The sequence below is a fragment of the Gossypium raimondii genome, chromosome 10 (genome assembly GCF_025698545.1).
Source record: "Gossypium raimondii isolate GPD5lz chromosome 10, ASM2569854v1, whole genome shotgun sequence".
Taxonomy (NCBI): domain Eukaryota; kingdom Viridiplantae; phylum Streptophyta; class Magnoliopsida; order Malvales; family Malvaceae; genus Gossypium; species Gossypium raimondii.
Genome location: NC_068574.1, coordinates 18,018,852 through 18,090,940, shown reverse-complemented (window position 1 = coordinate 18,090,940; position 72,089 = coordinate 18,018,852). Strand labels below are relative to the sequence as shown.

Below are 72,089 nucleotides of genomic sequence, written 5' to 3'. Positions count from 1 at the left end.
TGAAGAGCTGGATTGAGAATGTTTGATAGGACAAATTTTTTTTGTAAATACATATAGTCATCTTAACTTTCACAAATTTTCATTTTAAGCACTTGAAAAAAAAATTTGTAATTTGGACACCCACATTACATAATTTGATCATTTCGATCACCCCATTAAAATTATAAAGAAAAATCTTCTGTGAAATTATTTCTAAATTTTTTATTTTTTTCACATAATTTAAATATAATAAAAAAACTATCATTTTAGTCTCGTAAATGAGGTTTAACCCTGATTTGTTCACAACCTTTTGTAGTAGAACCTCCGATCATCTGTCCTTCCTTCTGACCATTATCTTAACCCTTGCGGCTGCTCTTTCCTCTTTGCCTATCTAGGGGCTAATTTAGGGGGATGGCAGGGTTCCATCCCCAAAAATGGAAAAGTTTTATTTTGGTCTTTTAAAATTTTTAAAATTTTAAATTAATAAAAATAAAATTATATTTGAATCTCCTAAAAATAATAATTTTTTTATCTTTTAAAATTTATTTAATTTCGTTTCCTAACAAAATTTTCTAGGCCTATCTCATCTCTGATGCTAACAATGATTTCAGCAACTTCTCAACCCACCGGAAAAACACCCATAAATATCCGACTAAAAGAAGCATCAGCTTAAGCAGCGACAACGATCATGACCATCCACCTCTTTTTACCTGTGATTGTTTCAGGTGCTACATGAGCTACTGGGTGAGGTCGGAGTCATCGCCAGCCGGCAATTGATACACGAGATTATAGATGCTTTTGAAGATGGGGTAGCTGAAAGCAAGAAGAAAAGTGGTGGAGCTAAGGGGTACTTTGGTGGTTCAAAACGAACCGAGTCGAAATCGGCAGAAGCCAGTAGCAGTAGAAAAAGTTGTGGTGGTGAAGTTTGTTGGGATGATGGTGAAGAAGAAGGGTCCAGTGAGGGGGTTTGTGAAGTTGATGGGGGAGAGGATTTGGAATGTTTGGGGGCGTTGAATTTAGAAACAATTAATTAAAATGATGTTAGATTAACCACATTTATATTAAAAGATTATTACTAAAATAATAATATTTTATTTTATTTAAATTATGTAATGGGCATTTTACCAAAAAAAGCCTTTTTTTAAATTACCGAAATGGGCCAATTATTTAATTATTTACTGGAATGGTCGATTTTCCGAAAAATCGCGTCCACGTCAGCGCGGTGTCAGGAGACGCGCCAGGAAATCGCGTCCACGTCAGCGCAAGTTGCTGACATGGCCGCGACTTGACCTGCGCGTGAACAGTGCTCCAACGGTCAAAAATTTGACCATTGCCCCCCCAACGATAAAAAAAGCTATAAATACCCCCACCCCTTTTTCTTTTTTCACAAACTAATCCTCTCTCAAATTTCCTCTCAATTTCCTTCAAAAATTCTCTTAAGTTCCTCTTAAGTTTCTCTTAACTCCCTTTTTTTAAATAATTTTAATTTTTTTAAAATTTTTTTAAACCGTAAAAATTTGTATGATTTCAACAATGGCTAGAGAATTGACTCGTCTTGATAAACATCACATATCGGTGGAACAAATGAAAATGGTAAGTATTAAATTTAATTTTTAAATATTATTTAAGAATTTTTTATTTATGCATTTTTAGATAATTATTAATTTTTTATTTGTTATAAAACTCTCTAAATCGGGTATTGGAATGCAATATCTGGAATATGCATGCTTCTCCATCACCGTTGGTAGAGAACTACCTGCGGGAAGCGGGTTTTTGGCACGTGGCGACGGTAGGCCGGGGATGCAAGGTGGACCCAAAACTAATCAGTACGTTGATCGAGAGGTGGAGACCCGAGATGTACACATTCCATCTTCCATGTGGAGAGTGCACTATCACTCTAAAAGATGTCAGTCTGCAATTGGGATTGCTGGTGGACGGGAGCCCAGTCACCGGGTCTGCCCAATCTAGCGATTGGGGGGCGGTGTGCTACGAGCTTTTGGGCACTATTCCGGAAAAAAATGGAGGGAGGTAAGATCGAGATGGGCTGGTTACGTGACACATTCCCTGATCCAGATGAAGATTCAACCGAAATTGAAAGAATTCGATATGCTCGGGCATACATTCTTCAATTAATTGGAGGTTATCTGATGCCCAACACGTCACGGAGCCGCGTACATCTAAGATGGCTGTCGAAAGTCGTTGATTTTAGAGCAGCCGGTGAATTGAGTTGGGGGTCTACCGTCTTGGCAACGTTATATCGGGATATGTGTGGGGCGACGCGACCGAGGAGAGCAAAAATCGGAGGTTGCCTGTCACTACTGCAGTCGTGGGTATGGTTTCGCTTTCCATTTCTACGTCCTCGAGTGGACCACCCATATACATTCCCACTCATAACGAGGTAAATTTTATATTAGATTTTACAATTATTATGTAGATTTTAAAAATAAAAGTATGCTAAAAATTTATTTAATTAGGTGGAACCATCCGGCAAGTCATGCTTGATTACCGTCCTCTCTTGAAGATATACGGCTTCTATTGGACCAACGGTTAGAAGCACAAGTAAGTTTTAAATAAAATAGATATTTCCATACATTCGCTAGTCGATTGATATTTAGTATTTAGTATTTAGTATTATGTATATAACTAATATTTCTATCATGTTCATATAGTTTCAATGGACACCATACGAGGATCCGACAATTCGGGCAGTAATCCCCGAAGAGTTCTTACAAAATCTACAAGTTTGGCACGTGAAAGTCGTGTTGATCAACTACGTAACCGTGGAGCCGCACCAGACAGACAGAGTGCTATGATAGTTTGGGTGTAGACAACCGATTCCCGTGGATCCTGAGGTGTTTGACGATCAACACAAAGTCGACCTTCGGTAATTGAATACGGATTGGACGAGATACTGGTCCGAGTACATGGATATATGGGAAGATCGATATGAATATATACCTACTCGGGGACCAATCATCGTTCCGGAGTTAGCGTGCATTCCAGAATACATGCCATGGTTTAAGATCAATGGCAAGCTGTATTTACTGACGCCAGAGGAGAGGCAGCGGCAAATACGTGTCGAAAGGGAAAGGCGCGGGCCTCTAAATCCAAGACGACAAGACGACGAAGGCAGCCCCTCAACGAGGCCCAAACATTCACCCGGTTCATCATCAGCGGCCATACAATCATCAGGCCCAATGAGAGCACTGACACAGTCACCCGACGCGGCAGTTCAACCGATAATACCCCTGCAACCGCCTTTTCAGATGATGCCAGGTGCATTTTCTAGCCCTTATATGTATCCTAACCCTTATATGTATCCTTTTCCGAGTCCTATGGCAGGTTGGAGCCAAATGCCCAGTTCAGCTCCATTTCCTGCTATGTCGAGTGGACAGCCGATGTATAGGCCAGCGGCGCACGAGGGATCGCAAGAGGGGCTGTCGGAGAGCTCTCTTTTTTACCAATCCCCACCAACGTATGGGTTTCAAACACCGTCGTCGTTCGTGATGCCAACACCTCCACATACACTATTCTTTGAAGGTGGATCATCGTCCCAAGTCCGACAACCAGATGCCGTACCGGAAGAACCAGAATCCCCACTGGAGGAACAACAACCGCCGCCGGAAGCTAGAGAAAGGAGGAATCCAGTAGCGTATCATCGACGGTACGCCATGTGGCAATCGAATCCCCAGCATAGACATTGATTGCCGTATTTAAATTTATTTGTACAAATATTTTGAATATTTTGATATTATTTGATGTAATAAAATAGAAGTTTATTTGATATAATAAAATAGAAATTTTTGATATTATTTTAGAATTCTACTAACCATTAAATTAAAAACCCTAAACCCTAAACTTAAAAAACCCTAACCCCTTAACTTTAAAACCCTAACCTAATTAACTTAAAAACCCTAAACTCTAAACTTAAAAACCCTAACCTAATTTAATTACAAACCCTAAACCCTAAACTTAAAAAACCCTAACCCCTTAACTTAAAAACCCTAACCTAATTAAATTAAAAAACATAAACCCTAAACTTAAAAACACTAACCTAATTAAATTAAAAACCCCAACCTAATTAAATTAAAAACCTTAAACCCTAAACTTAAAAACACTAACCCCTTAACTTAAAAACCTAACCTAATTAACTTAAAAACCTTAACCTAATTTAATTAAAACCCTAAACCCTAAACTTAAAAACCTAACCTAATTAAATTAAAACCCTAATCTAATTTAATTAAAACCCTAAACCCTAAACTTAAAACCCTAACCCCTTAACTTAAAAACCCTAACCTAATTAACTTAAACCCCAACATACTTTAATTAAAAACCTTAAACCCTAAACTTAAAAACCCTAACCTAATTTAATTAAAATCCTAAACCCTAAACTTAAAACCCTAACCTAATTTAATTAAAACCCCAACCCTTTAACTTAAAAACCTAACCTAATTAACTTAAAATCCTAACCTAATTTAATTAAAACCCTAAACCCTAAACTTAAAAACCTAACCTAATTTAATTAAAACCTTAAACCCTAAACTTAAAACCCCTAATTTAATTAAAACCCTAAACCCTAAACTTAAAAACCCTAACCTAATTAAATTAAAAACCCTAACCTAATTAAATTAAAGACCTTAAACCCTAAACTTAAAAACCCTAACCCCCTTAACTTAAAAACCCAAACCTAATTAACTTAAAAACCCTAACCCCCTTAACTTAAAAACCCTAACCCTTAACTTAAAAACCCTAAACCCTAAACTTAAAAACTCTAACCCTTAACTTAAAAACCCTAACCTAATTTAATTAAAAACCCTAAACTAAATTAATAATTTTACTTTCACATAATGTTAGATTTGGAAAATGTTTTTCCTGGTACTAACAATTAATAATTTTATATAATTTGATAATTTTACTAATCATTAATACAATTTATCAATTAATAATTTTACATTCACATAACGTTAGATTTGGAAAAATGTTTTGACTGGTACTAACAGTAATAATTTTATATGATTTGATAATTTTTACTAACCATTAATACAATTTATCAATTAATAATTTCACAAACTTAATTTTTTTACAATTACATTCAACTATTGCGATTAGGGCATGATCGACTTGTATGGCCTGGATTCCTACACCATCTGCACAACTTCGTTTGACTGGTTGTTTCTCGGATATCCATATTGTTACTTATTCTAGTCGAGCAAGGTCGACCATTTGGTTTGCGACGTAATTCTCTATCCGGTAACAGCTTAAAAGGAGCAAGAGATACGAGTGGCCATGTAATAGCCTGAATTTTTAGTGGTGTCGGAATGGTGATTCGAGATCACTAAATCTGACAAACGAGTAGAAAATATTATAAATTTAGTAAGTATAAGTTAAATGTGAAGTTAGGAAAATTTTTGAAATAGTGAATAGTGTACTAGGAATAAATATTAAAATAATTAAAATAAAAAAAAAACGAGGTATCGAGACCTCGAAGATTTTAAACCGAGCCATAAATATTTTTAGAAATATTTATAGAGTGTCATTGAGTTGGTATTGAAGTTTCGTTAGAAAATTTTAACGTTTGGATAGTTAATTAACTAAAAAGGACTAAATTGGGAATAGTGTAAAATTTGTTAAATTGTGATTAAATAGCTTAAGTGACTAAAGTGGAGGGATTTAAAAGGCTATTAGGCCCAAATTATATGGGCTGGACGGTTGGGTAAGAAAAATCAGCAGAATGTAAGGAGAAACAGAGGCAAAATTGGAAACTTAACAAATTAAACATTTAAAACAAAGACAAAAGTGAAAAATCTAGAGATCTCTTCACAATTTATTAGCAAAAACGCCATAGGAGGTCTGGAATAAGCTGGTTTTTCATATTTTTGAATCATATCGAGAACCTGAAACAAGTCGAGGAAAAGAAAAAGTAGCCGATTAGTCCACGAACTTTTACAAATTCGCAAATCGATCCGTAAGTTCATATGGCTGAAATTTAATGATTAAATGTTAATTTCATGAATTATACAATGTATGGTGAAATGTATTTATTGTTGAAATGAGAATAAAATAAAAATGTGAAAATCGAATAAATGATCAAATTAAGTGGAACGTCGGATTTGAGTACTTCGATCAAGTGACAAAGTGATAAGTGGTAGTTTTAGCTACACTTATCGATCAAGAAACAAAGTGATAAGTGGTTACACTTATCGATCAAGAAACAAAGTGATAAGTGGCTACACTTATCGATCAAGTGATAAAGTGATAAGTGGTAGCTTCACTACACTTATCGATCAATGGTAAAGTGATAAGTGGTAGCCTAGCTACACTTATCCGATCAAGACAAGTGATAAGAGGTCATATGGCAAAGTGAAAGTGAAGTACTCAAATTTCCATAACCGTTCCTTAATTTTGATCAAGGATGGTAAGTGACAAATGGGCCCAAAGGAATTATGGTAAAGAATAAGTAGTAGTGAGTTTATACCAAGGAACTCACCAAAGATTGTGGTTGATGTGTAAATTTAGTAATGGTGTATATTGTATAAGTGTACAAGTGTTTGGTAAGATTTATGTTTTATGCCTATGAACTTACTAAGCTTTTCTATAAGCTTACATGTGTGTGTTTATTGTTTTGTAGATTAACGTATTTATACATTCGGAGGATCGGATCTACATCAAGAATCACACTACCCGGATATACTCCGTAGTTTATGTTAAGCAACTTTTGGATTTATATGGCATGTATAGGGAATTGAAGTAAAAAGTAAATTTGAATGTTATGGTTGCGTTAGATATCAAAATATATACATGTTTTAGTTTGAAATGGTTGATTGGTTGAACTTCATTAGTATTTAAATGAAGTAGATGAAATCTGGAATTGGTTGTGATTTGAAATTTGCGGGAAGGTTAGACAATTATAAAGGGTTATATTGAATTTTTTAAAAATTGCAATGGAGCAGTTCTTGGACAGCAGCATTGATGTAACTTTTAAAAATCACCAAAAATAGTGGAAATAGAATTAGAAGTTGAGTGAGATATGAAATTAAAGATGAAAGAGTCTACTTTCATAGGAAAGAAGTGGAGTAAGCAAAAGAATTATATACTTTTAGATATTTGAATTTTAGTGAAACAGGGCAAGAATGTTTTGAAGTCCCCTGTTCTGACTTTAGAAATTCATTAAAATTGTACAGAAGGAATTTTGAGTTATAATTTATATGTATAGACTCCTTAATGAGTCTATTTTCAGTAGAAATAAGTTTAATCACCATATGAAGCCTTTAATAAGAGATAATTAAATTTTAGTGATGAGTGGTTAGGATAGTCGATTAGTGAAACAGTGGAGACTTCAACTAATAAACTGTACTAATTGGCTAAAGAAAAATTCTGAAAAATTTATGGTGAATAGATATATGAGTCTAGTTTTATGGAAAATTTACGGATCTAAATTTTGAGTTTCGTAGCTTGAATTATAATTATTTTAGTGACTGCTGTACAGGAGGACAGCTTTATTATGAATGATGAAATTAAATTTGAAAGTAAATTTTATGCCCGAACTTTTAAGTTAAGTCAAGTAACGCCTCATGCTCGACTCGGCCATGGTCTCGGGTAAGGGTGTTACATTTTAGTGGTATCGAGCCGGTTTAGCGGTCCTCGAATATGTGTGAAGTATAAAGTGTTTAGAAATACATGCCATATAAATCGTGATAGTGTGATGTGTATGATCCGATCTAATCTTTGTTATTTTTATAGATACTCTCGATTATAAAGATGTCAAATTTACCGAACGTCTTGATCAAGAAGAAGTTAACGATGAAACACGAATTCGAACAAAGAGCAAGCGGTGATGTTCGATTTCCCAAATGCGAGAGCATGAATTAAAGAATATGATTTATGGGATTATGAATCGGTGGTATCTTGAAATGAGGCAAGAAAGAAATCAAATGAACCACCTCCTCCCCTATTGCTCCATCGATGGTACCTGGTTGCTCCTCCACCTCCTACAACGATGAATCTAGTAAGCGTTCTCCGTTGGAAAGGCTTAGAAAACTTGGAGCCAAGAATTTGGGGAAGGACCGATGATGATCCCGTCAAAGTGAATATTGGTTCTGAGTTTGATAAGAATTTTTAAAGAAATGGCTTGCTCACCAGATGACTATTTAAGATGTCTTGTGTCTCTGTTGAAAGAAGAAGCTTATAGTTGGTGGGAGACGATCGAGGTCATGGTTCCGCAGAGAAAATTTCTTGGGAATTTTTCCAAAATGAATTTAAGAAGAAATATGTGGGCGACGGTATTTGGATAAAAGAAAAGGGAATTTCTCGACCTCGACGGAAATAAATCATGAGTGAATATGAAAGAGAATTTGTCTACCTCAAAAATATGCCCGAGACATTGTACCTCTTGAAGAAGAAATGTGTATCCGGTTTGAAGAAGGGTTAAATGATGAAATTAGAATGATGATTGGGGTAATGAAATCGAGAGTTCGTTGTTCGTCGGACCGTGCTCAAAAGCTTGAAGAAGTATACAACGAAAAAATGCAATGGATCGAAAAAGTAAAGAGCCATTCAAAGAGGTGCTTCTAAGTCATTTTCGATTTTCCGGTGAAGAAATCTAGAGAAGAAATTAATCGAACTACATCGATTATCGGGAGATCGGCAGAGATAGACCAAGACAATCGATTTCGAGGTATTCGATAGACACAGTAGCAAGTGTGAGCGGTGTTCGTAATGCTTCACGACCTAAGTGTCAATATTGTGGAAGATATCATTTGAGAATGCAGGACTAAGATGGGGGCTTGTTATAAATGTGGGCTCTTGATCATCTTATTCGAGATTGTCCCCTACCGCAAAAGATGAAGTGGAGCAGAAGAGATACTGAGAACCATTCCTCAAAGAAGTAGACGTTCGGGCGGAGCGATTACTGAGGACTACCGTTCGGTGCGAGGGAATCGGTTAGTCGATCGAGAATAGAGCACCAAGACGCACCCTCGCCATTCGAGCAAGGGAAGAAGCTACGGCTCCTGATGTAATTGCTGGTACTTTCTATCTTTATGATGTTATTGTTTATGCATTGATAGACCCTGGATCTACTCATTCATATATTTGCACTATGTTAGCATCTGAAAAGAATTTATCTGTTGAGTCCACTGAATTTGATATACAAGTTACAAATCCATTAGGTCATAGTGTGATGGTTAATTTAATATGTCGTAATTGTCCACTGAAAGTGAAAGGCTATGAATTCCCTGCTGATTTGATGTTGTTACCCTTTCGGGAATTTGACATTATTCTGGGGATGAACTGGTTAATGAGGCACGATGCGGTGGTGAATTGTCGTGATAAGCAAATCAGTTTGAAATGTCAAACAGGAGATGTAATCTCAGTTGGGTCAGAAAATATGGGCGTCTGATCGAAATTATTTCAGCTCTCTCTGCTCGGAGATTATTACGCAAAGGCAATGAAGCATTCTTGGCCTATATCCTTGATACTCGGGGTTCTGATTTAAAGCTCGAACAAGTGCCAGTGGTGAATGAATTTCCTGATGTGTTCCCTCAAGAGTTACCGGTCTACCACCGATAGAGAAGTTGAATTTGTAATTGATGTGATTCCGGAACAACTCCTATATCAATGACACCGTCTGAAATGGCTCCAATGAATTAAAAGAGTTGAAAGCGCGATTGCGAGTTATTAGATAAAGGGTTCATCGAATCGAGTATGTCGCCTGGGGGTGCACTGTCTTGTTTGTGAAAAAGAAGGACGGTTCTTTAAGACGTGTATAGATTACGAGCGGTTGAATAAGGTAACAGTAAAGAATAAATATCCTTTGCCTCGTATTGATGATCTGTTTGATCGGTTGAAAGGTCTTCAGATTTTCCAAGATAGACCTTGATCTGGGTATTATCGGTTGAAAGTTAAAGAGTGTGATGTCAAAAACCGCCTTAGAACTCGATATGGTCATTATGAATTTTGGTGGTGCCATTTGGTTTAACCAATGCTCCTGCTGCTTTTATGGATTTGATGAATAGAATTTTTCATCATATTTGGATAGATTTGTGGTTGTGTTCATTGACGATGTATTGATTTATTCAAAGACAGAGTCGAACATGCACAACATCTAAGGATTGTATTACGACTTTCTGGAGAAAGCAGTTATATGCGAAATTCAAAGAAATGTGAATTTTGGCTTCGAAGTTGCGTTTTGGGTCATATAGTATCGGTGATGGAATAAGAGTGGATCCAAGTAAGATAGCGGCGGTGGTAAATTGGAAAGTTCAAAGAATGTTCTTGAAGTACGGAGCTTTCTAGGATTGGCGAGTTATTATCGCCGATTTGTCAAAGATTTCTCAATGATTACCTTACCGTTGACTCGATTACTACAAAAGAATGTTGAATTTATATGGTCGATTTAATGTCGTGAGTTTCGATCGGTTGAAAAAGATGTTGACAGAGGCTCGGTGTTGACTCAACCGAATCCAGGCGTCTGTTTGTAGTATATAGTGATGCGTCTCTGAGTGGTTTGGGTTGTGTACTTATGCGGTCGGGAAAAGTGGTGGCATATGCTTCCGACAACCGAAACCGCACGAGAAGAATTATCCTACACATGATTTGGAATTGGCGTGATCGTGTTTGCTTTGAAAATATGGAGACACTACTTATATGGTGAGAAATGTTACGTGTATACCGATCATAAAAGCTTGAAGTATTTAATGACGAAAGATTTAAATTTGAGACGAGACGATGGTTAGAGTTCTTTGAAAGATTATGATCTTGTCATTGACTATCACCCAGGGAAAGCAAATGTCGTAGCAGATGCACTTAGTCGGAAATCATCATTATTTGCATTACGGGCATTGAGTGCTCATTTATCTATTAATGAGGATGGTTCTATACTAGCGGAATTAAAAGCTAAACCTGTGTTCTTTCAACGGATTTGGGAATTACAATATGAAGACCCAAAATTGATGCTAAAACGACAGATGGTTCAAAATGAGTTAAGCTCAGAATACTCCATTGATGAAAATGGTATGTTATATTATCGTAATAGAATATGTGTTCCAAATAATTTAGACTTGAAAAATGATATTTTATCAGAGGCTCACAGTAGTATGTGTTCTATTCACCCGGGGAGTACAAAAATGTATTGTGATTTGAAGAAAATGTATTGGTGGCCTGGAATGAAACGAGAAATCTGTGAATATGTAGCAAGATGTTTGATTTGTCAACAGGTGAAAGCTGAGCATCAAGTGCCGAAGTGAGGTTGTTCTGACCCATTATGATTCCAGTGGAAATGGGAACATGTCACGATGGATTTTGTATCTGGATTACCAAGAACTCAAGAAGAAAGATTCGATATGGGTGATTGTTGATCGGTTAACTAAGTCGGCACATTTTATTCCAATCGAATGCAGTTATCGACTTGAAAAGTTAAGCGGAGTTATATGTGTCGAGATAGTGAGGTTACATGGGGTACCGATATCTATTATTTCGGATCGAGATCCGAGATTTACCTCGAGATTTTGGAGTAAATTACAGGAGGCTCTGGGCACCAAATTAAATTTCAGCACAGCTTTTCATCCCCAGACAGATGGGCAGTCAGAGCGAGTGATTCAGATTTTAGAAGATATGTTAAGGTGTTGTATACTTGAGTTCGGCGGCAGCTGGGAAAGGTATTTACCTTTAGCCGAATTTGCTTATAATAATAGTTATCAAACTAGTATTAAAATGGCACCGTTTGAAGCTCTGTATGGAAGAAAGTGTAGAACTCCATTATATTGGACTGAATTAAGTGAATCGAAACTGGTGGGAGTGGACTTGATTCGGGAAACTGAAGAAAAAGTTCGTATTATTCGAGATTGTTTAAAAGCTGCCTCCGATCGGCAAAAATCATATGCAGATTTGAAGAGAAGGGATATAGAGTTTAGTGTGGGTGATCATGTATTTTTGAAAGTGTCACCGTGGAAGAAAGTTTTACGGTTCGGCAGAAAGGGAAAACTCAGCCCACGATTTATCGGGCCGTATGAAATCATTGAAAGAATCGGTCCGGTAGCTTATAGATTGGCTTTGCCCCGGGAACTTGAAAATATTCATAATGTGTTTCATGTGTCTATGTTGAGACGGTATAGATCAGATCCATCACATGTAATTCCTCATACGAAATAGAGCTCCAACGACATGACTTATTCGGAGGAACCGGTGAAAATTTTAGCTCGGGAGGTTAAAGAGTTGAGGAATAAACGTGTACCACTAGTTAAGGTGTTATGGAATCGACATGGATCCGAGGAGGCAACCTGGGAAGCGGAGGAATTGATGAGATTTCGATGATCCGAATTTATTTCAGTCTGAAATTTGGGGACGAAATTTCCTAAAGGGGAGAGTTGTAAAAGCACGAATTTTTAGTGGTGTCGGAATGGTGATTCGAGATCACTAAATCGACAAACAGTAGAAAATATTATAAATTTAGTAAGTATAAGTTAAATGTGAAGTTAGGAAAATTTTTGAAATAGTGAATAGTGTACTAGGAATAAATATTAAAATAATTAAAATAAAAAAAACGAGGTATCGAGACCTCGAAGATTTTAAACCGAGCCATAAATATTTTTAGAAATATTTATAGAGTGTCATTGAGTTGGTATTAAAGTTTTGTTAGAAAATTTTAACGTTTGGATAGTTAATTAACTAAAAAGGACTAAATTGGGAATAGTGTAAAATTTGTTAAATTGTGATTAAATAGCTTAAGTGACTAAAGTGGAGGGATTTAAAAGGCTATTAGGCCCAAATTATATGGGCTGGACGGTTGGGTAAGAAAAATCAGCAGAATGTAAGGAGAAACAGAGGCAAAATTGGAAACTTAACAAATTAAACATTTAAAACAAAGACAAAAGTGAAAAATCTAGAGATCTCTTCACAATTTATCAGCAAAAACACCATAGGAGGTCTGGAATAAGCTGGTTTTTCATATTTTTGAATCATATCGAGAACCTGAAACAAGTCGAGGAAAAGAAAAAGTAGCCGATTAGTCCCTGAACTTTTACAAATTCTGCAAATCGATCCAGGTAAGTTCATATGGCTGAAATTTAATGATTAAATGTTAATTTCATGAATTATACAATGTATGGTGAAATGTATTTATTGTTGAAATGAGAATAAAATAAAAATGTGAAAATCGAATAAATGATCAAATTAAGTGGAACGTCGGATTTGAGTACTTCTGATCAAGTGACAAAGTGATAAGTGGTAGTTTTAGCTACACTTATCTGATCAAGAAACAAAGTGATAAGTGGTTACACTTATCGATCAAGAAACAAAGTGATAAGTGGCTACACTTATCGATCAAGTGATAAAGTGATAAGTGGTAGCTTCACTACACTTATCGATCAAATGGTAAAGTGATAAGTGGTAGCCTAGCTACACTTATCTGATCAAGGACAAGTGATAAGAGGTCATATGGCAAAGTGAAAGTGAAGTACTCAAATTTCCATAACCGTTCCTTAATTTTGATCAAGGATGGTAAGTGACAAATGGGCCCAAAGGAATTATGGTAAAAGAATAAGTAGTAGTGAGTTTATACCAAGGAACTCACCAAAGATTGTGGTTGACAGGTAAATTTAGTAATGGTGTATATTGTATAAGTGTACAAGTGTTTGGTAAGATTTATGTTTTATGCCTATGAACTTACTAAGCTTTTCTATAAGCTTACATGTGTGTGTTTATTGTTTTTGTAGATTAACGTATTTATACATTCGGAGGATCGGATCTACATCAAGAATCACACTACCGGATATACTCCGTAGTTTATGTTAAGCAACTTTTGGATTTATATGGCATGTATAGGAATTGAAGTAAAAGTAAATTTGAATGTTATGGTTATGTTAGATATCGAAATATATACATGTTTTAGTTTGAAATGGTTGATTGGTTAAACTTCATTAGTATTTAAATGAAGTAGATGAAATCTTGGAATTGGTTGTGATTTGAAATTTGCGAGAATGTTAGACAATTATAAAGGGTTATATTGAATTTTTTAAAAAATTGCAATGGAGCAGTTCTTGGACAGCAGCATTGATGTAACTTTTAAAAATCACCAAAAATAGTGGAAATAGAATTAGAAGTTGAGTAAGATATGAAATTAAAGATGAAAGAGTCTACTTTCATAGGAAAGAAGTGGAGTAAGCAAAAGAATTATATACTTTTAGATATTTGAATTTTAGTGAAACAGGGCAAGAATGTTTTGAAGTCCCTGTTCTGACTTTAGAAATTCATTAAAAATTGTACAGAAGGAATTTTGAGTTATAATTTATATGTATAGACTCCTTAATGAGTCTATTTTCAGTAGAAATAAGTTTAATCACCATATGAAGCCTTTAATAAGAGATAATTAAATTTTAGTGATGAGTGGTTAGGATAGTCAATTAGTGAAACAGGGGAGACTTCAACTAATAAACTGTACTAATTGGCTAAAGAAAAAATTCTGAAAAATTTATGGTAAATAGATATATGAGTCTAGTTTTATGGAAAATTTATGGATCTAAATTTCGAGTTTCGTAGCTTGAATTATAATTATTTTAGTGACTGCTGTACAGGAGGACAGCTTTATTATGAATGATGAAATTAAATTTGAAAGTAAATTTTATGCCCCGAACTTTTAAGTTAAGTCAAGTAACGCCTCATGCTCGACTCCGGCCATGGTCTCGGGTAAGGGGTGTTACAGGCCACTTACGTTCATCTGGGACCGGTGGGAAAACGTGTCTCCAGACGTTGTACATGTTTTCTAATTTGTACACTTCGTCCACATAACTCATCGGATCCAAATGGAGATTCTGACAAGCTGAAATAACATGCGCGCATGGATAACGAAGTGCATCAAACATCCCACAGTCACAAGTCCTATTTTGCAAGTGTATACGATATTGCCTGCCAACAACACCTTGGTGCAGTCTGTCAAACTCTGTCACGCGAAACCATAAATTGTCTCGACCGTGACACACTATGTGTATGGTGTTTGCCCTCGCCTTGGCCTTGTTAATTTCTTGAACTACCTTACTGCACCATACATGTCCTTCCTACATCTTGCCTGCATAACTTGCTGCTCGCTTTGGAAATAGCGCCGCCAAACGAAAATATGTCTCTCGCACAACTGATGTTATCGGTAGATGGCGCGTTCATTTAAGAACAGAATTGATACATTCAGCCAGGTTCGACGTCATATGGCCATATTGTAGGCCGCCGTCGTATGATTGTGCCCACTGTTCGAAACGTATGTTACAAAGGTAGTCCGCCCCTTCTCCGTTAATTGAACGTAAAATTACCAACATCTCGTGAAAACGATCTTTATTTATTTCATACTCTGCTAATATAAGATCATAGCGAATAATTTATACCACTTCTACCAATAAAACTAATTCAAATTGACAAACGAAATAACACATATATAAACTAAATACCCATGTTGGTCACTTGTCGTCGTTCGTTCTTAGATGGATATTGCCTGTAGTAGTTCGAAGCAACGTGTCTTAGGCAATATCTATGGTGTGTGCGCTACCATAAGCTTCCATGTCGATCAAATGCAGCTAGTATACCTGCGCCCCGATCTGAAATAACACAGATATCAGGTTGGGGGCACACATACCTCCTTAACCTAGAGAGAAAGAAATCCCAGTCATCAGACGACTCCCCCGGTGTTATTGCAAATGCAATTGGAAAAATTCCCCCACCGCCATCCTGTGCCACTACAAGCAATATCCGATGAGTATGCCTACCGAATATAAAGGTACCGTCAATTTGTACCAATAGCTTGCAGTATGGAAATGCGTCTCGGCATTGCTTAAAGGTCCAAAACAGGCGTTTGAACACTTGGCATCCACGTAGTAGTCGGCCGTTGTAGTACGCATGTTCCGTTTCAAGGTCTGTGATGGCACTTGGGACGTATCTCTCTAGCACTTGTCACCACTGCCATATTTCATTATATGAGGCGTCTGACCCACTATACATCTTCTCTAACGCCTTTTGCTTAGCTATCCAAGCTTTGCGGTAAGAGGGCGTGTACCCCATTTGGCTACGGATATTGGCAATTAACACCGGCACTAAAGTCTTGGGACCTGCTTTTACCGTGGGCAGTATCAAGCTAGCTAACATAGCTGAATCCATCTTGGGATGATCTTGTGAAACACCTATAAACCGAGTACATTAAATAATGCAACATTGAATAATAAAAGTATTATTGAGAAACCGTCAATACTATACCTGCAGCACATGTATGTGGACCTTTGTACTTTTTAATCTCCCACAACCTTGTCATTTTCCTTAACGAGGCATAGATTTTCCATGAACATGTGTCGTCTTGGACCGCACACTTCGCCTCAAACTTATCAGATTTGGGTTTAATGACGTGGTAGTTAACGCCGTTTTTGATGCTATGTTGTTTCAAAGCACCAATAAAACTATCCTTGTTGGTAAACTGATTACCAACTTCAAATTCACCGGAATCTACCCCCCGAACTTGTACGATCACGCAACCGGTGTAGTAGATTTGGAAACTCTAACGCATCATCTGCAGACAGATCGACATTATGCATGTGGGTTGGAGGTGAGTATGCTCTGAATCATGGATTTTCTTCTTCATCTGAACTCCTTTCAGCATATTCAGGTTTTGTTGGAATATGCTCCAATTCAGAAAATAAGCCAACTTCTGCACCATTCGGCCCGGGCTCTCGAGGTGGATCCATATCGGAGTCATCTTCTAACCCACAATCATTTGCAGCGTACGAGGTCCCCTCACCGGTTGACGTCGTAGGGAGTACGTCATCCCTTCTTCTGGGCATTTGATAACGTCCCCAATTAGATGTAGATTGCCACCCACTAGAACTTGATGCCGTTCCCCAATACGTATTTCCAGCATCAAATGTCGAGCCACTGACATACATGTCCCATCCACCGACAGAATGTCTTGCAGGGGATGTGCATTCGACACCGCTACCAAACATGGGCTGTTCCATATTTTGTAACTCGCTAATCGAGTGTCGGCCAGGGGTCGTGTATACATCTCGAACACCGGTCGCAAGTACATCAGTTGGCGATGTAAACTGTACATATAACTTAATATAAGGTGTTCCACTAGCAAGATGAGTCTGCACCATTGCCTCCAAGCTATGAGCACCTTTTATGTCGAACGAGTCATATGTCACCTGATCAACAAAAGAACAAAATCGATACGTGATAGACAGAACTTTCATTGGCGTCGTTCCGAAAATTTTACGCCTAATTCTTTTACGAAGTTCTGTCAAATCTATATTCTGGTTAAAAACCAGTCGCACCGTATTCTCCGACAAAAAAACAACACCATTCTTGGTGTGGCAAACCTCACCATCGTAGTAAATAACAGCACTAATACGTTCACTCATATTTGAAACTCTAGCCTTCTTAGCCTCTCTAAATTGTTTCTACTGTGACTTATGCATTCTGAGAGCATTTTACGCCTAATTTATAGCCTCATTAAACATGCTCTCAGAGCAAAAGCGCGTCCACGAGGGCGCGATTTCCACAAAATCTTCTCAAATAGCATCCTGCTAGAAGCGATTTTGTACTATTTGCTCAGAAATGTCAAAAAAATTTATTTCTTCCATGACCTACTGTAGCAAAAGCGTATCCACGAGGGCGCGATTTTCACAAATTCTTCTCAAATAGCATCCTGCTAGAAGCGATTTTATACTATTTGCTCAGAAATGTCAAAAAAATTATTTTTTCCATGACCTACTGTAGCAAAAGCGCGTCCACTAGGGCGCGATTTCATAAATTCTTCTCAAATAGTATCCTGCTAGAAGCGATTTTATACTATTTGATCAGAAACGTCAACTCGAAATTATTTCTTCCAGGACCTAAAAACCCTAAAAAGCCTGAACCCTAAGCCCTAGAAGCCGAAAATGCCTAACGTGGGAAAAACGGCAAAATCGCATCACCCGGACCGCAAACATGTGCCAGGAAATCGCGGCCATGTCGGTAGCGCTTTCGACGTGGCGACAATCGCGTCTAGAGGCGCGATTTGTTGCTATATCGACAACTTCATACCGACGTGGACACGATTTCCTTGCGCTTCCCCTGACATCGCGCTGACGTGGACGCGATTTTTCGGAAAATGAACCATTTCGGTAAATAATTAAATAATGGGCCCATTTCGATAATTTTTAAAAAAAATAGCTTTTTTTGGTAAAATGCCCTTATGTAATACCCAAAATTTAATGATAAAAAAAATTAGAAAAACTAACTGGAACAACAACTAAAAAATCCAATTTATCAACAGAAGAGAAAAAGGTAAACAGCATCCAACGGCGGAGAGTTCATAATCACAGTATTGAGTGATGATAAATTCATAAGAATTGGAAAGAGAAGAGAACCACGTAGTTTTCATGTACCATATTGGAGCTTCGACTGTGATTCTCTGGGGCCCACTCATATACATTTCAAAGCAATTTACGTGTCAACAAAGCATCGCATAGCATCGAAACGGTTTCTTCCAACTTCCAACTTCCAACTTCCAACTTCCTATTTCCCGGGCAAAATAATGTTTTCTTTAAACCGACGCCGTTTTACATCCATTTATTCAAGTGAAAGCAACGAATAAAGACAGCCCCCTCTTATCTTCTCTTCGCTTTAGCTTAGCTTACTGCTAGGAAAACTGGTAATAGAGAAAATGTATTCGATCAAAAGTCTTAACCCTACCTGCGCCTTGCTGCCGTTGAAGACATTTAGCCGTGCTTCCGCTTCTCCGTTGCCACCGTGTTTGTCGCCGTCTCTACTGCTCAAGCCGCCTTCTGGCTGCAGAGTCTCTCTCGCCGCTCCTAGAGGTTTAGCCCTAAGTTTTCGCCCACTCGATCGGCGGCTTTCCTTCAGCCAATCTGTTGTCGCTTTCGCAGCTTCCCACGAGGAATCAGTGAGTTGAAATTCAAAGGACCTTTTATAACTTGCAATTTTCTTTTGATTCAAAAAAATCCTTTTATTTTGAATTTTGCTAATAATATGGTTTTCAACTTTTGAATTTCTTTTAGAAGCATTCGGAAATAGAAGTGGAGAGAGAAAAGAATGAAGAATCATCAAATGAAGCATGGCAACGAGCTTTAGAAGCTTTCAAAGAACAAGCCTTGAAGATGCAGAACGTGTCCCAAGAAGCTTACGAGGTTTACTCCAAGAAAGCTTTGGTTACTCTGAAAGAAACTTCGGAGCAGCTTAAGATTCAAGCAGAAAAGGCCAGAAACGATCTGATTGAAATAGTTAAAGAAACCAGTGAAGAAGGCAAAGTTTACCTCTCAACGGCAGCCGAGAATTCCCCTCCACAAGTCAAAGAAATTGTCGGAACATACTATTCCTCTGCCGATGATTTCAATGACATTTCCAAAGTTCTTGACTTTCACGTCGGCATACCTTATGGTATCGGAAATTTTCATATTCATTAACACAATCAGTGAATTTTATCCCTATCATGCCTGTCAATTTTCAATTCTACACCGGTTTAAGAAAGCATTATTTGAAAAAGTTGAATTACATAAACAGAAACTTTAAATTTCTTTTGTGCGTTTTTGGGTTTGGCAGGTACCATTCTTTCAGTCGGGGGATTCCTTTCTTTCATGTTGACAGGGAGTGTTTCTGCAATTAGGTTCGGTGTTATTCTAGGTGGAGCTCTTCTAGCATCAAGTGTATCAAGCTTAAAATTATACAAAGGAGGACAGTCTTCTCCTCTTGCCATCAAAGGGCAAGCAGGTTGTTAACCTTTTTCTTAATTTTGAATTTTTACATCCTTAATAGGATCAAATTACCATCTTTTATGTTTACTAACCGGACAATATTTTCTGCAGTCATCTCATCTGTCTTATTTTTTAGGGCGTTAAGCTCACTGATTCAGGTGGGGCTTCTATCTCTATGTATAACCTTTTGTTTTCCTTATTGTTTTTAATTCCTCACCAAATTTGTTCTCAGCTTCTGATTTGTGTTCTTATTATTCCTTTTTGCAGACATCAACTCTGGGCAGCTTTCTCACAACCTTAGTCAGGTTCATAAAGTTCTTGTAACATTTTAATTTTCCGTTATCTATACATGGAAACTAGACTGTGTGTGACATTGATGACCATAAGTTTTCAGCCTTGGTTCTCTAAAATATGATTATAGGGCGCTAAAAGTTAATGTTGGTATAAACGAAGGAATGAATGCTATATTAGGTTACAGTTTGATCCTTTACCTTGCTTCTTTCAAGTCCTCTGCAAATGTTTGTTCTCTCTTGTTCTTTTGTTATTGCATGAAAATTTTAGTTTTGCCTGCATGTGTTAATATTCTCATTAGCATACGCTCGTAACGCTCCTGTGAGATATATAATGCGGTTCCTTTTTTTCTTCTTTTCCTTTTTCATTTGGATTCTTCGCTAAATTTTAGTTCGCGAAGGCTTTCTTTATTGCGCTAAACAAAAGTTTTAAGTTTCTCTGAAAAGTTGCTATCATGTGCAGTGGTGCGGTGGCGGCATTCTATGTATACAAGCTTCTACCAAATGACAAGCCAGGCTTAAAACCTGGGATAGGAAATTGAAGTGTTCTTTCGAGGTTAGTTTATTTACATATATGCTTTGTTCATTGGCTCTAATGGAAGTTGTCCCTATTCATTATGGGGAATTTTTATACCTCACTTTTGGTTGCAATAAAAACTTAAATATGCATACAGAGTTGTCATTCCACTCACATACTCCCTTTTCTGGATAGTAAAATTTGAATCTTCCAGTGGCAGGATAGCTAGGTTAAGGTGGCCAAGTTGTCTTGTACATTGTCTGAGATACATGTAGTGCATCATTTTAGCTGTGAGGAAGCACAATTGGTACCAGAATAGCGAAGTACATTCTCTTGCTACTACTGTTATAGTCCAATGAGATATAATGATATGAGAGGTAGTTTGATGAATGGATTGGTAGAAGATGTTAAAATTATTTTTTTATTCTTCTTCCCGTCTTCATTAGAAGCTCTGAACAACAACAACAATAATAATAATAATAATGTTTGAATTTCTTTTCCTGTTAATCTTGTATACGCAGGTGAATTTTCATGTGCATTGTAACCAAGTAATACAGTTTCTTTTCCTCCTAACAAAAATAGCCCCAACTTTAGAGATTTGCAATAGTTGGACTCCCATTTTAAGAAGGCCTAATTCAAGATTTGAGTTCTTATGTAGGGGAAGGGTGGTATACGACATTTGTATTTCTTTTCTAATAATTTAACTACACATCAATATTTTCATATTGAAAAAAATCAAATCCAAATAAAAATGATGAAATTCAAGATGAAATTGCTTATTTGGCATTAAACTATTGGGAAGGGATAATATCTCTGTTTCATACAATCCTTTTTCTATTAAGTATACATTTTGATATTTAAATTTTTAAGTCGAGCTTGGTACTTAAAATCATCTTAAAAAAGACAGATACTTCTGTCAATGAAAATATGCCATGTGTCTATCTTTTAAGTTAAAATTAATATTAAAGTTTTTTAAAAAATCTGAATTAAATGAAAATAAGAACATTTGAAAAATGCGTAAAAGAAGTGCTGAATTTGTATAATTTTAAGTCATTGATCATTCAATGAATTTTGAAGGAGAAGAATGAAATGAGGTGAATGGTGAATGATTTAGACTAAAATGACTTGTGAGGAAAGTGAGATTTTTTAAAAATTGCTTCGGAAAAATATTTAAAAATAACATATTTTTCATTTTAACAAAAATATTTTATTAAAATAATTTTATAGCTTGAAAAAACAAGTACACGCGACACAATTTCATTGGTCCAAAAGTATTCAGCCCAGTTAAAATATTGAATTAAAAAGATTAAAAACGTCTTAGTTTAGTACCAAAATAAAAAGAAAGTATAGTTTAGAATTCAAAAAGTGAATGAAACCTTTTAAAAAGAATGAGAAAAAGTCAAGATGTGTGGTGAGTCTCTCTACTTTGACAAAATTAAAATATTAATCCTATAATTAACATTGTGAGTATTTTGTGTCAAAAGGTACCAACTTGACAATTTTTATGAAAACTACTAACAACAATAATAATTGAATTAAAAAAAATTGAATTTTTAACTCCTAAATCTTGGAATTGCGCATTTTAAACAAACAAAAAAGGAAACATAAAACCGAAGACTTTTTGATGCACAAGATTGCCCCAACTGGATTGACTTATAGCTTTTATTCAATTAGAAATTAAGTCCTTAATATTTAATTACTTTAATTGTTATATTTTAAAATTCTAAAATTATTTGTTGGATTACACGGACAGTTTGGTTCCGATGATTATATGATTTTGTTATAATTTTGTTCTCTTACCGTAACCCTAATCTGATGTTATCAATATAAAACATAAAGTTTTCATTTTCATTAAACAAAAGTCAAATTTAAATAAAAGAAACAAAAAACAAGTTCAATTTATCGTGGTACTCTTTTTTATAACAAATAAATGAGGATTGTATAATAATAATAATAAAGAACCTAACTTAAAAGTACAACATAAACATAAACATAAAATTTAAAAATTATTTTACTTAAAATTTATCAAATCATGTTTAAAAATAATAGAATTTGTGAAGACAGTCAAATAGTTCAAACACGAGGGCTTGAAAAATCCGAGAAATGTAACCAAACTAAGAGCCTACTTTTTTGATGCAGCACAGCAAAAAGCCCACGCCTGCACCTTTCTACAAGCTTAAACTAACAATAGCGATGACGACAGAACCAAGCATCCGGATCCAAATTTTATTTATTTTAAAAACTTAATATCGGGCAAATTTGCCCAACTATTTTCCGAGGGTAATTTACCAATAAAAGCCGTTTTTTTCAAAATTTACTAAAATGGGCCAATTTTTTGATTATTTACCGGAATGGACCATTTTCCGCGAAATCGCGTCCACGTCAGCGCGATGTCAGGGTACGTGTCAGGACATCGCGTCCACGTCAGCGCAATTTGCTTACGTTACGTGGACACAAATCGCGCCTACGAGGACGTGATTTGCTGACGTAGATGAACAGTTTATGTTTTTAAGCTTAGAAAACTTTGAAAGGCCATAACTTTTCTCTCGGTTGTCCGATTGAGACGATTTTTTTTTATTTCGAATAACTTTTCGAGATCTACGCGCTGACAAACAGCCAAAGGCAGTTTGCCGCAGTTTTCGTCGAAAAAAAATCCTTTTTTACCCCTAAATTTTGATTTTTTCGATTTAAAATTGAATTTTGAAAAATTCAAATCATTATTTTCCTTATTTATTTGAAGTAAACACCGGATCTTTTTTTACAGAATTGTCTTATATCATCCTGTTATAGGTATAAGTCAGCTCATTCCACTTTTGAGAAGTTCACTAAAATTTTTCATTTTATTCAATTTAGTCCCTAAAACCTAAATAGTCATATTTTCAAATCTAAGCTTCGTTTTTCAATTCAAATTCAAATTCATCCTTCCATAACATTCAAATATTCTTAAATACAAAAATTTCATGCTAATTTTAAAATAATTACACTTTAATCCCTATACTCGTAACTAACAAATTATACTTAACAAATTAGTCCCTATTCATCTCTAAGCAGTTTGTCAGCGCGTAGATCTCGAAAAGTTATTCGAAATAAAAAAAAATCGTCTCAATCGGACAACCGAGCCACGCCAAAAGTTATGGCCTTTCAAAATTTTTCAAGCTAAAAAACATAAACTGTTCATGCCACGTCAGCAAATCGCAATTTCCGTCCACGTCAGCAAGTCGCGCTGACGTGGACACGATTTCCTAGCGTGTACCTTGACATTGCGCTGACGTGGACGCGATTTCACGAAAAATAGACCATTCCGGTAAATAATTAAATAGTTAGCCCATTTCGGTAAATTTTAAAAAAAAAGGGCTTTTATTGGTAAATTACCCATTTTCCGACCCACCCTGAACTCAAGTTTTCAAAAATAAATCCAGCCGGAAGATAAATGTAAAAGCCACATAATTATGAAAATTGTTCTTTATTTAGAATTACAATGTCGAAGAGAAGCCAAATAAGTTACGTGACCCAAAAATATAAAACCTACTAATATATAACCAACCCAATCAGAAGAGGCACTTCAAATGTCTGGATGATGAACGTTGTTTGGTTGATTATCCAATGGCATGTATTGTGCCATTATAGCCCGAATCTCTGAATCCATGTATCTCTGCATCAAGTTCAAGAGCACAAGGAAGTCAGCCCAAATTCATCAAAACACCCTCCAACTATCATTTCAGTTCAAACATGGGGTCTCATTCTGACAACTGTCTTCTGATTATCGCCATCTTTGGTTTCTACTGAACATCTATCCAACTACATATGCACTACTTGGACCAATTTGACTGCAGATATTGTAGTTTAGGTTTATACTTAAAGGCCAAACATGCCTAACCAGATTATTTTGAGTTCCCAGTTTGGTTCAGAATTACCCTTTAATGAATACCTCTAATGTTATAAATTTCTACTCACCAAGCCATCTATCAACCATGTGATGCCTCTTTATCATGAATACCGCAATGGATCAATAACTTATTGGAGAATAGATATTAATATTAGAGCAATGACAATCTTACCCGGATTCTGTATTTGTAAATGGCATACCCTCCAGCTCCAGCAGCAACCAATCCAAGAATGATTACCCAAACAGAGCCCCAGCTTACCTCTGTTTTAACATTCTTACCTGAAAACAAATAACAGGCATTTGAGGGGTCTTACGATCCTGAATGTCATCATGTTGATATGATATGCAATTAAATGGACAATCAGCTTCATCTTAAACTCAATACCAACATCTCCTATACCCCATTACAAGATGCAGGAAAACATTATATGAAAACATTTGTATCTAATACAGACTATCACGGCAGGCCTCAAACATATACTCACTGATACATGTGTCATGCTCTCGCATGTACAACGAACCACCACTACAGCTGCACTCATAACTGCCCCAGGTATTTCTGCATTTGCAACCAGGACATTGGCAGGCCAGCTTCTCCTTGCACTCATCAACATCTGGGAGACAGTCCAATGTCAGACATGGTTCACCAATAGATATATAAATGATGTGTAGCTTTAAAACTTATTTGATGCAGCTCTAATAGGGAGCACTTCTTATTTAAAAGCTTTGCACAAAAAATTATATCATAAGATGGTCTATAAGCAATCTTACTTTAAGCATTTACAAAAACCTCACTCATCCCTTGCCTATAAAAGGTACCAATACTTCAGCTTTTACTAGAAAGTTCCTCCTAAATCAGAAATCCCTACAAGTGATTCAAGATTTTACCAAACTCCCATCACATCATTTTAGATGCCGAGAGCACTAATTGAAACTAAAATACTGCACCCAAAATCTCGATAACTTCATGGTGTCTAAAACACCAATCTGATGTAGCAATAGCAGTTAAGCCTCTTGTAATTCACATGTGTTCCACAGATCAATAAAACCACACATAATATTAAATGAACTCGTTGACAAAAAGAAGAAAGCAAAAATCTAATAAGTTGTCTATTCCAAGTGTTGAGAATGGCTCTTGACGATATTAAATGAAGAAACCATGTAAACGTATCCCAGTACCTTCACAGCTCTTGACTCCATCACCCCTGAATCCGTATGGGCACTTGCAACCATGTGAATGATCATCCTGAACATTCCATTCCAGAACCAAATAACTAAGAAACCAGGAAAATGATGGAGAGATAAATAAAGAGATAGACAGAGAGACACTCACAATACAAGCAGAGTATGTCCTTCCTTCCTGTGTTTCTCTCCAACATCCTCCATTGTTGATTTCGCAGCGTAAAGCCGCAGAAGCTGTTAATCAGAAAAGCAGATGGAACTAAGCATAAAGGAGTTGCAAAATGCAAATTTCTGTTTAGCATTAATTATAACCCTCAAGTCCAACCTTCACAATGCGTATAACCATCTCCAGAAAACTTCACACCATTAACTAACGGGCATTCGCACACTCTTCCCCGGAAGGTATCCTACAAGTAAAAAGGGGCATCAGCAAAAGGGTTAAATTGAACAAATAGCTGACCCGCAAAAAATTTCCAGTAACATACATACCCTGCATGCAGTTATGTTGGCACTCTTGTCCTGCCAGCAACCACCATTGTTTTCTAAGCACTCGTTAGTTTGTATATCTGCCAAGGACAACTTATAGTGAAATAATGAGTATCATCTTAATATAGTTTCTACCCAAAAATACAAATTTATAACTTAAATAGCATGGGAAAAAATGGTGATAGGTTAATGCCAGAAAATTTAAATGTTTCACAGCAAACCACAAGAAGAAAATGCCTCTAAATTAAGTACAACAGATGATAACCTTCAGTTAAACAAATTGCTGGCTCTGTGGTCTCTTGAAAACCAGCACAAATTGCCTTGAGAACAGCTCCTCTGTCCAACTTCCCTAAATCCATTAGAAAAGATGTTGTTACGAAGGTAATTCAAACAAGCAAATTGCTGGCAATGACAGTAAATTTTGATTCATACCTCTATACTGTCTGTTGTTTATCACAAGAGTTGGCAGTATAGTTACATCTCCACGGGAGCCTTTTCCAATCTAAAATAAGAATTACAGCATAAACGAGAAGTTCAATGGTAGGATTGCACGAATTCTTTTTAACTTGTAAAGTTCAAGAATTGCTTCACCTGTGCATCTTGCTCAGCTTTCAGCACTGGGTTGTCCACATCAGCTTCAGTGTCTCCAATACAGTTGTCTACTTTATTGAGATCAACACCTATAAAGCAGAGAATGGAAGACATACGATAAACATAAGTACACATGTCAGATGTAAAGACACAAACTTGCTTTTAACCCATAACAGATTACTTAAGTAATCAAACATTTCCAGGGGCAAATAAGAATTCTTTTGCTTTTCTAGATCCCAATAAAATCAGAGTTACATACATATATAATAAAAAAACACATAAAGGTAGGTGCACGTGTAAATGTATATAAATTCATTAGCGCTACTACACAATCCTTTTTCATCAACTTCGGTAAACAGGAAGAAAAAATTACTTATTGCTCATTCCAGACAGAAGGAACCAATTCAATGGTCTTATGCTCCATTTTTGAAGAAATAAAATCAATCAAAATGCAACACTAGCACCTTCAGAGCAGTATAGCAGCAGCAATATTGTGCGACACATTTTAAGAATCATATATGATAGAGAGCATTGTAAGTAAAGCATTAACCTACCAAGGGCTTGGATAACTTTATCTGCACACTCCTTGTTATATTTCTTCTCTTTCATCGGGCAGCGGATAGCAAAGTCCGTAACATAATCCCACCAAAGCCATGGCTTTCCACTTTCATTGGCAACTTTGAACAGGCAAGCTTGGCGAAGATTTTGAACCACCACATCTTTACCATCATAACCTTTACTGAAGTCTTGCTCAGGATCTGGAGCACAGTACCTCCCATGATTGATACACTGTGACTTGCACTGTTTGCTCAAAATAAAAGCTTCAGGGCAATACCAAGTTATATAGTGGGGGGTGAACATAGTGTAGCCCTTCTGCTCAAGTATTTGAGCAGCTCCTTTGAAGTTCTTGACAAATTCTATCTGGCTGTCACACTTTGGCCCACACTCATCGTTGCTATTTGTCCAGAACTCATACTCAACCCGTTCATCAGGATGAGGAAGTGACTCCCTCCAGTCAAGATTCATATTAACCATCTCCCCACCGTTAAGGGCCTTCTTGAGGCTGTCCCCTAGTGATTTACTGATGAGGGCTGATGGAATGGTGATGTTCTGCAGGTATTCAGCATTAGCATTTTCTTCTTCAGGGGTATCCATGGTAATCAAGGGCTCATCCTTGCTGTCAGCAACAAGAATAGCAGCAGCTCCAGCTTTCTGAGCATTCCATGCCTTCAAGGTGAAGAAACAATCTACCACAACAGCCAAGTTAAAGATGATAAGCAGGTGCATTTAAAGCTCTTGGAGAAGAGCAAAAACTGAAAGCCAACTCAAATCCCTAAGAACTACCAAGTTGAAACCAGAGGGCAATGCTAAATTTAATAAGTGTCAACTGCCAGCAAAATTAAGTAGGGTTACTAACATTTAATACCATAAATTACATAAATAGAAAGGCGAAATAAAAGCATAGTTGGATTCATCTATTTCCAAAATCGGAGAATCTATGATAGATAAAAATAAGAAATAGAAAGAAAAAAGAGGCAGACCTCCACGATCAACAAGGAGAAAAGTGGGTAATCCCCCAGGCTTTGATTTGAAAGAGATGTCAAAATCATCGAAGGACTTGCAAGCGCCTTGATTAGCTTTAGGATAAACAACCGTGCCAACCAAGGTACCCCCATACTGAGGAACCCCAAAATTCCCAATCGCACACTCATAAACCCCTTTGATTGATTCCGGCGAAGTCACCTTCAAGCTGTTCTTCTCCACCACAAACCTCCCCAAACAATTCCCCACTAACAAAACCCACATGCAAATTAAAAACCAAGAGTTTTCCCTCATCTTTCCAGGAGAAACTTTTTTTCTCTAATAATAACCCAAGATGGGGGAATCTTTCAATCAACAATAACTTAGCATCAAAGTCGCCTCTTTTCGTTGGTCAAGTTTCCCAATCCTTCTTGGGAGCTCAATTTTTCCGTTTGTTTTGTGCTTTCGACACAGCAATGAGGCGTTTGCTTGGTCGTATAAAGAAAAACCCAGAAGTTTAAGAAGAAAGATTTGGAAGAAAGTTGTAAGCTTTTTCAAAGTAGAGAGAAAAAGAAGATTAGGAAGTGTTGTGGAAGGAAAGGAGTTGTAATGTAAACGGAATTTGATTTAAAAAAGGATACAAGAGGGGCAGCTTAGATAAATTAAATTTAGGAAAATTGAATTCCATTTTTCTAATCAGATTATTATTTCACCTATCAAACTGATAAGACAAAACGTAGAAAGTGAAAGGGTAATGCATGAAATACATGTGTCTTTTTCCTGATTCACTTTAACACGTCGATGCTCCGTTGATAACCCCACCCCATTCCTCGCATCCCGCCGCGGTTTTCTTCCTTTTTAACATGATAAAAAAGATTGCTATTATATATTAAATCAAATCTCAATTCAGTCAATAAATTATTTAATACTCAACAAATATATTACTTTTATATCAACTCTAATATATATATATATATATATATATATATATGGATACAGGTTTGTAGTTAAAATTTTCAAAAACAGAAAATATTGGAACTGTTGATTGGACATGATATACTCATATTTTACTCTCTTTATCACATGTATTTATTTTTGAATATGTATGTACTCTTAATTTATTTTTAATTTACTTGTGTAAAATGATTTCTTATGCAAGTTTATATTAATTGAAATATGCTAGTTGACAAATTTATTCAGAGTGTGGCATAATTATCACTTTTTACATACTAAGAACATGACATAATTATCACTAAGAATATAATTTACAATTATATTGATACACTATTAATATTTTTCAATTTCATCAATGTTAATATTTGTAAATAAGGAACCTTGTTTATTTAAAATTTTAAAATATTCACTTATTAATTTCTATGGTAAGTAATAGTGTTTTATTTCAATAATTTCACCAAATAAAGACTAAAGCATTATAAACAAATAAATACTTAACAATAAAATGTGTTATGCCCTTATTTGTTAATTAATTAATATATTTGTTACATAATTGTTTTCACTCATATCATGGGGTGTGTCATAATCTAATGTTGTATTTGAAAGTTTGATTGAGTTTGTGTCATCCATCATCTCATTTGTTAAAATTACAAGGAAAATATTATTTTATAAAGTAATAAATAGTATTTTGTGAATACTTTTGTCTTTTTATATTTTTATATAAACTTTAAAAAACTACATACATATATGAAATTTGAACCCTTCTCACTATTTTATTTTATTTAATGAAGGAAGATGTACACCACGCCTAAAAGAATAGGACAAATCTCTCTCAAGCATGGCAGTTAGACTAGAAGGAACAACATGGAGGATTCTGAGATGATAAACGTTTCTGCAACCGTCTTAGCTAGATGATCTGCTACCATATTAGGCTTTTTCCAAACAAAACAAAAAACTAGTTGTCAAGCCTTCCCTTCATTTTGTCGATAGCTCGTACTAGAGAAACTGCACTGGAAACGGTCGTGGAGTCTTCAACAAGCTTAATAGCAGTCAAATTATCACTCTTCACAATAACCCTTTTAAATCCTTGGCCCTAGGCTAGATTTAATCCCTCAAAAATTGCCCACAACTCTAACTCAAGCATCGTAAAAACACTTAGAAAAACCCAATAGCCATCTTCCCAAAGAGTCATTTATAACATCACCAATAGAACCTTACCAGATGTCGTAGAAACTGCCCCATCAGTATTCATCTTCACCCATCCATCCTTTGGCCCCATATATGTCGGGTCCAAGCAACATTATGCTGGAGAACTGACTCAATACTGTCACATTTGCTACTAAAAACAAATTCATTTCTTCTTTTCCACACCAGCCAAACGAAGACACCAAAAAAACATATTCCATGGAACATCCATACAAGTAAGAAGCCTATCAACCCTCAAGTTCGCACAAATCCAATCCAGCAGGTTACTAGAGAAAAAAGTAGCATCAATACTGGCATTACTGAATCTACTCCGTGCCCGTTTGATTACATAGTAGTCCTACAGAATATGTAGCGTTGTCTCTTGGCCTGCACCACAGATCAAGCACTGTGGGTTGTCCAACATCCTCCAACAACATCTCTCAACATTTGCTAGTAATCGGTCTCGCATTGGTGTACATAAAAAATGACGTACTCTCTGAGGTAGTCTCAAACTTCATACCATTTTCCATTTAAAGTCAATAGCATCCCATCTGACCTCTATTAAGGATCTATGAGCATCCTTAACTGTGAATTGGTGATGAAAGCCCCGCTTCCAAACACATTGATCCTGTCCGTCGCCTACAGAAGGAGGCTTGATATTCCCTACATGAAAAAGCACCTTATGCAAAATACCATTATTGCAGAATATCCCAATGCAAACAAACACATTATCATTTATTGGCGCATTCCCTATATACCAATCTTTAAGGGGTCCTAAGTTCTAAACCCTCACATTAGACCAAAAACAAATTGACGAGCCTTCACTGATCGACCAGTAGAGATGGGACCATAGTGAATCCCAGATTTTTGCCAAGCAACGCTACATTTAGTTTTTAAATCAATTTTTGTAAGGTTGTTACATAAATATTTTTCACTCACATTGTAAGTGTACCATAATCTAATATTATTTTATTTGTCTGATTTGAAAAATTAAAATCTAATTGATAAAATTATTAATAGATTTTCGTTAAATTTTTGGATATATTACATTTTAGTATTTCAAATTTGTTAGCTTTGTTTTTCTAATGTTTTAATATAATAAATAATCCCCAATCAAATTTGATAAATTATGTTTTAAGAAATTATTTTAATACTAATAAATAAGTTATTTTTAATACAAATAAATAAGTCAAAAGCTTTAAAATCATTTTAAACAAAATTTCTAAGTATTTTCAGGTTGGTACGATACCCAAGCCAAAGGAATTGGTACCCACCTTGGCAGAAAGCAAGGTTTCCTTTGGGTACCAGACCCTTTGGCAAAGGAACTTATACCCACCTTGGCAATAAGCATTTTGCCACAACTCAAAATGGTTCTTTTATATCCAAGGGTACCGAACCCCCTTCGCTTTGGTCTGTTTTTTACGGGCTCAACGACTGAACCTCAATGACTAATGTATCGATATTTATGCTCCTGCAATTAAATTAAATGCTTGAATTAATGTCTCCAATGGCTCAATTTTCCCTCTAATCATTCTAAGCGGCTACAAATCAACAAGAGGATATGAATAGAGATTAAGAACACTCAAAAGTAGACAAGAAGCAAGCTTACAAAATCTATTGTGCATAATTTCAATCTTTACATTATATTTCTCATATTTCTTTCAAGTGTTGTAAAATCATTTACGTGAGCTATATTGTTGTAAACCAGCCTTTGAGAGGCATTCCTTTTTTGTCAATTTATTTCTCATCTTTGTGAGGGTTTACTTAAAGTTTTGGGTAGAAAACCTTAGTTGTGGTAAGCTAAGACAGTGGAGGTAGCCAAATTGGAGTTGAACCACTATAAATTCTTGTGTCAGACTTATTACCATATTTCTTCCAAAAATTTTAAACACCAATTCACTCCCTCTTGGTGTATATCAAGCTTTACAAAGTTATTATTCAAAAATTAAAATCCAATTGATAGCATATATTCAAATTTACATAAGTTCATTTATAATAGATTTGTTCAAGGGTTGGACTGTTAGTTGAAGCCTAAAGGCATGCCTAATATTTGGGAGGGTTTGAAAAAAAATATTAGGCTCGAAAAATAAATTTGGACAAAAAATTTAGGAAAATTTAAGACATGGGTTGAGCTCAGGCTCTAGCATTCAGGACTTGGCTCAGTCTAACCCATTTACTAATTTTATAATATAATGTATTATATTATTTATATACTATGTGTTTTATATAGAAAAAAATTAAATATATAAAAAATATATAATATTATATTGTAAACATTAAAAAATATGTTAATTTTTCTAAAAGAAAATGTTCAACAATTAACATATTTATTTTGTCAAAAAAAGAGCGTAATATTAAAATCAAACATTCCAACAGAGTCAACCAATGTTACAAGTTTCATACAGTTTGATGGACTATTACAAATACAAAATAATTTTAAACCAAACTCCTCCATGAACGAATGAGTGAGATAGTTGATACCCAAACAAGCATAATATTAAAATCAATCAGTATGAGGAACAAATATTTTGACAGAGTCAACCAATATTACAAGTTTGATACAGTTTGATGGAGTGCTACAAATACAAAATAAGTTTAAATTAAACACCTACATGAACGAATGAGTAAGAAAGTTGGCACCCAAATGAGCCATAACATTTGCGCACTTGTTACCATCCCTAAATATAAAATATGTGCTCGAGTATTGTTTATTAAAAGTTGTTCATGAGTATTTTGTAGTAAAAAAATAAGGTAGATAACACATGGTTAGTAAAGGTAGAATTCTCAATCAAGCTAATCATACTTTTAACATCAGTTTCAATTTCAAGTTTGGTAATATTCAGGGATTTTGCATGTTGAACCTTAAGAGCACACAACTCAGTTTCAACATTGGTTACCTTAGGAATGAGTCGCGACAATCCTCTTATCCACATTTATCATGGTTTTTTTATCATTGTTCTCGCATCTACCATGCCTAGATTTCCCATGGAAGAGCCATCCATATTAAATTTGGACCAATCTAAAGTTGGTGGCTTCTATTGCATCTGTACACAAAGAGAGATACAATATTGTTTTGGGGTAGAGAGAGTGAAAACTGCACTCTTACCTTGGCCAACACAATATCATTCACATGATCAAGACAAGAATTATTCTTAAGTATAATGGAGTTTCTAATTAACCAAACTTATCACAAAAAAGAAACATAACACAATTTTTCAAATGAATTTATGATTATTCATCCAATCTTTAGAATAGATGTTAGCATCTAACCAATTAGACCAGTCCAAATTTCTAAAGAATTTGAAGGTTGAGGGAAGGTTAATCTCATCCCACCATTTCTCAACCATGTGACAGGCCCTAAAAGGTGGTTGATAGTCTCCTTGCAAACTTTACAAAAGGGTCAAACACTTTGATTTTGGAGCTTACTCATAATTAAAAAAGATCGAGTAGGAATGGATTTATGAGTGCACTCCGAAAGGAAGAAAATGACATTAGGAGGAATTTTTTAAGTTCCAAAGAGCCTTCCAAACACCAGCCTTAATATCTTGATTGTAGTTATTTCTAATGATTAGATCATAAGAACTAACAAGACTAAAGCACCCATTTTCAGTAAAAGCTCATATGAAGGTGTCTATACTCTCTATGGTAATGGCAATAGGAATACTAAAAAGAGCATTGATAATGTCTCGAGTCAAAGGCAAAGAAAATGAAGTAGAACCCATTCTCCCTGAATTATTTCTAAAAACCTCGAAATCCAAGCTCTCTTCATCACAATTTAAAAGACCTTCAATAAGGTTCCTAATCAAGCCTAAACCCGACCAATTATTGGTTTAAAAATCGATGTCACTCCCATTATAGAATTTCTATTCAATACCCTTATCGATAAGGTAACTCACTTTCCTAAGAGATCTCCAAACCGTGGATGCGTATCTCTCTCTTTTTTTTTAGGTTTCTTACAATTAATAATTTCAATAGAATTTGAGCCCACAATTTCTCTCTTTTAGTCATAATTCTCCAACCCAACTTAATAAGGAGATTTGGTTATGTGCCTTAGAGACCTTGATTCCTAGTCTTCCCATACTCTTGGGATTAGTGACTCGTATTCAACTTAACATGGTGGAGTTTCCTTTTATTCTAATTCTCACCCCAAACAAAAATTTGATCAATCCTATCAAGTTCATTATAGATACTCGCAGGGATTAAGTTACATTGCATAAAATAGGTGAGGATAGTTGAGGTAGTTGCTTGGATAAGGTTTACATGCGTGGCAAGAGAAATGAGGTTGGCCTTCCAATTACTGAGCTTAGAGTAAACCTTTTTAACGGCGAAACTACAATCTTGTTTGGACACTCTCTTACTATGAATAAGAAAACCAAGTATCTACCTAGACCTTCTATCTCTTGGATATTGAGCTCTTGAAGGACCAAGTTCCTATGAAACGTCCTAATACTAGGAGAGAAAAATACTTTTGATTTAGTGGAACTAATCTTTTGACTAGATTCATGATAGAAATTAGTTAACACTTGTTTTATGGTGTTAATGTTTTCTATGTCAAACTTTGTTAGTACAAATCTCCGGTGAGGAAAATCTCAAACACACAAACGAAACTCAAACAAAAAAAGAAGAAATAAGGCAAGGCTCCAAGGCGTGTATCAAGCCACTATCTTTAAGGTTATATTTTCCCTCACCTATCTTCGATGTGCAAATGAGTTCCAAGCAAATTAACCTCGAGGATACAATGAAGCCAATGACTATTTGCATTTTGTACTGACGAGAATAGTCCATTAAGCACTAAGCAACGTATAGCAAGAAACTCAATTTCTACAAAGAATTTTTGCAGTAACTCTTTATAGAACAATCTAATAATATTAGAAAATGAAGAAGAATAGAAAGAACCTTTAAAACTTGTTGGTGTAATTTCCAAATGAACCCCTATTCCTATTTATAGGAATTTTCATGTCTCTTCATAGAAATATCTTTCAATAGGTGTCTTTATGAATAAATAAATAATAATTATTCATTTAATTTTATAACTATTCAAATAGTATTGTTTGAATAGTTATAATTCTTTAAAAGTCAAATGATATAACTTTTGACCAATGATCAAAAGATTTATCTTTTGATTAATTACACTCATTCATTTATAGTTCTTGGAATACTATAAATATTTGAAAATGTTCCAACAATCTCCCCCTATTTTCAAAATATTTAGATTTTGATATTCTTGGAAATCAATTTGCATAAATGAAGGTGTCTTACGATTGAACCTTTATTTAGTGAAAATATGTTAAAATTAATCGAAATTGCATGGTAGACTAAGGTTTGAACCAACTATTCCATTTGATTAATCGAACACATCTCACACAATAATTTCAACATCGGTCAACGCATAGTATCTAGGGGCACTATTATGGCCATGTGTCTGTGTCCTCTTTCCATGAGTGTTGTCAGAGCCAAGCCTTTGAGCTCCTAGAAGCGGCCACATTTCCACTCACATAGGTAGATCCTATCAAAAGTGTTCCCGTAATTATAACACTCTAACATATTTATGTTATGGGTTCATTAAGAGTATATTACTCATCCTTCCCTTATCATTACGGGTACCTAACACTTTAATCTTAGAATGAATTTATTTATAGTGCTAACAGTCACATACTAATGATGTACTTTGTCTCATTGAACTTAAGACTTGACGTTATACCAAGCTTTGAGTCGAGTTTCCATCATGGGTGACTCTAATTAATGGGCTTGAGTCCTATCCCTTTTGAGGTCATTTTTACTGCATTTCTAGCAAGACTTTTTGTCAAAGGATCCGCCAAATTTTCACTTGACCTCACAAAATTAATAGTGATCACTCTATCAGAGATTAATTGTCATACATAGCTATGTCTTAATCCAATTTGTTTGGACTTTCCATTATATACTTGGCTATATGCCTTTGCTAGAGTAGCCTCACTATCACAAACGGATAAAAATAGATGAAATTGGCTTAGGCCATAAAGGTACATCATAAAGCAAATTTCTTAACCATTCTGCTTCTTTAAATGTAACGACTAATGCAATAAATTCTGCTGCCATAGTGGAATCAGTAATACACGTTTGTTTCTTGGAACCCCAAGAAATGACTCCTCCACCAAGAATGAAGATTCATCCACTAGTAGATGAATGATCTTCCAAACTTGTAACCAACTAGCATCCGAATACCCTTCTAAAACTGGAGGATATCCATTATAACACATTGCATAATTAATAGTTTTCTTTAAGTACCTAAGTACTCTATTCAAAGCTTACCAATGCAAACTACTTGGATTACTTGTGTACCTACTCAATTTCCCAATAGCATATGCAATATCTGGTCTTGTACAAGCCATTATGTACGTAAGACAACCAATTAGACTTGTATATTTCAACTGATCAATTTTCCTACTAGCATTAGATACTAATTTTATTTGAGGATCCATGGGTGTAGATGCTTGTATACAGTTGAAAAGACCAAACTTTTTAAGCACCTTTTCAATGTAATGTGATTGTGATAAAGTTATAGTGCTTTCATCTTAGGTTATTTTAATTCTAAGAATAGCATCTGTTATACCCATATCCTTCATAGCAAAATTGCTTGACAAGAATTTCTTTGTGTTTTTTATTTGTTCCAAATCCGTGCAAAAAATGAGCATGTCATCTACATATAAGCAAATTATGACACCTTTTTTATTTTCAAATTTGCTATATTATATGCACTTATCAAATTCATTTATTTTACAGCCATTAGCTAAAACAACTTTGTCAAACTTTTTGTGCCATTGTTTTGGTGCTTGTTTAAGTCCATATAAAGATTTAACAAGCTTACATACCTTATGCTCCTGTCCTGGAACAACAAATCTTTCTGGTTGTTCCATGTACACTTCCTCTTGTAATTTACCATTTAAAAATGCAGTTTTAACATCCATTTGGTGAACAACCAAATTATATATAGAGGTAAGTGATATTACGAGTCTAATTGTAGCAATTCTTGCTACTGAAGCATAGGTATCAAAGTAATCAATACCTTGTTTTTGTGTAAAACTTTTGGCTACCAACCTTGCTTTAAATTTATCAATGGTTCCATCGACCTTCATTTTGTTTTTGAAGACCCATTTACAACCTATTGGTTTGGAATCCAGTGGAAGATCAACTAAGATCCAATTTTGATTTCCCATTATTGAATCCATCTCATCATTTATTGCCTCTTTCCAAAAAGCAAAGTCTTGAGATTTCATTGCCTCTTCAAATGTAATAGGATCAGATTCCATATTATAACAATAAGGTATTTTATTGCATATACTTTCACATTTTCCTTTTACAAGAAACATAATGAAATCTGGTCCAAAATCTTTAACCTCTTTAATCCTTTTACTTCTTCTTAATTCTTGACAAGATTCATCATTATTATCAATTTATTCCAATGGAATCTCATTCTTATTTGAAGAATGAATCAATTGTTGTGCTGTAATTGTCTTGAAATAGAATTAAATCTATTTTCATAAGAAATAGCATCTCTTGATTCAATAGCAGTATTAATTGAAATTGAATCATTTGGTTCAATTACCATGAACCTATATGCCTTGCTATTATGTGCATATCCTATAAATATGCATTCAATTCCTCTTTCACCTAACTTTTTATGTTTAGGTGTTGGAACTTTGACAATAGCTCTACAACCCCAAAACTTTAAATAATTAAGGTTTGGTTTCCTTTTCTTCCATTGTTCATAGCGGGTTATTTTAGTTTCCTTATTAGGAACTCTATTCAATATATGACAAATTGTTAGAACAGCTTCTCCCCAAAAACCTTATCCAAGACTTGAATATGATAACATTGAATTTACCATTTCAGTCAAGACTTTATTTTTCCTTCCAACTACACCGTTTTGTTGTGGTGTGTAAGGGGCTGAAACTTGATGGACAATTTCAATGGATTCAAAATAACTTGGATTATAGTATTCTCCACCTCTATCCGATCTTAAGCACTTGATAAATGATTCACACTAAAGTTCAACTTCAGATTTATAAACTTTAAATTTATCAAGTGCTTCATCTTTTGAATGCAATAAATATACATAACAATATTTAGAACAATCATTAATAAAAGTAACAAAATATTTCTTTCCACCTAATATAGGAGTATTATGCATGTCACATAAATCACTATCTATCAAATCAAACAATTTTGTTTTCCTTTTAACCTTAGGGAAATGGTTTCTTATAATTTTAGTCAACATACATGTATTGCATTTTTCAATATTATTATTAAAAGCAGAATTAAATCTAAATTATACATGTCATTCAATTTTCTATAATTCAAATAACCTAATCTATAATGCCATAAACAAAAGATTCAACCATATAAGCGAAATAATATTTTTATTCTTATTAATAATATTGAGTTTGAACATACTCTTATACATATACCCTTTCCCTACAAAAATTCCTCCTTTAGACAAAATAAACTTATTTGCCTCAAAAACAAGTTTGAAACCAAACTTATTCAACAGACTTCCAGACACTAAATTATTCCTAACTTTTGGTACATAATATACATCATTTAAATTTAAAACCTTTCCAGAAGTGAATTGTAGTTCAGACCCTTTGCCTTTGACTGTTGCGGTGGAAGAATTTCCCATGTACAAGCCATTGTCATTTTCACATTGTGTGAACTTTGTGAACATGCTTTTGTCTTTGCATACATGTTTGGTTGCTCCAGTATTAATCCACCATGTATTATCATCTCGTGCCATATTAATTTCAAATATCATTGTAACGAACTTTTCGTTATTATCAGCCTTAGAAGATGGTTTCTTCTTTAAACATTGACATTCATTCTTGAAATGTCCCGACTTACCACAATGATAGCATGATCCCTTTTGTTTCATTTTGAACTTAGGTGCTCTATTAGTCTGTTTGAACTTTCTCTTAAATGGTTTTGTAATCTGCACTTCCTCCGTAACATACACTTTGGCATTTTTAAAATTTTAGATTCTGATCTTGCTTTCAATATTCTTCTTCAATACGAAGATGATTTGCCAAAGCCTCAAGAGATATTTCATTTTTCTTATGTTTTATACTTCTTTTAAAGGCTTTCTAAGATGAAGGAAGTTTGTCTATTATGGAGGATACAACAATCATTTCATCCATTTTCATATCATATTGCTTAAATTGATTCAACATCTTTTCAATATCATAGAATTGTTCCATAACAGAACAACCATCAACCATTTGATAATTATTGAAATGACTAACAAGAAATTTCTTACTTGTAACATCTTCGGTCATGTATCTTGTCTCCAATTTGTCCCATAATTCTTTAGCAGTGACCTCATTTTGATAGGTGTCAAACAAATCATCAAATAAACCATTCAATATGTGGCCCATTCACATGCAATCAGCATTGTCCCATTTTTTCCTTTCTCGGGTTACAACAACAGATTCGTTTTCATTCTCTTTAGGTCTTAGAGTATCCAATACATAAGCAATCTTCAAAGTTGATAATAAAAAGTGCATCTTTTTCTGCCATCGTCAGAAATTGCCACCATCAAACCGATCAAGTTTGACAAAGTCAGAAGCCAACTCCCTCAGTGTTCCACTTTCATGTGTTGTGGTAGTCATCATGAAATATAACCTTAAAATTGTTAGTACAATTTTTCGGTGAGGAAAATCTCAAACACATGAACAGAAATCGAATAGAAAAAGAAGAAATAGGACAAGGCTCCAAGGCGTGTATCAAGCCACTATCTTTAAGGTTATATTGCCCCCACCTATCTTCAGTGTGCAAATAAGTTCCAAGCAAATTAACCTCGATGATACAATGAAGCCAATGATTATTTACGTTTTGCACAAACGAGAATAGTCCACTAAGCACTAAGCAATGTATAGCAAGAAACTTAGTTTTTACAAAGAATTTTTACAGTAACTCTTTATAGAACAATCAAATATTATTAGAAAATGAGGAAGCATAGAAAGAACTTTTAGAACTTGTTGGTGTGATTTCCAAATGAAACTAGGAATTTTCATGTCTCTTCATAGAGACATCTTTCAATAGGTGTCTTTATGAATAAATAAATAATAATTATTCATTTAATTTTATAACTATTCAAATAGTATTGTTTGAATAGTTATAATTCTTTTTCAAAAATCAAATGATATAACTTTTGACCAATGATCAAAAGATTTATCTTTTGATTAATTACACCCATTCATTTATAGTTATTAGAATAATATAAATATTTGAAAATGTTCCAACAAACTTCACAAACAAGGCCATGCCATCCAAGAATAGAAGGTGTAATAGGTTAGGCCCTCTCGTAGAGATTTTGATCAGGTTTCAAATTTTCCTTCATGTGCATTCTCGATACTAAGGGTAAGGCATGCAAATAAAAATGTAAGGCAAAGGGTAACCTTGTTGGATCCTTTTAGAAGGCTTAAAGCTCTCAAGATATTGTCTATTAACTAGACCTAACAATATAAAGGTCAAGATGAAGTCCATAATAAGTGAAATACACTTATAGTATGGTTATCAATCATCAACAAACCTCTTATTCCTTTCCAAGGTTTCTAGAGGATATTGGAATTGTAATACTCATAGGCAACTTTAGTGGACAAAATCAAGGCTGCAACGGAGTTGGAATAGGCTTGTGAGGCTCGAAAGTTAGGAGTCTATTTTTGTAAGGTTAAGAAATGATCCTAACAAACCAATAACCTTCTTTTAAGACATAATCATAGTAAATAACACACATGAATTTAATAAAAAATAAATCTTGCCCTAGATCAATGATTTTATAAGCTCCTTTTAACTTCCACAGAGCTTGGAGTCTTATTTTGAGAAATAAAAAAAGCCCATAGCCTTGCCAAACACTTTAACAATGAGAGTGTGCTCCCATTTCTTTCTAATTTTATGCATATCCTCTTTTGAAATAAGCATATGCAGTTCACTCTCTTGTTCCATTGCAAAGCTTTCTTCGATTTCCTCATCTTCTGACTCCACGTCCATGATGTCATCCTCCAGTGCTAGTTCATCTCAGAATGAGACTGATGATTTGATCAAGGTGTCTTTGTAGAACTCCAATTTGGACAAATAGGCCTCTTTCTTTATTGAAATCGGTTCCTTGCTTCTTTTTTTTAGTTTAAGTTCTTCATTAACTCTATGTTTGGATTGTATAAAAACAAGGGAAAGCAATATCATTTTCATTGTTTGGATAATTTTTTATATTTAAGCAAGTAAAAGTAAGGGGAGTTGAATATCCTTTACTTTCCCTTAAATTACCTCAATTTAGGGAAAAAGTTGAGGAAAGGAAAGTGATGTTTCCTTTAAAATGCAAAATGTCATTGTTATCCTATTAGCTTTGTAGGTAAGTTTTTTTATAAAAAGGATATAATGAAAAAATATATTATAAGTAGTAGTATATTGTCACTCAAAGGTGAGACCTACCCAGGGAACGTAATTTAGAATCTTGAGGAACCTTAGGAGGAGTATAAGCTTATTAAGGTAGTAGTTGTATTTATTTAGGAATATTTAGTTATGCAAAATTTCACACAAAAAATAGGCATAATTGCAAAAAAAAAGACCTCAACCTTTTGGGGGCTTTTGGATATATGCTCGTAACTTTTTTTGTTTCTGATTTTGGCCTTCACCGTAATGGATTTTTCAGACATCAACCCAGTTGAAATAGTAATCATCAGCTGACTGTTAGTCACCAGCTGGTCAAAAATATTGGTCTATGTAGTGTGCCAGTTAGCTGATGATGTGGCAGACATTCAAATAATAATGCTGACGTGGAAAAAAATTAAACAAATTTAATAAACATAAACAAAAAACCCTAAATCCCCTAAATCATCTCAAACCCTTAAATTTGAAACTCTCCCCAAATTCTAAAATCTCCAACTCGTCAAATTCCCCAAATCGTGAAATCCTCAAATCCATAACATCTAAAATCTCCGCTGAATCCCTAAAATCTTCAGTAAACTCATTTTTGAATCATTGATTGAGGGATTTTTCTACATCCTTAATCCTTTAGAACCAAATTGTGAAATCCCTAATCTTTCTAGAAATTTTTATTTTTCTTCCTTGTCATTTGAAATCATGGATTCACATAGTTCGAATAGTCAGTCTAGAGGTTGGGTAACACATGGTTCAAAAAAAAATCATTATACGCAAATATTGTTACTTCATCGCGGATGGAGTATGTCTACGATGGACCAACAGTAAAATGTCACTCAATAAGTTAGCTCCAAGAGACACTTCATAGAGCGATTTAAATCTGGGGAGGAGATTTTATATTTGTTCAGATTTTCGGGTAAGTGAAGATTTTTTATTTGCAAATTGAGCTTAAGCTCAATTTTGATGATTTCATAAATCTCATAATTAACTTTGTTTTCAATTTGGATTATTTCAATTTGGATGAATTGGGGTTTGTTCGTAGGACGGTGGTTATAATTTCTTCGTACGATGGAAAAATGTGTGACCGTGCGACTGAGTTACTGTGTCAATTGCGTGACAGTGAACGAAATCTTTTGAAGGATAATTTAGCACTTAGAAGGAATGTTATGGATTTGGTTGCATTTGATGGTAACCATAATGGTGGCAGTAGTGTTGTTGAAATTGAGGTTGCAAAAGGTAGATTAGTTTGTGGTGCTGAAGGAGAAGTAACATTAAGGAAGAAAATGTTGACCATGAAGTAAAAAAATAAAGTTATTAAGAAAGAGAAGTCAATGTATAAGATATTATTTTTTTACTCTATGTTATATATTGTATGCATCACCATAGGTTTCTTTGGTAAAAGGCATATGTAGCTAGCAGTTGCAAATGTTGATTAAATGTAAAATGATCCAACATATGTTTGCTTATGTTTGGAACTAATGACCAATTTTGGTTTTTTTTTATATAACTTAACATTATGCTTGGAAGTAATGACCAATATTTATTGTTTATGCTTAATTTAATTTAGCTTAGTAAATAATGCAGTGACAATAAACATAAGACTGAAAGGACTAATTTGATCATTTAAGCATATGATTTCCCTATTGCAATTTGGATAAATGTACTTTAAAAAACATATGATTATCCTATACACCATTCACGCTATACCAGCCAAAAACCAGAATGTGAGTGAGCTATACATGAACTACAAAAAAAAAAAAAACCAAAATAACATTCAACATTGGTGTATTCCAATACTAGAATGTTGTAGGGTCAAAATGTGACTACCATCTTGTGTTCCAAAACCAGAATCTTATAGGCTCAAAATATTGTAGGCAGAATACCTTACACTGTCCTTTTTGGATTATGAGCTATCGCGAAATGGTCCTGCGAAACAGAAAATAGATACAAGATAAATGTTGTAGGCCAAGCTAGTTTTGGCACGTATAACCAGCATATAAGATGTAAATAGATAAATGAAATTATGGCACCCTGGATAAAATTATTTGCTTGACAAAGGAACTTTGCAGACAGAAAATTGTTGCAATAAGAGACTTATGTTGTATGACCTATTTGTAGAAGGTTATATGCACAGTCATGAAATGAATTATGGCATGCTTTGGCATACAACATAAAGAAAAAGATAGCATCCCCAGTTCCAGAGAAACTACAATAGATATATATAATGAAGTTGTATTTTTTCCATATAAGATTGTACAAGTTCAATGGCAAGTTATTACTGTGAATCACAAGACAAACAACAGAAGTCATTCAAAACAAAATAACGATGATTTACTCATGTTCTTGCAACTGGTGTTGAAGAAGTTTGTCCACTACCATCTTGGCATGAAGTTGTCGTCATTCTCCTTATGGTTCTACCGGACTACAAGATCATTTTATATTAATATTAAAACAATATACAATGTTTGATCAATAGTAAAAGAAAGTAACTCACATAAAATGTTCACTTTCCCTTAAATTTATTTGAGGTAGTTGACCTTTTAATAGGAGATTTCCCCTTTTGTTTGGGTAGTTGTGCATCTTGCTGCAAAAATGTGGACCATAATCATTGGTTAGACAATAAAATAAAAAATTTACTCAATACATATAACTGAAGAACAACACTGTACCTGTTTCGAATTTGTGCAAGACTACTTGTTATGGCCACGTTGGTCACATTGAGTACATGTTATGAGTAGACCTTTCCTACTCAAGTGGCCAAGCTTTAAATTTTTTGGTTCATCTTTGGCCATCCTCCTATTTTTTGGGGGCCTCCTAGACATCTTCCTTTCAATAGAAGATAGCACAGGCTCAATACCATTTTTTCCCCAATCATGTGGCCCATTTATGGGCTGCATTGGAAAAGAGTAAGCTTTCTTGTAGGTACCAATGTGATAACATTCATGCAGATATTCATCTAATTGAAACCCTGAATGATACACGACAGCACATGCATGGGAACATGGAATCCCACTAATCTGCCAACTTCTACAACTACATATCCTTTAATTTAGGTCCACTGTATATTGATAACTTCCTTTCCTCAACTCACATCCATCTTTACCATTCCATATTAGTTGCCATCTACATGGTCCTTTTTGTTGGTATGTAACTTAGCTTTCACCAATGGACCTTAATTTTGATTCCATCTATTATATAACTTCCTTTTTTGTACTATTCTAGTCATCATCTTGGTCCTAATATCCTCAAGCATTCTGATAATGCTTTTGAACCTAGCTTCAACAATGCTTGAATTGAATGCTTCACACAAATTGTTGTAAACTATATCTGATTTACAAGTAGTCCCCAAAAATGCCATAGTCCACATCTTGGGAGACTTTTCATTAAATTATCGTAAGCATCCTTATCTTTCTTTTCCAGTGCTGAACATAGATCATCCCACTCCCTCTCAGTCGTGTACTTCACAATCTACTAGAAATCACACTTATAAGATTTCCTTAACTTCTTCCCTGACCAATTTGTAAACACGTGCCTCGCACAATTCCTATGCTCCACCCTTGGCAGTATGTCAAAAATTGCAATCTCAAGGCCCTAACTCAAAATAATAAACCTGATATATTGTTAGAAAATTTTAGTTAAATACAAATACCAAAATAAAAAAAATATCAAGCTTAAATTTTCATATTCACTAGCCTTTTGTTGGTCACTGATAATTATGTACCCATACCCATCTTCCAAGTCCAAATCAGTTGATAGGAGACTGAGAAACCAGGCCCATAAATCAGTGCACTCCACTTCAATCACAGCCCATGCAATAGGGAACATCTGGTTGTTTGCGTCCCTTCCAACAACTGTGAGAAATTCACTCTTAAATGGGCCTTTTAGGTAGTAACCATCTAACCCAATAAGTGGCCTACACCCAGCTTTCCAACCTCTCTTTAGTGCATCAAAGCACACATAATACCTCTTAAAATGAGGAAGGGAGTCTGCTATCACCCTTTGAACAACTATTTTTATTATGCTTCATGGCATCTTTGACCTTAACTCATGAGCATAGTCTCATAGTAGGCCAAATTCCTCCTTATGATCCCCAACCATTTTCTCTTTCACTATTTTCTTCACTCTATAACAATAGTCAATGGTCACATTTACATGCATCCCAGAAGCACATATTCTTTAAATTTCCCTCAGCTTCATCGTAGGGTGATCCTTGATAGTTGCTTCAAAATATTGGGCAATCATAGCAACAGTCACCATTTTGTTCTTAAAACTAACCGAACAATGGTGCTTATCCTGAAACATCTTTATTTGCAAGCATTTCACAACAGGATTGTAGCTAGCCCTAATTCTTCATGGGCAGTTAGGGGAAGCAATGCATCTCACAACAACCCTTTTTTGTTCATTCTTAATAAACTTCAGTTGTCTTCTACATTCTTTGGAGTACTTTCGAATTGCACTCTTAAACTGTTTGTCATCCTTAAACAACATTTCCAAGCTAAATTTTAACTTATCGCTATATAAGGGAAACTTGCTCCTCTTTCTCTCACCATCTTCATGTTCTTTATCTTTATCGGACCCAACCAAGCTTCCATGTTCATCTGAGTCCCATACCTCAGTCTCATTCCCATCCTCCTCTTCTCCACTATTAGCAACAGCAACATTATCCACTCCATCTAATGTTGCAAAATCACCAGCATATTCATCAACAACATTATCCACTTCATCTGATGTTACAAAATCACCAACATATTCATCAACAACAATTTCACTATCATTATCCTTTCCAATAGTAGACCCTAAACTAATCTACCCATCATTTTCCACACCACCATACTCATCTACCTCAATACCAGTAGCAAACACACCCTCCCCATCAGCTTGTACCCCTTCTACATCACCCTCCCCAACAAATTCTACCATTTTCAGATCACTTTCACCATTAGATTCTACCCATTCATCATCACCCTCCTCATCAACTTCTACCTCTTCAACATCACCCCCCAACAGTCAACAAAAACATTTCGTCTACAATTATAGAGTTATCAACCTCATGTTCAACATATAGGTCAATCTCCTTAAACTTGACCCAAAAGTCTAACATAGCTATGGTAGAAGTGTCATCATAAATCACCCTTAGATTATTTTGTAACCCTACTGTACTAGGCTCATGAAAATATATTAACAAGACAGTGTTAAGCCCTAACCCAATTTTCACTATTTTACATAATTCAAAATAATATATTGTGTCTGGGTCCTCTTTAAGCCTAATCACTTCCCCACCTACATATCTAACATAGGGGTCCTTTACAAAGTGCCCACCCACGTGCAAAATAATATAATATTCCTCATCTGATGACATCTGCAAAGCATAAACAAACAATTTTCTAAGCAAAAAAAATTAAAAAAAATAAAACTCACTACCTACATCGGGACCACTTCTTTGAATACAATACAAAACAGTAACACATGTCTACAATTTTAACATATTTTTGCTTGAGTAACAGAAATCAACAACATCGGGACCACTGTCATGTCACAAATTGACAGAACAAACCCTACATTGTGGCACTGAAATTGCAATAATAAATCGCAAATAACCAACAAACGAAACCAGAAATGGAATTTATTTTCCAAACAAACCAAATAAGAAAGCACTTACCTTTTGATTTTGGGTTACGGAAACTGCTCACGATTGTTGAAGCTTTTTTGTTCCTAAAAGTTTTAGGGATTCAACAATTTGGTTTATAAAATTTTTAGGGATTTCAAGAATATTTCAAAATGCTAGCTATTTAGAGATTTCAATATTTAGGGATTTCAAGATTTTAGGGATTCAACGAATATTTTAGATGTTATGAATTTGGGAATTTCACGATTTGGAGAATTTGACGAGTTGGGGATTTTAGGATTTGAGAAAAAAGTTTTGAATTTGGGGGTTTAAGATTATTTGGGGGATTTAGGGTTTTTTTTGTTTTAAGTTTATTAAATTTTTTAAATTTTTTGCCACATCAGTGTTATTATTTAAATGTCTGCCATATCATTAGTCAACTGGAATGCCACATAGACCAATTTTTTTGACCGACTATTGACTAATAGTCAGCTGACGGTTACCGTTTCAACTGGGTTGATGTTTAAAAAATTTGTTACGTTGAGAGCTGAAATTAAAAAAAAAAAATTGTTAGGAACATATATCCAAAAGCCACCAAAGGTTGAGGGCTTTTTTATTTTTGGCAATTATGCCAAAAAAAATAATTTCCTGAACTTTTTACGGTTTAACCAAAAGTAGTGAAAAATCTTTCACTTTCCTTTCCTTCATTAATTTTAACCATCCAAACAAAATAATCATATATAATTTCTTTTCCCTTCATTTCATTCCTTTCCTTCACAATTATTTACCCAAATATTCATTTTCAAAGATTTGCTCCTATTAAAGCATATTACACAACATTGAAATTGGAAAGAAAATTATTGAATTGAACCAATCCCTAATGTGATCAGTGAAAACACAGAAATTTAAGAATTAGGACAGCTACAAGTATCTATGATTTCATAAAAGTTAAAGTATCGATTTCTCTAAATAAAACGATTCTAGCCATTACGTCTTTTAATTATACAATTTGTAAACCCTTTCTATCACACTTTCTAACTTTGCTTCTAATAAAACAGTGAAAGTAGAACAATTCCAAGGAAATTTAGGTGAATTATGATGGTTGAGCAGCAAAAGATATTGCATAGTTTACAAATACTTTTTAAAAAAATAAATTTTGACTTGATTCATTTTAAAATGATTTGAAAAAGTTAAAAGAGATTTTATAAAATTAAAAGACCAGGAAAATAACTTGTGTTATTCACGCTTATTTATACACATAATTTATGTATAAAAGACAAAACTTGGGCCATCAAGATTAGATATGTCATGATGAAATGGCAAAAGATGCAGCACAGAAGGTAGGATAATCTTCTTTATTCACTGTCATTCGTTTTATGCCCATTCAAAAACCATTTTATGCTAAACAAATTTAAGAGAAGAAAAGACATTATCTGCAACATGAACCGGGTAAAAGGCATTTATGTCCAAAACGGTGGAAGAAAAATGAAGGCCAGATGGGGTTTATCAGAAAAGTATGAACTTTAAGCTACCATAGTATTCATAGATATAATAACAAAGATTTTAATTAGAACATACTATGCTATGGTATACTGGTATGGTGAGAAATGAGGCATGACAACCTGAAGATGAGCTAAACACAAGGTTGGCTTTGCTCATTGCTTAAATTAGCACTGGTCAGACCATTACAGTTGAGCTATAATATTTCACCAATACTGCAATTTTCTCTTTGTTCATGCCTTCTCCAAGTGTTTCTGTCACGAGTTCTTTATACATATGACACAGACCGGATATTCAAGGTATGCTGATATTTCCTAGGTATGCAACCGAAGCTTCAATAGGATTTTTTAGTATTATACATGGAGGTTGTCAATCTATTCACGCTTATCCTCTTCAAGATCATCTCCGATTGCCTGCCTTTCCAGCTTCATTGCCATGTCCCCACTGTTTCCGGTCAATGCAATACCCTCCTCATCGGAGTCCTCACCCATCCCCTCCATGTATGCATATCTACAAGTCCACACCACATTAATGGCCAAAAACTCATCCTTAGATTTTTTTGTACTCTAAATAAAAGTATAAAATAAACATCTCATCGCATATCAACCAGCAAAATATACTAGACCTACAGTAAGATCAAGTACTAATACAAAGCTGTCATAGTAAGCAGACATCAAAGGATTAAATCATAATTCATACTTCAGCTAGCTATTTAACTGAAAAGTGAAACTTCGTATCTGTTCCAGATACAGGGAACTTATATATTGTCACCATTAATGATCGAACTCAAAAAATAAAGATTTTCTGGAGCAAGATATTTGTTAGGTAAATGCAAGGGTTAACTATCAAGCACTGAAATGCAAAAACTGCCTGTAGCAAATATAAAAGTACCTCGTTGGGTTACGTGAAGGAGCCCAGAGAACACATATGACCACCAAGAGACAGTACGCAAGCATATTCCAGAAAGCTGGGATGATCCATGCAATTTGCCAAAACTCACTCAGTGGATCAGTTGCATTGAAGTATAGCTGCGCCAATAGAAAATCAAAGTTTTAATTATTCTTGTTTATTCTTTAGTTTGCTTTACTGTTCTGAACTCTTTTGGATGTTCATGAGTTGGCTGAGAAAAGGAGTTGGTGGGGGGAGGGGGAGCGGGCTTGTAAGTGGTGATAAAAGTATGCACAAATATGATGAAAAGAGAAAATTACACAATATCAAACTTCACGAAGCTGGTGTTGACACACAGAATCATGAATTTATCAGCATGCCTGAGAACTCTGAAGAAGAAATCTCAAGTACCACAATTAGCAAACAAGAAGTCTTTTTTCACTCCCATGCCTCTAGAACTTTATTTTTTGCTTCATTTGGAACACATCTTGCAGGAAAGTCATTTCCACAAAAAGAGCTTGCCAATTGCCATCTTCCTTTCCCATGGAATGCATAGGAGGTGACTAAGTAGAGCCAAGAGTTGATGTAGATATTACAATTAGTTGCATCAATAATGGTAAACATCCAATTATAAGTGGGTGCCTATTATTTCCATTTGCCGATGTTTTAGCAGATATGACTAAGCAGGTTGATTCTGAAAGATTTTTAGATTAAGTAGGATCTAGATGTGGAGCATAATTTCAATATAAGTAAGAATGAGAGTGGCGGTGGAGTATTGAAGTTAGAATAGAAAATCACGGAAGTCCTAAAACTGATTGTTTTTAGTACCTTACTTCAACAATCCGTAAGGAAAGCTTTGTTAACTATAGCATTTGAGCAGGCAGGATGAACAAGAAAACTGATGAATTTGTCCTTTTTCCCAGACTTAAAAGTACCAACTAACTAGGTTGAACTTTGAAGCAAAATCTCTAGGAAGGCCCTAAGACAAGCTATGCTTTTACAGAGTGGGATGTTGGCAAGTTAGAAGACATGCCCGCAAAATAAGTCTAGCAAAGAGGAGGGATGACTCCCTAAAAATAACACAAGGACAGTTATGGTTGGTGGTATGAAATCTTGGGCAGTTAAAGAGTCCACAGAAGATTCGTAAGATAGATCAGTCAGCGTGTCAGGAGTGATGGATAAATAACAGAATATATATTTTTAAGATGGTAGATGTGGCAATGATTGAAAATAAATTGAGAGAAAAGTGACCTAGAAGGTTTAACCTCTGCAGTGTAAAGATAGAGATGCTTTGGCACATAAAAGTGATTTGATTCAACTAGGAATATTAGAAGAGAGAGGCAGAATGAAGATTACATTGTTCAAATCAAAGAGAAGGATTTGGCTTGTTTAAATCTTTAAAAAAAACTAACCCTTAATTGTGCCATAATGGATGTATAGAATAAATATCCCATCTCAACTAGGTTGTAGTATTACCTCAAAGCCGATCCAAGCAATAGAAAGCAACACAGACACGGCAAGTGCATTAGTGAACTTGCGGTATAACTCCAATTTTGCCAAGTTTCTTCTCATCTACACCCAAGAAATAGAAGAAATGGAAATAAATCGACCATTTTAAAAGTTGTTGCAATTTAGATAAGAGTACAGCTGGTATGAATAACTTAAAGTTTCAGAAAATTGACTTATTTATACAGAGCCTACTGCCGCCAGGAAATTTTTAGTAACTAAACACCCCACAAATACAGTAGCAAGGCTTAGTGAATTTTGATTTCTGATAGAGCTTCATGCCGCAGATACATATATTGCCTAGTCATGTCTATCAGTTTCTACATCTATCGCTATTAATCCCAAATAAGTACTAATAGTTTTAAGTGAAACGAGTCTTACCTGAAGTTTCTCCAAAGTTTTTGACAGTGATGAGAAAATCCATAGAATAAAACAAGCATCCAAAAACGCAACAGGTAGTACCAAAACTAACTTTGCTTTCCCAGAAAAGTCATTAATGTTCCCCAAGTGTTCTACTAGCTCAAGTGCCTCTGTCGCAATAAAATATATCAGACCAAGCAGAACTACTTTGGATGTTAAGCCACCAAGTGTTGGCCTCACTACACCAAAGCCCATGGAAACCACCAAAAGAAGAAGGCGAGCTAAAGTTTTCTTAACAGAGCCAAATGTGACTGCCCACAATGTAATACCCATTGGTCTGGTCCCAGTTGAATTGAAATTAGAATATTCGAAGTACCAGACAGCCATCTCACACATTCCAAGAGCAATAACAAGGGTGATATGGTAGTGTAAATGGATGATATCCTTCCAGAACTGAACGAACCTTAGAAACCAGGCAAGGCCAAGCACAAGGTAAGCCAAAGACATGAGACCATAAAATGTCATCAACGGAGCCATCTTCCCAGGTAAATAACCATTGGGGTTCTTCCACACGGTCCTTCCTTTAATAAGAGTACCCTTGAGTTGGGGATCGCAGAACATAAAATAAAGGTAGTACATCCCGGTGCTGTTTATCTCAACTGTTTCAACATCCATTTTAGCTTCTTCATTGTCTCCTTGGAAAAAGGTCTTAATCCGTTTAGGCCACCCAAGGTTGTTCGGGTTATGTTGGATGATAACCTCACCTTGGTTGCAGGACCCTTGGTCCGCAAGTTGTTTGTTGCAGCAAATGGCATCGGATTTTAAAGAAGACCCTCCAATCCTTGCTCTATCTTTAACTTCGAGTATGATTGCTTCCACTAATCCCGTGTTCTGCTGCATCTGATGATGGCTCTTTGCAGTCTCTTTCGGTCTCACAAAGGTGACCGGATCAAAACTGAAAATATTCCAACAGGTACAGTAACATCAACATTCAATAGCAATCACTACCAAATTGTGACTGACACTATGTATCTACCAAATTAAGCACATGGCCAATCAAATTGTTAACTAAAAAGTAGCTAGGGTTTCGAAATGGAAGGGGCATCATCATACTATCGCGTGAAAATGATGATGATGATTCTCAATGTGAATCGAAGTCCAAAAAAATCAAAACCAACAGTAGAACTAGAAAGTGTAAAAATAATTCTTCAAATGAAAGGAAAGGCAAAAGCAAAAGCAAAGATCAAATGAAGGAAGAGTAAATATAAATAAAAAAAGTACCTGATGATGGACTTCCCCTTGAAAGATGGTTTGGTTTCAGAAGAAGCATCAGTGGTGGGTTCATGGATCTTAGAAGCATAGAGACCTTCACTGCCTCCATGGAAAAAGAAAGCATCGGATTTTGGGCTAAAAGCTTCCATTCTATACTCATGAATGGAAGCATTAACATTTGAGAAGCAAAGAAACAAACCAACACAAACAACAAACATGGGAATCTTAATCCTTCCCCTTCGAAACTGTCTCTGCTTCATATCTTGCAGCATTTCTTTTTTTGGTTGAGGGCGGGGATCGTCTGTTTTTTGTTGTTGTTGTTAGAGGTATCTGGCGTTGTGTTCTGGAAATTGGTAAAGAAAGAGAGAGAGACACCAGCAACACAAAAATGAGTCCTAACCGATGCAAAAGCAGTGAAGAAGCATTGACAGCGACTCAGCATCTTCTTTTTTGTTACGTTACTATTTTTTATTCATCGGCCCAACACTAATACTGGGTTCCTGATAATGATGAAGATATTTCTCAGTTCGGACATCCATCATCCCCTCTGGCCCTTTCTCAGTTGGGCTTCGGGAATTATAACATTTTTCTAGTTCTTCAAAGCCCCTCTAGGACACATTTCTATTGCTAGGTGGCGACTGGTATTTTTTAAAAATAGAATAATATTTAAATTTTACTTGAGTACGCCACTGAGTTAATATCACGAATCAATAAAAAATTAATTTGATTAAGTTGCTATTTATATCAATAAAACATGAACTTTACTGTTAAACCAAAACTTTTATTTTAATATGATATTTACATTTTAATTGTATTATGCATTCTTTATTACCTCCATTAATTCTATATATTAAGGGTCTATTTGTTTCACTTGAAAATAACTTATGGAAAATGATTTTTGGAAAATGACTTACTTTTTAGAAAAGTTACATTTTCGGTGTTTGGATGAATCTGTGTAAAATATTTTCATTGTTTGACAAATTTCTTAAAATGTTTCATAAAAGTTGTTTTCAATGAAACAAACATACATTTGAGGTTTTCCTATTTTTCATTGTTTAATTTAGTTAATTTTATATCTATAAATTTATATTTTACATTGTTTTTGCATATTGTAAAAATATTTTGTTAAACTTCAGTTCATTATAACGTCATTTTTAGTTACGTGACTACCAAATGAGTATTTTTTATTTAAAATGTGACATCAACAGAATTGATAAAAAAATTAACAATGTTAATAATTGGACTTGATTTTCAAATCGAAAAGTAGAGGATTAAATTTTTGAAAATAAAAGTACAAAGACTAAATTGCAAATTTGTAAAGAGTACATAGACTTATAACATATTTTAACCTTTATACTACAAAATATTTATTATTAATAAATTTATAATTATAACAAATATTTGTTATTAAAATATTAATATTGAATATTTTCAATAATATGTGAAGAATATTATTTAAAATCATTATTTTTAAAATTTATTATTAAAATAAAATTTAAATATTAAATTAATTTATTAAAATAATAAATTATATTAATAATTTATTATATGACTAAATATAAATAATTAAATATGTATGTTTAATAATATTGAAAAATATAATATTTTATATCAATATTTTAATAATTTTAAATATTTTAAGAATAAAAATAAAATTTATTATCAATATAATAATATTAAGCTTGATTTAAGTTAATTTTTATATAAAAATAAAATTATCTATATATGAATTCTTTTCCGAAAAATGACTTACGTCTTACAAAATGGTAAGTCATTTTACAGGCAAAAGGGCTTATTTTACGTTGACATGTAAATTATTTTCCGTTGACCAAACTGTTTTAAGTGAAACAAACATAGGAAAATGTAGAAAACATTTTTCGTAAAACCTTTTATATGTAAACAAATAGACTCTAATAATGTTGTTAATTGAATGAGTGTCATAAGTGAACTCGACACTAACTAAAGATTGATGACAACATCATGATAAAAAAATTGTAATGCATTTAGCATTGTTAATAAAATGTATTTACGTGTTTAAATTTTATTTAACTCACAATTTAATTAATTTATTTATTTTAGTATCGTACATATTTTATGTATCATTATTAATTAGTTTTAAATCATTATATATTATTTTCAAACTAATATTTGTGTTCTAAATACATAATTTACACACGTATATACATGTGATAGAATTTTAGTATTTATAATAAAATTCATAAACAAATTTTTTTTGTTGAAATGGCAAAATTAAGGCTTTACTGATTTTTAATATCTTAAGTTCAAATCTCATCAATTATAGATTTTTCCTTTTATAAATTTTTAAAATGTGTATATAAAAAGAAAAAACTCTCATAAATATAATAATAAGTGTTAAATTTTAAATATAAGATTTTTAGTCATTTTAAATTAAGTTGATGTCCAAATAATTAGTGACAACAATTCAATTGAAGACTAAATATATTATAGATTTAATAAATTTAATAAAATATTTTAATATAAATTATTAACATATCAGATTTATATATATATATATATATATATATATAAAAATGTACGAGTTTGAAAAGGTTTTAAATCGACCAAAATATTCTTTATTTTCTACCATATTACTAAATTGGCATTTAAAAACATTTACAATTTAATTTAGAACTATTAGTTATAACTCTATTTAAAAATAAGTTGTGACAATTTTATTAACTCTAAAATAGAGTTATAACTTGAATAAAAGGCTAAGTATACTCACTACTAATAAGTCAAAATAATTAATAATTAATGTCAAAATATTATTTTAAAAATTCTGAATTATTTTTATTTTCATTATTAAATTTTTTATTTTCATATTTATTAACGTAATAAAATAAAATCATAACTTGAATAAAAGCCTAAGTATATAAATAGAGATTGATTTTAACTCTTAATTATCACTTAATTAGTATTAGAGTTATATATCAATTAAAATTAAAATTAAGATCTATAAATAGCATCAATTAGTAGCATCAATATTTCAAAAGAAATTTTCATACGATAATGACACCAAAGAGATATATAAGATCATTTTATTTATAAGTTGTTCATTCCGTGTGAAACAAGTACTCTTTATCTTTCTTTTTACATTTTTATTATTAGACTTATATGTCAAAAAGCCCTTAAGAAAATGTAAAAAAAAAAATCAATTAAGCCCTTACATTAAATTTGCACCTAATTAAGCCATTACCGCTAACTAAAATAACCAATTAGGCCCCTCTGTTAACAGCTTCCATTATTGACCACGTTAACCATTAAAATAAATTAATAAACCAATCAGATGGTGACACGTTGTAGCTTCTGGTTTAATCTAATATTTTTCTCCATAAAAAGTGATTAAAAATCATAAAAGATATTAAAAATAAGAAAAATATTATAAAAATATTTAATATTAAAATATTAAAATTAATATAAACTTATTAATATTTTAAAAATATAAAAAATATAAATATTATAAAAATATAAAATTCTAGTAAATTATAAAATATAAAATTAATAAAACTTATTTAAATAATTTAAAATTTTTAAAAAGTATTAGAATTCTTAAAATAAAAAATTGTAAAATTTATAAAAAATATATAAAAAATTATTAAAATTGATATAAACTTATAAAAATTAAAAAAAAATCATAAAAACTTGAATTGGACTGATTATCCCAAAATCAACAATGGTACCGGTCCAGAGAAAGCCATTAGACCGGTTGACCTAGGAACCAAGCAGTTGAACCGATTTTTTTTATTTTTTTAATATTTTTATCAAACCAAAATTTTATTATCCAACTTCTCAAAACTAGACCGGTGGTCGAACCGGTCAAGCCATCGATTTGCCAGTTCAACAGATTCGTCTAATTCCCAAGCCAACAAGTCTGATAGCTTTCTCTAGATTGATACCGTTGCCGATTTAGGTCTAACAAGTCCAACTAACTAATCTGGTCTGATACATTTTTTATATTTACCGTGTGGCCAAGACATGTGACTCACACGGCTGAGACACACGCCCGTGTGCTAGTCGTGTGTCTCACACGACCAAGTCACACTCTATTGTGTTTGGCCGTGTGGACCTACAATGTGCCTTAAACAACAAGTTTACCCTTTCCTACTTGCTTGGGCATTAAGTAACTCAAAAACTATTCGTTTAACCTATTCAAAATACGATCTAACACACTTAAAACATGCCAAAACAATCATTCTAGGTGCCTAACCAATGTACCCTCATTGGTACCACATTTATATCATCAAAACATAACATAAATGTATCATTTAAATCAAAGTTTAAAACATACCAAAATCACTCTATTTAGCCTAGTTTATAACTATCTAAACATCAATATTAAATTCACATACACCTAACAATCTTAGGTTCAAATCAACATGCCTAAATTATGGCTTCAAACACAAACATATGTTTATATATATATATATATATACCAAGTCAACATTATACTGAAACTCAATTACATCACATATACCAAATTCATTAAAAACCAAACACATCATAGGTACATGCCATTACAAAAGGTAAACATCACCACATTTGAGATCGAGATTGTTGTTGGATGTTGAATCAGCAATCAAAAGAGAAGTACCTAACCTGCGCACAGAAAACAAAACCATACGCTGAGTGAAACCCAATGATATTTCTATAATCCGAACAATTAAAGACATGAGGATACAAAATGCATAATTTGAGTTATGCAAACATATTATTGTTTAAGCTCACAACTACCATATACCATCATTTTGAATTCACGCTTAATAGCATATCATTTCATATTATACTCCATTTAAACATGCTGTCATATTTAATTTATTTAACAAGTCCCAATTCACATCACTTGCTATATAAATAGCTTTTTACATATCAAACCACATTTGTTTATACAATGACATTGTCCATTCCATATTCAATTCCTGAGTACATAACTCATGTATTTCATTTAATGACAACAAATCTCATTTTTCATGTTTCAATTCACTATCTCATTTCCAATTCACATACAATACCATTCAATATCAAGTATAGAACTTTATTGTTTAATTACCCTATTAACATGACTCGGACTCGGACGAATGCACGGATCCAACCAACACACCAGTTTGGCACCTAGTGCCCCATCGGATAAACCTGAAGTAATAACTGCACCCAATGCTATATAAATTGACACCCAGTGTCTTATTGGTTAAACCGAAGTAAATTGGCACCTAGTGCCTCATCGACTTGAAGTCGAAGAAATCCTTAAACTCTTCTTATCCTATGGCATGCCATCTATATCCGACTCAGCCCGATACAGTTAATAGGGTTCCATTTCGCTTTCAATATATATATCCAATATCAAATTTCATATAAGCACATTATCACATATACACCTATTCAATTCAATCAATATAAATTCAATAAATTCATCACATACCAAGTCAATCTATTTCAATTGTAAAACACAATAGTTCTCACCTCCAATGCTTACCATACGCAAGAAATCAAAATGCAATAATTTAAAACTTAGTTTGGATTATAGAAACACAAATCGTAGATTCCGAGCTATTTGACGTCGATTTTATCCTTCCCCTTTTTAGTCGAGGATTCTGGTACGACGTTAGCTACGAAATTAAAATAATTAAAATACATCAATACCACAAAATTCAATTTCACATTGAATATTTCAATTTTTTACTCAATATTTTCCTAAATTTCAATTTAGTCCCTAAACCGAGACTAATTTTTGTTCTTCACATTTAATCCTATATTTTTATACTAATTTCACTTTAAGCTAAATTTAGCTCCTTATTTTCAATTAAACCCCTAAATTTTTAATTTTTCACAATTTAGTCCCTATTCCTCAAAAGTTACAATTTGTTATACAATTTAACCCTTTTTCCATTTCTAGCTTCAAAATATATCACCCTAATACTAAAACTATTCAACATTAACAACATTTAAATCTTAACCAATGCTAAAATTTCAACATGGTTCGGGTTGTACTTAACATCGAGATTCCAAAAACATAAAAATTATAAGAAAATGGACTAAATTGACTAACCAATGAAACTTGGAAATATTTCAAACCCTAGGCTGTGCGTTCTCCTTTTTTTCTTTCTTCTTTTTTTTATTATTTAATTTTGCATGTTTCCACTTACTATTCTATTATTATATTTATTATCATTATTATATTCATTTAGTCGTTATACTATAGTAACTCTTAATTCATGCAAATTCACTTAACCGGAACATAATTAACTATACAACTAGCTTCGTAAAAATATTTATGAGTCCAATTTATGGGAACAGAGTCCCGCGAATTCACTTTCTGACACCCCTAACTAAAAGGTCATTCCAACTCTCCCCCAATTAAATTTCGTCCCCGAAATTTACCTAAGAAGAGATGAGGGTGCTGAGATCTCATCGTCTCTTTCGGTTCCCAAGTCGCTTCCTCGACATTATGACTATGCCATAACACTTTCACTAATAGAACTCGCTTGTTATGCAACACTTTCATCTCGCGAGCCAAAATCTCATTCGATTCTTCTTCAAACGACAAATCGGGAAAATTTCAATGTCTTCCGTCGAAATAACGTGAGACGGATCCAATCATATCTTCTAAGCATTGAAACGTGAAAAATGTCATGCATTTTCTGTAATTCCGCAGGCAAAGCTAAATTATACGCAACTGGTCCCACTTTTTTTGTGATCTCATACGGTCCGATAAAACGAGGACTCAGCTTCTCTTTTAGACCAAATCTCAAAATTTTCTTCCAAGGAAAAACTTTAAGAAATACTTTATCGCCAATAGAAAATTCAATATCTCGACGTTTCAAATCTGTATACAATTTCTGTTTATCAAAAGATGTCTTCAATCTATCTTGAATTTTCTTAACAATATTTTCCGTTTCTTGGATTAGTTTCGGCCCTATCATTCTTCTATCACCCAATTACATCCAGCAAATAGGTGTTCGACACCTACGATTGTATAAAGCTTTGTACGGAGCCATTTGAATACTCGATTGAAAGCTATTGTTATATACGAATTCAACCAAAGGTAACTAACGCTCCTAATTTGATTCAAAATCAAAAACACAAGTGCGAAGCATATATTCCAAAATCTGAATAACACGTTCAGATTGTCCATCTATTTCTGAGTGAAAAGCTGTGCTAAAAATTAAGTCACGTACCAAGAGATTCGTGCAACTATTTTCAAAATCTTGAAGTGAACCGCGGATCTCGATCAGAGATTATTGACATAGGGACACTGTGCAATCTCACAATTTCTTGAATATACTCTTCAACAAGTTTATAGAATGACCAATCAGTCTTGACTGCTATGAAATAAGCTGATTTTGTGAGTCGATCAACAATCACCCACACAGTATTTTTCCTACTTGCTGATAAAAGTAACCTTGTTACAAAATCCATTGTGATACGGTCCCATTTCCACTCAGGAAAGAAATAGTTGAAGTAATCTTGTGGGAACCTGATGTTCTGCCTTAACTCATTGACAAGTTAAGCATTTACCCACAAACTCGACCACGTCTCTTTTCATTTCAGGCCACCAATAGGATTCTTGTAGATCGCGATACATTTTAGTTCCTCCAGGATGCAAAGTAAAAGGACTATCATGAGCTTAGCAAAGTATCAACTCTTTTAATTTAGAAACATCTGGAATGAAGATTCGGTTATGAAACCTCAAGCAATCACAATCATCAATGCTGAAATTTTCTAATATGCCATTCTAAATCATTTCTCTTTTCTTCGCCAACTTGTCATCATCTAATTGCGCTAACTTGATCCGATCAAATATCACTGATTTGATCTTTAGTTCAGCCAATAAGCTTCCATCATCATTGATACTGAGCAGAGCAAACATTTCTCGCAATTTAACTGCTGTTTTTCTACTCAACGCATTAGCTACTACGTTAGCTTTACCAAGATGGTAACCAATGGTAACCAATAACGCAATAAATTTTTTTCAAAAGCTTAACCCAACGAATTTGTCTCAAATTCAACTTCTTTTGGGATATGAGGTATTTGAGACTCTTTTGATCAGTATAGATATGACACTTTTCGCCATACAAGTAGTGTCTCTAGATCTTTAGAGCAAAAACCACAGCAGCTAGCTCTATATCATGCGTTGGATAATTGCGTTCATGCGTTTTTAACTGACGAGAAGCATAAGTGATCACTTTTCCATCTTGCATCAAAACACAACTGAGACTGTTCATAGAAGCATCACTATAGACCACAAAATCCTTTCTTAATTCTGGTAAAGTCAAAACCGGCGCTTCAGTCAACATCTGCTTCAATTTCTTAAAGCTTTCTTGACATTGGTCGCTCCAAACGAAATGAACATTTTTGTGCAACAGCTTTGTCATCGACAAAGCTATCTTCAAAAATCCATTTACAAATCTTCGGTAATAACCAGCTAATCCAAGAAAATTGTGAACCTTTGATACATTCCTCGGTACTTTCCACTGAACAATTGCCTCGATCTTTTTCGAATCAACTTTGATCCCATTTGCCGAGATAATATGACCCAAAAATACCACCTCTGATAACCAGAATTCACACTTGCTGAGCTTTCCATATAACCGTTTCTCTTGTAACACTTGTAAAACAATTCTGAGATGTTGCTCATACTCAGATTCAAATTTCGAATAGATCAAAATGTTGTCAATAAAACTACCACAAATTGATCTAAATACGGTTGGAAAATACAATTCATGAGATCCATGAATGTCGCCTGAGCATCTGTCAACCCAAAAGGTATCACTAAGAATTCATAATAGCCATAATGCGTACGAAATGTCGTCTTGGGTACGTTACTATCTTTCACTTTCAACTGATAGTAAACCGATCTCAAATCAACCTTAGAAAAGGTAAAAGCTCATTTTAGTTGATCGAATAAGTCATCAATACGAGGTAAAGGGTATCGATTCTTAATCGTCAACTTATTCAATTGCCGATAGTCAATACAAAGCCGCATCGAGCCATCTTTTTTTTTGACGAAAAGTACTGGAGCTCCCCAAGGCGATATACTAGGGCGTATAAAGCCACGATCTAGTAAATCTTGCAATTGCACTTTTAATTCTTTCAACTCTGTAGGTGCCATATGATAAGGGGATATTGATACTGGAGTCGTACCAGGAAACACTTCAATTGCAAACTCAACCTTCCAATCTGGTGGTAATCTCAGCAAATTCCTCGAGAAACACATTAGGCAATCACTACAGCAAAATAGGTTTTCAGTAGCGTTTTTTGGTCTTATAGCGGCGCTTATAAGCGTCACTAAAACAATTTGCGGCGTTTTAATAAACGCCGCTAAAGATCATGTTCTTTAGCGGTGTTTTTAGTAGAAGCGCCACTAAAGATAATGTTCTTTAGCGGTGTTTTTAGTAGAAGCACCGCTAAAGATCATGTTCTATAGTGGTGTTTTTAGTAGAAGCGCCACTAAAGACCATATCAGATTCAACTTCTTTTTTAATCATCTCATTTACATTCTTACCTTAAATTATCATACAAAATTTAAATGACCTAAGAATGGACATATTTTAAATTGTTTTTGAGTTCACTATAAGAAACTTTTTCCGAATAAACATGATGTTCACTATAAGAAACTTCAACTACAAGCATACTACAATAAGTTACTACAAAAGAGTTCTTTCAAAGTTGTTACCACTGCATTATAAGAAATTTCAATATATTACACATATATTGAAATTACATTTCAATTTAAAGAATACAAAACATATTTTTTACATGCTTTACTAAATACTGGAACTACAACCAGTAGTTACAGAAAGAATGTCATTCCTTTAGAAAAATGGGAACCTATGAAGCATCCAATAAGAGCCACAGGAATAGATGGTAATGAAACCATAATTCAATATAAAGCTAGAAACATACCAATTTACATAAATAATATAAGATTTGTGATACATAAAATATTATGTTTTCCGAAATGCATAGAAATATATTATTAGGTAATAATTTTATATATCAACATTTGTCATTTTCTATTGATAGAAATTTAATTACGCTATCTGTAGAAAAACTTCTATAGAAATACCATTAGTAGAAAATCATAAGTTTGTGTGCGATAAAAATTTTCACCACCAAGAAAGGAACAAATTAAACAACTTGAAACATGTAATTGATTGTTTAAAATATTAGATAATAAATTTAGTGAAGAACCATTAAAATTATGGCAAAATAGCCCTAGATATTGTGATATTAAATTAGAAAATCCTAATAAAATTATTAGAGTAAAACCTATGATCTATACTAAACAAGATATAGAAGAATTTGACATACAAATTAAGGAATTATTAGGAAAATGATTAATAGAAAAACTAATAGTCCACATTCGAGTTTAGCTTTTATGGTTAGAAATCATGCGAAAATAAAAAGAGGAAAAACTAGACTGGTCATTAATTATAAAAGATTAAATCAAAATATTATTTTTGATAACTATTTCATTCCAAGAAATGATGTTTTTGTAATGCCCTGGTTTAATTAATGTTGTTTCTGTGAATTTTGTCACTTATGAGTATCTGCTTTAATGGTTAAGTGTTTTCGGGGTGTATTTGAGGTCTTAGGTTTAAGTCTCACTTTTAGTAATTTTGCTATTTTTGATCCTAGCCTTGACCTTGGTGGTTTGACATATGTTTTATTTTCGGTAAACTTATATTAGAATAAGCTTGTTGGTTCAAGTGGTAAAATGTTAACTTGTCCTAAAGTCTCGTGTTCGAATCCTTGTGTAAGTGTAGATGATAATTTTTACTTCGGTTATGTGATAGAGGTTCGGTCGAAGTGAAATTCTCAAATAGTTGAGAGTTAGTAGGTCGGTTAGTTATAATAGGGGGTTGAGATATAGTGGAATTTGAATTTTATTTTATTTTTTGTGTTCTTAAAACGTTTTATGACGTTAGTCTCCCCTCCCTCTTCCTTTCTTGCGTTTTCTTTCGTTCGTTCTTCTACTCTGTTCATCAATCATTCATTCGTATAATTGCGTTTGGAATTTCAGTGCTCCTCGTGCGGTTAAGGTAAGAAGGGTTTCGTTTGTTATAGTTTTTGACTTCTATAAGGTTGTTTTATTCCTTTCATGTTAGCGTAATGGTAGAGGTAGGGATCTGATTTTTCTGCGACCGTAATGCTAGCTGAAGTGAATTATTTCTTTCATTGTTCTAGAAAGACAAAGAATAAAACACCAGTGATAGGTGCCATATCCATAAATAATGCCAACCAATTATCTCTTGGAGCAGTTTCTAGAATTGTCACCAATTTAAACCTAATATAAGTCAGTAGCAGCTTTTGACAATAAAATTGAGAAAAATACGTAGTATGTTGAATAAGAATACCACATTTTGATCTTATTTTCATTAGGTCCAAGCAACAGGATGTTTTGCCATGAGACAGATTACCTTTTTCTTCTCTTCATCAAGGTTTTGCCTTTCACGCTCAGTTAGCGTCTCACGTTTATTCAGTTCCCTGGTCCAGTTGTCAATCTTCCTTTTCTTTGTTTCCAGTTCATGATTCAGCTTTTCCTATTCTTCCAAAACCCTTCGAACATTGTCTCGAAGTAACAGGGACTTGTCTCTTTCAAAAAAACACAAACATATTTCTAATGGATTGCATATTAAAATTTTGTTGCAGAAATTGATTAAAAAATTAATAAAATAAGATATTGGAGCTTAATTACAGAATTTATGAAGCTTCATCATACCTTAGCAACTAATTTTGAAAAGAAAAAATTCAACAGGCTTTGTCAATCTAGCTATTGCTGCTTCTGTAACAGATAAAAGTGAAATTACTACAGTTCCAAATAAAATTGAAGGATTAGTTTTTTTTCCATAAAAAATATATTATAGGGAAGAATATTAAGAAAAAAAATGTAAAGCCGAGAAAGGTCATCATCATCGCACAATTTCACAATAGCTCAAACTAGTAATCAATGGAAGGAGTGATTATGGCCCAAACACTGCAATAGCTTAACCAAGAATGACAATAATATGAATAAAAAACATGGTTCCCATCTGCCAACACAAATGTGCAACTCTACTGCTTCTACTTTGGGATTCCATTCCCCACATCTCATGTTTTAGTTATTTTCCCATCTCTTTTTTACTCTCTTATATCACAACCTTGTATGTAACTTCCTTACTCCTTTTCTTTGGGATGGGAATCCATTCTCATCAATAACCACCACCGTATGGCTGTTGAGAAAAAATTGGAAATCTTTTAACATTCTTAAGTGTTAAAGAGAAGGCATATATATGACCAGCTATATATATGAAGAACAAGCAAATACATAAAATAAAAAAAAACTGCAAACAGGTCAAGACACAAGAACAAACCTTCAATAAAGGCAAGGTGCAGCCTGTCTTTCTCTTCAAGCATTCTGCTTAAGGACATAATAGTCTCATTGTATTTGTACTGTAATTCATCTAAATTTTCATTCGTCAAATCAATTTTTGTTGTCAAGTTTGCCACAATGCTATTCCTATCTTGAGCAGTTTCTTGGACAATGCCAGAAATGGTTTGTAATTTACCCATCTTCCGAAGATAACCCCCTATTGGCCCATCAGATTGGTAGTCATCATTATGCGCACACCAGCCATATATATTGGAACCAAGCTGAGTTTGCTACCCATTCCAATGCTTCTTACTGTGGCGCTTAGATTCAAATGCTTTCTCAAATTGAGTTGCATTCACAAACCCATTCCAATCACTATTGAACACTACTTTACTCTTAACACTATTCCAATCACTATTCCAATCATCTTTTTTACTAATCACCAATTTTGCCTATTTCATTCAACAACGGCTTTGACATGGATAAAACTATACTTTTAACACTGCTTGTCAATAATACAATTTTTTAACAAAAAACGACACTTTGAATTGAAAAAAAGAAGAAGAAGGAAAAGTAATCGTTTTGTTGTGTTTACTCAACAAAGAAAATAAAATCGTGCAGTGCTGTAGCTAATGCGTTAAGTATCCCGCATGGGGAGTACGTTTGCAAGAATGAAACTCAAAGGAATTGACGGGGGCCCGCACAAGCGGTGAAGCATGTGGTTTAATTTAATGTAAAGCGAAGAACCTTACTAGGGCTTAACATGCCGCGAATCCTCTTGAAAGAAAGGGGTGCCTTCGGGTACGCGGACACGGGTCAGGAATTACCCGACAAGGAATTTTGCTACCTTAGGACCGTTATAGTTACGGCCGCCGTTCACTGGGGCTTCGGTCGCCGGCTCCCCTATCATCAGGTCACCAACTTCCTTGACCTTCTGGCACTTGGCAGGCGTCAGCCCCAGTGAAAGTAGAAAACCAGATGGAAAACCAGGAAAAAGGAGGAAATTACTCATAGTGCATTGTTATTCTAAATGGAACTTAGAAACTTACTTGGCAAATCAAATCTCCAACAGAAGTCAAAAGTGTAGATGTCACTGTTTTTGTCAACATGGGATGTTTTGCTAAAAGAGCTAAATACCTGTTAAATAAGCAACATAAATACTTTGGAACCAAGCTAGAGTAGTAGTTTAGAGTACTAGTCCTGTGAAAGTTCTGGGAATAAAAGAATTATGGATTTGGGGAAGGGGGAGGGGGAATTAATTTGGGGAAAAATGATTTGGGGGAGGGGGAGGTGGGAACTGATTTGGGGGAGGGGGAGGTGGGGGAGGTGGGAACTGATTTGGGTGAAAAAAAGGGGTTTTGGGAATAAAACGGCGCAGTTTTGCAAAATTTTAATACATATTCGTGGTGTTTTTAGTCCAAACGCCACTATTTCTTTCTTTTGTGGCGTTTATAAAGAAACACCGCTATAGCCTTGACCTTTTGTGGCGTTTATAAAGAAACACCGCTATAGCTCTAACCTTTTACGGTGTTTTTCGATTAGCGCCACTAATGTATAAATTTTGCAGCATTTTTGGTCCAAACGCTACTAAAATCGCCGTTAAAGCTTAATTTCCTGTAGTAAATTCACAAACAATTCAGATTTTACTACTCTAACTATCACAAGAATTCGAATTGATAACATAGGCTAGAAAAGCTTCACAGCCTCGATTGAAAAGTTTATCATCTCGAATTGCTGAAATGATACGAGTTGAACCACTTGTTCGAACACCATTCACCTCAATCATACCATCGTCTTCGCTCTGAAAAACAAACTTCTTTTTACGTCAATCCAAAATCACTCCGTGTTCTGTAGGCCAATCCATGCCCAAAATCAAATCAAAATCGCCAAACGACATTATCAACAAATCAACAGGGAAGATTATATTCTTTATCACTAACGGACATCTCCTACACACTTGATCTACTCACACAGATTATCCCAACAGACTTGACACCACTACCGATACTTTAGACGTCTCAAATTTTAAACTCTCTGATCTAACTAATTCAATATTAACATACGAATATGAAGATCTTGGATCTATCAAAGCATAAATAGGTTCTGAATGAAATAAAAAGATACTTGTCACAACATCATTAGCATTGCCATCCTCACGTGTCCGCACAACATAAGCTCAGGCTAGCGCTCTGGCCTCCAACTGATGAGTAATAGCATCATTTCATTTTCTAGCACCACCTCTCAAAAATGAACCACCCTAACTCGATTCACGACCCGTAGATGCAAGCACAAACCTCTGAGAAGTAACAAGTGCAACATTTTCATTCTTCGGACATTTTCTAGTAATATGCTCCGTGGATTCACAGCGTAAACAACCTCGAGTTAACTTCTAGCATTCACCATGATGCTTTTTCTCACAATGCACACAAATTGGAATATTAGTATCCCTGATTAGACCTCACACATTACCCGTGGACACAGTCGGTTGTTGATCACGATTTCTATCAGCTGTATCTGACTTAAAAGTCAACCGCCAACTATAAAGAAATTCTTTTGATCTATTCGGTTGTGGATTTGAACTAGCAGCTCCAGGAAGCTTTTCAACAGTATGAGTAGTCTCGGTTTTCTTATCAAAATTGAGAGCTTGTTCTACCATTCTCGTCTGTTCAACTAAATCCTCAAACTCCGTAATTCTATGCGATACTAACTGTACCTGTAGCTCATTGCGTAACCACGCAAAATCGCTTGCAACTTTTAATTTTAGCTGGCACAAATTCAACGGTGTACCTACTAAGTCGCGAAACCTCTCGTTCATAATCAACCACAGACATTCCACCTTGTTTCAACAAAAAAAATTTATTGTCTTCTATCATTAATATACAGTTCGCCAACATATTTCTTTTGGAATTCCTTTTGAAAGAATTCCCAATTAGCCTGATCTGTAGATACGTGGTGTGCCACTGGCTGCCATCAGGTATATGCTTCTCCTTACAGTAGAGAAACAACACATATTACGCTTTTATGCAGGTTGCATTCAAGTTGTTGCAATACGCGTTTAGTGGATTCAATCCAAACTTTAGCTGCAGAAGGGTCAACTCCTTTCAATCCTAAGAATTTGGTCGCATTGTATCTACATAACTTTTTTATCAGAGCTCGACGAATAGTAGGTGCAGATGCCGTAACGGATGTAGTTCCTGCTACACGCTGAAGAGCATCAGTGATAGCTCGAAGTAAATGTGAGTCGCCTCTTCCCTCGGTATTACCTCGCTAAACATTAGGTTGTTGAATATTAACTGGATTAACACTCGATGTTATCGATTCGGTTCCATCTAATACATTGGAGACATCATCTCCGGTATACATCTCTTGATCAATATCATTATTATAATCATCCAACATTTTCAGCTATAAAACAAAAACAAATATATAAGCATCAAAATCTCGAATCAATTTGACTCAACTATGGCATGTATCTCTAGACTCAATTCTGAGCTTGATTTAGTCCGAGAATCGGCTAAACCTGCACGCTCTAATACCACTAAATGTAACACCTCTAACCCGCATCCGTTGTCGGAATAAGGTTTCAGAGCATTACCGAATAAACTTAATCTAAATCATTCATTTCAAACATTTTAATAATCATAATATAATTCATCATTAAACATGCATAACGTCCCTTATACAAGCCTTCGAGACCTAAAAATCACTTTAGAAACGATTTAGGATTAAATCAAAAAAATTTGAAAATTTTAGGAAAAAGTTAGAAAAATTCAACTGCAGGGGTCACATGGCTGTGTGGCTAGGACATGTAACTCACACGGCTGAGACACATGCCCGCATGCTAGCCGTGTGTCTCACACGGCCAAGTCACACTCCAGTGTGTCTAGCCGTGTGGGCCTACAATGTGCCTTAAACAACAAGTTTACCCTTTCCTACTTGCTTGGGCATTAAGTAATTCAAAAATCATTCATTTAACCTATTCAAAATACGATCAAACACACTTAAAACATGCCAAAACAATCATCCTAGGTGCCTAACCAATATACCCTCATTGGTACCACATTTATATCATCAAAACACAACATAAATGTATCATTTAAATACAAGTTTAAAACATACCAAAATCACTCCATTTAGCCTAGTTTATAACTATCTAAATATCAATATTAAATTCACATACACCTAACAATCTTAGGTTCAAATCAACATCCCTAAATTATGGCTTCAAACACAAACATATGTTTATATATATATATATATATATATATATATATATATATTTATATATATATATATATACCAAGTCAACATTATACTAAAACTCAATTACATCACATATACCAAATTCATTAAAAACCAAACACGTCATAGGTACATGCCATTACAAAAGGTAAACATCACCATATTTGAGATCGAGATTGTTGTTGGATGCTGAATCAGCGATCAAAAGAGAAGTACCTAACCTGCGCACGGAAAACAAAACCGTACGCTAAGTGAAACCTAGTGATATTTCTATAATCCGAACAATTAAAGACATGAGGATACAAAATGCACAATTTAAATTATACAAATATATTATTGTCTAAGCTCACAACTACCATATACCATCATTTCGAATTCATGCATAATAGCATATCATTTCATACTATACTTAATTTACACATGCTATCATATTTAATTTGTTTAACAAATGTCCCATTCACATCACTTGCTATATAAATAGTTTTCACATGTTAAACCACATTTGTTTATACAATGACATTATCCATTCCATATTCAATTATTGAGTACATAACTCATGTATTTCATTTAATGACAACATATCTCATTTTTCATGTTTCAATTCGCTATCTCATTACCAATTCACATACAATACCATTTAATATCAAGTATAGAACTTTATTATTTAATTACCCCTATTAATAGACTCAGACTCGAACAGATACATGGATCTAACCAACACACCAGTTTGACACCTAGTGCCTCATTGGATAAATTCGAATTCATAATTGTGTCCAGCGCTATATAAATTGACACCCAATGTCTCATCGATTAAACCGAAATAAATTGACACCTAGTGCCTCATCGACTCAAAGTCGAAGAAATCCCTGAACTCTTCTTATCCTATGGCATGCCATTTATATCTGACTCAGCCTGATACAGTTAATAGTGTTCCATTTCGCTTTCAATATATATATCCAATATCAAATTTCATATAAGCACATTATCACATATACACCTATTCAATATTCAATTCAATCAATATAAATTTAATAAATTCATCACATACCAAGTCAATCCGTTTCAATCGTAAAACATAATAGTTCTCACCTCCAATGCTTAACATATGCAAGAAATCAAAATGCAATAATTTACGACTAAGTTCGGATTATAGAAACACAAACCGTGGATTTCGAGCTATTCGACATCGATTTTATCCTTTCCCTTTTTAGTCGAGGATTCCGGTACGACGTTAGCTACAAAGTTAAAACAATTAAAATACATTAATGTCACACAATTCAATTTCACATTGAATATTTCAAGTTTTACTCAATATTTGCCTAAATTCCAATTTAGTCCCTAAACTGAGATTAGTTTTTATTCTTCACATTTAATCCTATATTTTTATACTAATTTCACTTTAAGCTAAATTTAGCTCCTTATTTTCAATTAAACCCCTAAATTTTGATTTTTTTAGAATTTAGTCCCTATTACTCAAAATTTACAATTTGTTATACAATTTAACCATTTTTTTTCCATTTCTAGCTTAAAATCTATCAATTTAATCCCTAATACTAAAACTATTCAACATTAACAACATTTAAAATCTTAATCGATGCTAAAATTTCAACATGGGTCGGGTAGTACTTAATACCAAAATTCCAAAACATCAAAATTATAAGAAAATAGACTAAATTAACTAACCAATTATACTTGGAAAGATTTGAAACCTAGGCGGTGCGTTCTCCTTCTCTTCTTTCTTCTTTTCTATTTAATTTTGCATGTTTCCACTTACTATTCTATTATTCTATTTATTATCATTATAACTATTATTATATAACTATTATCATTATTATATAATAGATATATATTCATTTAGTTTCTTTTAAAATTACTTAATATTATAACATATATATAACATATGCAGTCCATTATATTAGGAAATTGTTAAATTACTACTTTAATCCCTCAATTGATTTTTAATCTATAATTCAACTTTTATCCTATACGCGATTTAGTCATTATACTATAGTAACTTTTAATTCATGCAAATTCACTTTACCGAAACCTAATTAACTACACAACTAGCTTTACAAATATTTTTAAAAAATATTTGCGAGTCTGATTTACATAAACAGAGTCTCGAGAATTCACTTTCTGACACCCCTGACTAAAGGGTCATTACACCCTAAGTATTTAACGTATTAGTATTAATATATCATATTTATTAAGTTTTTTTCGTAAGCCTAGCCATGAGCTTGGACATTATATATCAACTCAAATATGATGTTGAGCATATTCAAAACACATGAATCATATTATAATAACGTGTGCACCTATAGTATTAACAACTTGGATATGATAAGCCTAAATAACGTCTTTTTTCTCTCTAAGTCCATCTACTTTTCTCTCTTTTTTTGTACTCCTGAAGAGGAGCATTGCCTCTAGTGCCGACCATTTCTCCGGCCAAGGTCAGCATCCATCAAGAGCTCTTCCACTCATTGACAACCTTTGTTAATTGTTTGATCCATAATCTTCCTCAAATCCCTGAAATTTCAACTTTTTCGCTCAAGAAAACCCCTTTAATTTTTCCTCTAGTGACCTCCGATTTGGCCTCTCCCACATTGGCGACTTGCTATTCTAGCCAAC

General features: G+C 34.2%; 3 protein-coding genes across 5 annotated transcripts; 1 reads left to right on the top strand and 2 right to left on the bottom strand.

The window, feature by feature from the left end:
- Positions 1-18,516: 18,516 nt before the first annotated feature.
- On the top strand, positions 18,517-21,011 carry LOC105778519 (protein FATTY ACID EXPORT 3, chloroplastic). Of its 2 annotated transcripts, none has more exons than XM_012602243.2 (7): positions 18,517-18,889; positions 19,005-19,383; positions 19,546-19,713; positions 19,809-19,855; positions 19,965-20,002; positions 20,451-20,543; positions 20,719-21,011. In XM_012602243.2, exons 1-6 carry the CDS (start codon positions 18,650-18,652, stop codon positions 20,527-20,529), a joined length of 951 nt encoding a protein of 316 aa, XP_012457697.1. In that variant the 5' UTR covers positions 18,517-18,649; the 3' UTR covers positions 20,530-20,543; positions 20,719-21,011. The 2 variants fall into 2 exon arrangements, with proteins under 2 accessions (XP_012457697.1, XP_012457698.1); XM_012602244.2 differs by having other exon boundaries at positions 18,532-18,889; positions 19,008-19,383.
- A 2,920-nt stretch (positions 21,012-23,931) lies between these two features.
- On the bottom strand, positions 23,932-28,807 carry LOC105776861 (vacuolar-sorting receptor 1). The gene is made up of 12 exons (XM_012599800.2): positions 28,191-28,807; positions 27,204-27,896; positions 26,650-26,738; positions 26,491-26,560; positions 26,324-26,407; positions 26,062-26,138; positions 25,898-25,979; positions 25,724-25,806; positions 25,570-25,636; positions 24,876-25,004; positions 24,563-24,669; positions 23,932-24,156 (listed from the first exon to the last, which is right to left on the bottom strand). The coding sequence occupies exons 1-12, from the start codon at positions 28,483-28,485 to the stop codon at positions 24,067-24,069; spliced, it is 1,866 nt and encodes a 621-aa protein (XP_012455254.1). The 5' UTR covers positions 28,486-28,807; the 3' UTR covers positions 23,932-24,066.
- Positions 28,808-48,825: 20,018 nt separating this feature from the next.
- On the bottom strand, positions 48,826-53,265 carry LOC105777323 (uncharacterized). 2 transcript variants are annotated; one of them, XR_001128251.2, is made up of 6 exons: positions 52,859-53,265; positions 51,599-52,532; positions 51,188-51,283; positions 50,032-50,274; positions 49,715-49,851; positions 49,321-49,333 (listed from the first exon to the last, which is right to left on the bottom strand). XR_001128251.2 is itself a non-coding variant. In XM_012600534.2 (5 exons), exons 1-5 carry the CDS (start codon positions 53,119-53,121, stop codon positions 49,198-49,200), a joined length of 1,566 nt encoding a protein of 521 aa, XP_012455988.1. In that variant the 5' UTR covers positions 53,122-53,258; the 3' UTR covers positions 48,826-49,197. The 2 variants fall into 2 exon arrangements, 1 of the variants encoding a protein (XP_012455988.1); XM_012600534.2 differs by lacking the exon at positions 50,032-50,274 and having other exon boundaries at positions 48,826-49,333; positions 52,859-53,258.
- Between the last annotated feature and the right edge of the window lie 18,824 nt (positions 53,266-72,089).

Bases quoted from the DNA above. Each gene is read 5' to 3' on its own strand.
- LOC105778519 (XM_012602243.2), top strand. From the start codon at position 18,650: ATGTATTCGATCAAAAGTCTTAACCCTACCTGCGCCTTGCTGCCGTTG. The intron at 18,890-19,004 runs GTGAGTTGAAAT...AATTTCTTTTAG, and splicing joins CAGCTTCCCACGAGGAATCA to AAGCATTCGGAAATAGAAGT. The intron at 19,714-19,808 runs GTTGTTAACCTT...TATTTTCTGCAG, and splicing joins TGCCATCAAAGGGCAAGCAG to TCATCTCATCTGTCTTATTT.
- LOC105776861 (XM_012599800.2), bottom strand. From the start codon at position 28,485: ATGAGGGAAAACTCTTGGTTTTTAATTTGCATGTGGGTTTTGTTAGTG. The intron at 27,897-28,190 runs GTCTGCCTCTTT...CTGTTGTGGTAG, and splicing joins TCTCCTTGTTGATCGTGGAG to ATTGTTTCTTCACCTTGAAG. The intron at 26,561-26,649 runs GTGAAGCAATTC...TTCTTATTTTAG, and splicing joins AAGCTGAGCAAGATGCACAG to ATTGGAAAAGGCTCCCGTGG.
- LOC105777323 (XM_012600534.2), bottom strand. From the start codon at position 53,121: ATGCTGCAAGATATGAAGCAGAGACAGTTTCGAAGGGGAAGGATTAAG. The intron at 52,533-52,858 runs GTACTTTTTTTA...GAATATTTTCAG, and splicing joins AAGGGGAAGTCCATCATCAG to TTTTGATCCGGTCACCTTTG. The intron at 49,852-51,187 runs GTAATACTACAA...CTATTGGCGCAG, and splicing joins TTGCTTGGATCGGCTTTGAG to CTATACTTCAATGCAACTGA.